This window comes from Urtica dioica, chromosome 3 (genome assembly GCF_054948205.1).
Source record: "Urtica dioica subsp. dioica isolate 48M chromosome 3, U.dioica_male_clone48M_v1_H2, whole genome shotgun sequence".
In the NCBI taxonomy this organism is placed as follows: domain Eukaryota; kingdom Viridiplantae; phylum Streptophyta; class Magnoliopsida; order Rosales; family Urticaceae; genus Urtica; species Urtica dioica.
Window position 1 is genome coordinate 47,626,079 of NC_142758.1, and position 57,994 is coordinate 47,684,072.

Here is a 57,994-nt window from a genome sequence, read left to right on the forward strand (position 1 = left end):
TCATTAAGAGTTATATCAAAATTTATTAGAATGTCCCAGATCTATTAGGTACTTGAGCAATGTGCTCATTATAAGTGTTTGACATTCCTCTACTATTAAGCTAGCTTTTGAGTGTGAGTTAGACCCACACTTCTAACCAAATTGAGGAAGATATCCTTTTGGCCAAAATTCCATTGCACCACGCCTTGACGAGAACACTGGAGCAAATCTAGGAGAGATATGGCATTTTGATATCTTCATGATAAGTTTTGCACCTCTTTTTCAATATGTCCCAAAAAACCATAACAGCAAACATGTATTTTAATATGAATAAATTGATTTTTAACATTACCTCTCAACCAACTGGAGAAGATGTGAAGTTTCGTGATTTCTTTACTCCAATAATGGAGGGAAGCCCGAAAAAAAATTCCACAAAGTATCAGCAATTTCGGTAGAGAATAAAAGATGATCAATGGTCTCTTGACTCGCATAAGTGCAACATTGACGTTTAGAAGCTAAGGAGATGCCAAACTTATTGATTCTTTCTTCCGCATGGATGATCTTTGAAAAAACATATCTTTGAAGGATTTCTAGCTTTCCATAAGATCGTGTTCCAAGTGAATGAATGATCGGGGACGTAATTCGAAGTATTTCCAATGGTAGAATTGAGAGGTTAAGAAAGTCCCAGAGGGCTAGGAGTCCATAGTAAGGTATTTTTTTTCCTGCGAAAGTCTAGTGCAACACATCAGCCGCCAATTCACTTGAGGAATCAGATTGTGCAAATAGCCCACAGAATCAAGATTTTGGAGGCCTTGAACAATAATCAATTGAGAATCAAATTGAGCCTGAGAAAAGGGCCTTGAAATAATGCCACACCAATTGTCATGTCAGAAAAGAAAACATTCTATTTACTAATTTTATGTTCGTTTGAAGAAAGATAACCGCACGATGACTGATCAAGTTAAGAGTCGAAAAGATACGGAAAAAGTTGGGAGTTGAGAGGGTGAAAAAGGATCACTTGAGAGGGTGAATTTCAGATTATGTAAAAAGACATATCGATTTTTTTGTAAATCATTCATTAGTGTAAAAAAGCTTGGTAAAACGTGGGAGTCACCAAATCCCACCAAAAGCTTTGATAATGTGCAATGGATTCCACCAAAAATCCCAAGTCAAAAAACGTATTGTTAAAAGGACCACGAAGTAGTTATCAACATGATACCGATGACACCCTAAGAGATTAGAAACAAGTCAAAAGGCAATCTAAACGTAATAATTCGCGCCAAGCGTCTCGTCGATAGAGCAGGGTCGAAAGCAAACGAGGTAGTCGTCTTTGTCACCGGGAACGTTGATCACGACCTCGGCCCTGTAAAAGCATCCGTTTGTCGCTTCCAACACAAGTCGCACATACAGCCCCATCACATCGGTCGCGTCCGCATCCACGACCCTCTTCAGCTCCAAATTATCCGCACCCTAATCCATTCATTCATTCAATCAAGATCATTAATACCAATCAATCAATCAATCAATCTTGAGTCTAACCTCGGTGATGTTCTTGTTGTTGTGTAATCTCAGTGCGACTCTGGCCGCGTCGATGGTCTCCTGAGCCGTTGGGTCGGCGGGCCAAGTCACAGGAGCGAAAATACAGTCTTCCGGTTCGAGCCGGATCAGTGGCATCGTCTCGTCTTTCTTCTCCTCCGTTTTCTTCTCCTCCTTCTCATTTGATTCATCGCCGTAAAAAGGACGGACCTTTTTGCCCTTCACACGGAAGTCCTTATCGAAATCTTCTCCATCATACAAATTTATCTCTTCTACAGACATTTGTGATGCCTGCAAAATCAAAACCCACCACTTAATACTACAATTAAATTGCGATTCACAGCATACATACATTGAAATTGAAAATTTGAATTTCAGGGACAACGTTTGAATCGTCTTCATAATCCATGTCCCCATTCTCCTCCTCCGAATCACTTGCCTGACACGCCAACAGTTTCAGATTATAAAATTATTCCCCACAAAATTCTTAATCAAATTGGAGGAAGAATAATCGCGCTATAAAAAAAGACGCACCGTTTTGATCTTCAAATTGCTTATCTCATCTTGCAACACTTGATCGGCCTGTACGATCGAAACCCAGCAATTACTGGGGTTAAATTGCGATTTTAACAGCGTATATCGAAATATAAATTTCAGGGACAACACGTACATCGCTCTTTGTTGCATCGTCTTCTAAACCCATGTCCCGATTCTTCGCCTCCAAATCCGTTACCTGAGATTTCAAGATTATACAAATATTCTTAATCAAAATAAACATTCAAAGATTGCTACCGAATTAGACGCAACAATAGAACATACCAGAGACTCGTCGTCGAGCATCTTGAAGCAGAGAGAGGGTAATGAGAGAGACGAGTAAAATTTATCGTTGCGTGATATATTGTTATGATTTTATAGTTGTGTACAGAGCCAGCCCAAAAGACATAACGAGGGCCTGAAGCGAAAATTAATTATTAAGCATTAATTTTATTTTTTTCAATGCAAATACTACCGGCAATACTGCCTATTCTTTTGTTATTGTGGCATTTTGGTCACTATTTTTGGATCATTTTAGTCTATAAATTATTAATTTTATAAAATTTTCTTTAAAAAAAAAAATTAACTCCTAAACAGAGAAAACATATTTTCAAACTAAATAAATATTCGAGAAAATATATTTTAAATAAAGAAGCTAAGGGCCTGTTTGGTAACATTTTTGTTTTTTGTTTTTTTGTTTTTAAAAATAAAAAATTGACTGTTAGGCAAAAAAACGTGTTTGGTAAAATTGTTTTTGTTTTTTGTTTTTTAAAATAGGGGAGAGAATAAAACAAAAACTGGATAATAGAAAAAAATTGTTTTCAAAATTTTTAAAAATAAAAACTCTCGATCGTCTCTTCATTTGTGATTAGTATGGAAATTATGGAAAGTTTATTGATTTTTTTTTTTGTGTGACAAACAATTTTCTTGAAATCTATGTTAGTTTTCTTAGAAAGATGGTTTGTTATGATAAGTGTTGATGCGGTGTTTTTTAAATAGTGTGATTTCTTTGCATGTTTATGTCGGTCATCATGGTACTCGTGCTTGAGAGCTGCTCACTATATCATGTTTATGGCGGTCAATGATGTCATCGTTTAATGAGTGATATAGTGGTGGGATTCAAGGTGTAGATTTGTAAGATTTTTTTGAAGCTCAATTTTGTTCAGGCTGACACGAGCTCTAGATTTGTAACCTCAACTGGTTGATTGGATCTTTGCCTCACGTGTTGACTTGTGCAATTTCAAATGTAAATGTTAAAAACATATAATAATCATGGAATCATAATTTACAACCATTCAGTGGAGGATCCATAACTTGGAAGGAGGGGGGGCTAAAATTCAGTTTAGGCTGAAAAAAAAAAAAAAAAAAAAAAAAAATTTAACCCCGAAAATTTTTGGTTGGGGGGGGGGGGGGGGGGGGGGGGGGGGGGAGGCAGGCCACTTGAGCCTCCCACCTGGGTCCGCCACTGCAACCATTGTTATTTCGCTATTACGAGCGCCCAAAAGAAATTGTCCTTATATTTTTCTTAGCTAAACAATAAATACTTTATTCTTGATTCCATGAAATTCTCTAGCCAAAAACACAAATGCTTGCACTGAATGCAGGGACTAATCTTAAACTCACCACTTTTTGTGGAGACATGGTTATGTTCGTCATCGAATGAGGAGACTCTCCTATACAGCATTGACGATTATCATTAAGGAGTTCGCGTGAGCTAGTCAAATTCATAATTAATTTGAGTCAGAGTGATGCTCCGTTTCACCGAGGTTTGTTGCGCTTTTGAGATTCTCTTGTTATTAATGGGTTGGGAATATGCATGGAACTTTGGAGAGTTTTTGACCAAGTAATTGTTTGTGTCTGATACCACCTCTGTTTCTCCAACAGTATTAATTATTTATTGTTTGACCAAGTAAATAATTAATCAATTATTTATTTGTTTATTGTTGGACCAAGTAAAGAAATGATCAATTGGGTTTTAAACAATTGGGCCTTGCACAAAATGAAGAAGTCGAATTTTTGGTATTTAGGTACAAGGATTTGCATCAAATCCCCTTGGCCATGTGGTCAAAAATTCGTTTCTTCATATATTGGTACTTACCAATATTTTCTCTTTAGTTGTTTAAATTGAGGAGAGAAAATAATATTTAAAAGGAAATAAGATATTGTCATTTATTCTCTCTCATGAATATTTAAAGAGAATATGTTTGAATAGGAAATAATATATTACATTTATTCTCTCATAATTAAATATTATCTATTTAAACAGAAAATAAAATCTCATAGATATTGATCTGATGGATGAGAGAGAAAATATGATTTATAGAATGACATCTAAGAGCTGAGTTTTGATTCACTAGTGTGAACATAATAAAAAGAAATAAAATATTTCTGGAAACTTCCATGAATATATCATTTCGAGTACTATAAATAAGGGTTCATGAGAAGGCAAAAGAGAGAAATAGAGAATTCAATTGAATTAGAAATTTCGACCGAGAGACTCTATCCCCCTCTCTCTTGGCCGACCCTCTCTCATCTATCCCCTCTTGGAACTCCGTGATTCCAATCTCATAAACATGGTGTGATCTAAACACCTCGTTCTAGATCGTAGTGAGATAAAGATTGTGCCCACTCATCTTTCTTGTTTGCCTCGGAGATTACGTCTCGGAAGACTACGTGTCATCATTCTTGAGTTCCTATCATTGAAGAGCTAAAAGCTAGAAGATAGTCTTTATAAGACTGAAGACGGAGGAGTGAAAACTTGAAGATTCTGTAGCGTCTCTCTGAATCTTTAAACTATGCTTGTTTGTTGCTTGATATTGCTTTCATGAATAATTAATAAGTAAATCTAGAACCATAATATTATTTAGCTCTTGTTAGTGTAGTTAATTAATTCCGCAACTAATATGGTTATTAAGGTGCTATAATCACCAACAATAGATACGACTTGTCGCATCCGAAGGTAATGAAAAAAATTGGGAAAAAAATGACACGTCATTAATTGAACGAAAATAAAAGGGTGAATTATATCATGCTTTAATATTGAGTATTGGATGCGACTCTATCGCATCCAATACTCAAGGTTATTTCATGGATGCGACTAGTCGCATCCAATGCTAAAAAAACCAAGTTCAATGACCGAAGTTTTTATGATTCCTGGTAACACCTTTAGATGTGATTAATCGCATCCAATACTCGTCCGAAGCCAAAAGTCCTATTCGTAGTAGTTATTCAAAAAATTAAATCATGCTTTCTAAAATACTTGCTAGATTTTCATCAAAAAAAAAAAAAAAAAATTACTTGCTGGATTTTTAAAGATGATATAATGGCACCGTTTGACACAGCTTTGTTTTTTAAAAAAGTGCTTTTCGTTTCTGTTTTAAAAAAAAAACTGTTTTTTTTAAAAACTGACAGGTGTTTGGTAAACTGTTTATAAAACAGTTGTTGCTGGTAACAAAAGCTGATTTAGCGTTTGGTAAAATAAATATATTATGGGCAAAAGACTAAAATAGACATGGTCTTATAAATTAAATAATAATTATTTATATACTTATTTATATGCATATATATGAATTATAATTACAAACTAGAAAAATATGGACGAAACAAATTTATTTTATTTTTAATATAAAGTTTTTTAATTATTGACAAAAATGTAAACTACAAATTTATCGTTTCTACTAAACTTGCAGCAATCTCATCTCTTAACTTGTCCATACTACTCGAAGAAGTCTGACAATCTTCATCTTGATCTTCAGTTGTGTCGTTTTCATCCCCCTCGCCATCGCCCTCTGTCTCGTCGAATATTTCAAAATCCATCTCTTGTCTTGCATGCATTCGAATATAGTTATGCAGTGCCATAGTTGCGATTACTATTTTTACTTGATTTTTGAATGGATAACTCGGCATGACATTCAGGGTTCTCCATCTTTTTTTCCACACTCCAAAGCTCCGCTCGATGACGCTTCTCAGAGAAGAATGTGCACGATTGAAGATTTCTTTGCTTGTAGTAGGTTGAGTTCTTCTTGCACGAAAATGCTCCAGATGGTATGTTTGACCTTTATACGGACCAAGATATCCAGGCAAATTAGGATAACCAGCGTCAACCAGATAATACTTTCCTGTGACATATCAAGTTGAATATAATGATTTAGTTTAAACTATATACAAGACAAAGCTATAAAAAATAAAAAAAAATAAAAAAAATAAAAAAAAGTCATACCTTCTGAAGGTTTTCGAAAGTTAATCTCAGTATCACGAAGAGCGGCAGAGAATACCCTTGAATCATGAGCGCTACCTTCCCAACCAGCATACACAAAAGTGAATTTCATATTGAAATCACATACAGCCATAACATTTTGAGTAGGAATCTTCTTTCTACCGATAAACGGTATTTGATCTGCTTGAGGTAAAGAAGCTGGAACATGAACACCATCTATAGCACCAATGCAATCCTAAAAAAAAAACAAATATCTCAATTAATTTATACAGAGTATCGATGAAAATAAATAACAAAAATATGAGTATAATACCTTAAAATGTGACATATATCTTGGATCGTTTGCTATTTCTTTGGGAGTACTCTTAAATTCTGGATCAGCAGGTTTTATGACATTGGCTCCCATGAGACATAATATATCCAATGTCTCCGAAAAATATCGACTTATCGTCTCACCAGAATGTTGAAACATCTCTTGCACTAACCGGTTTCCTAGACCATGTCCTAGAATCATTAGAGTCATTCCTAAAATCTCCAATGCAGTCATATGTCTTGAACCTTTGAAACCGTAACTTGTTTCCAAGTTATTGCACAAACTTGTGAAAACCTCTTTTTCCATTCTGAACAGTCGTTGGCACCGAATTCTGTTTCCCCTCAATATCTCTTGAAGAAAAATATGCCCCGTTTTTTTTTAATCCATACAAGGAACTTTATGTATGTATGTATCATAATAAATTTGCATCAGATGAGTAATTTTCCGTATAAGAACACTGTGTTCGTTATGTTCCTTTTTGGCAACAATGTCGAACTCATCATCTGATGTGGTATCCATTTGTTCCTGAAAACGAATATGTGATATCATAAGATTAAATAACATTCAATGTAAACATTATTTATGCTAAAAAAAATAAGTAACCAAGGAATATTGTGAAACCCCAAAATTTTTTAGCTTGTTATTAGTTTATAAAATTTTATGATTTATTTAAGTTTTTATTCTACTTTCAGATTCAAGAAATATCTTTTGTGTGTGTGTATATATATGATTTATTTATGATTCAAGAAATTTTATGATTTATTTAAGTTTTTATTCTACTTTCAGAGTTAGAAGGATGATGGGAATGTTCCGACCAGAATTGGCTCTAGCTATTGATAGTGGAAGTCACCCACCATCCACTGTTGCAGACTGTCTAAAACGTGCAATGCGTGCTGAATACCATTTGATTCAAGTGAAGGAGGAGCGAGACCAGTACATCAAGGCAAGGAAGGAAGAGATAACTCAAAATAGAGGACTAGATAAGAATAAGAAGGCCGGTCAGTTTCTCCTCAACGACCAAGTTGGCAAAGCGCAATACCTCGAGAATGAAAACGGGAGGAAGCGGAGCTATCCTGAAAATGGTAATAATGCAAATTACAAAGTCAAGACGGAGAACGTATCATTTCCAAAGTGCAACACATGTGGGAGGATGCACCCAGGAGAATGTAAGATGGGCAATATGTCGTGTTTTAAGTGTGGTCAGCTAGGACACTTCCTCAAAGATTGTCCTAAGCAAAACATTGTCCAAAACAAGCAAAATGATCGTGATGGGCGACTCAACTTCATGCAAGCTACAATCGAAGGGCCACCGATTTTCCAAGGTCGACTAGAAGCACCACCAAACACTCAGACACCACCACCACCTCAAGATCGTATTTATGCCTACACCAATGCTGATGCCCTTGCCAACACCTCTAATGTAGTAGCAGGTCAGCTTCTCTCAGTCCGTTATGACGTCTTTGTTTTGTTTGACTCCGATGCTACACACTCCTTTATTTTCTTAGAGTTAGCTAGGAAATCATGTGATAGAATAGAGAAAACTATAAAGTTTTCAAGACGGTCTTCCCGTCTGGTAATATTTTATTTATTATCTTTGTACTATTTAAAATAGTACCTATAATAATTAGTGATAAAGAGTTAAAGATTGATTTCATCGTCTTAGACATGTAATTTTTCGATGTTATCTTGAAAATGATTAGTAGACTTTGAAACTCGATATCTCGAGTTTTTCTTAGAAGGACTTAGTATGTTCAAGTAAGAGTTTTAATGGTCTACCCGACTTCTAGTAATTTTCGGGACGAAAATTCTAATAAGTAGGGGAGATTGTGAAACCCCAAAATTTTTTAGCTTGTTATTAGTTTATAAAATTTTATGATTTATTTAAGTTTTTATTCTACTTTCAGATTCAAGAAATATCTTTTGTGTGTGTATATATATATGAATATCTTGTTTATATATAAAGAATTTTAACGTAAAACACATATATTAATATTATGATATATGTATTTTTTTTTTATACGCATGAAACCAAAGAGAGAATGCATTGTAGTCAGTGGGTTTTTAAATTTTTTTGTATATGATCTTGTCTATAATAATGTAACAGATAAGTATATATATACATATACGATATTTATATATATTATAGTTAATTATAAAGTAGAGTTTGAGGAATCACTTTTTTATTGGAAACAATAATAACAAACGTGATATTTTCTTTTTGTGCAACTAAGTGCGAGATTTTTTTGGCAAAATATGTACACGTTAGAAACATCCTTCGCACTTAACTTTTTATCTTGGTTTTTATTTTATCTTTTCATGCGGTTAAAAAGAATGAAAAAAAAATAGACGGTCTCATTATAAGCCTCCTTATAAATAGCTCTATCCTAGGGTTTGAAATTTTTGTTTGATGGTCCTCTCTCAGCCTCCCTCACGATCTCTCTCTCTCTCTCTCTCTCTCTCTCTCCCTATATACACTTCTCTTCTCTCACAAATATAAACCCTAGCCACCAAATACTCTTAGATCTATCTTTATTTTACAGTCTAAAGCTTTTAATAAGCGTTTCTCTTCATCATAATCAAGGTAATATCGTGTACTTTCTTTAGATTGTATAGATAGTTATTGTTTTCTCTTTTTCTTATGAACAACAATTTTTTTTTAGTAGTTTCTGGTTCGGATTTTATCAAAACCTAATTTTCATACGCTTACTGTGGATTTAACAAATTTTGTTTTGCGTTGATTCTTTTTGGAAAAGTTAGGTTTAAATGTCTTCTATCTAAATCTTTAATCGAAAAATAATTTTATCAAATACAGAATATTTTCTGATTAAAGTCCGATCAGTGCGCGTACCAGTTTTACAGTTTTGACAAATTTTCAAAATCAATTTTTAGACGCTTACCAATTCAGTTACGTTGATTGTTTTAATGCAATTCTTCTTGTAACGTTTATTTATGTATGTCATCTATTCAAAAAAATTAATTTCATAATTTTCGGATCACTTTGATCTTTTTTACAAGCGTTACAAATTCATTGCGCAGATCAGGATGTTTCCAAAGTAAATCCTAATATTTTAGTATTTCGTTATTTTTGTCTTTTCTCAAATTTAAAAACTAATTCTGACTTTTTCGATTCAGAGTTTTATTTTTAAAATATTATTTCAGATTTTCTAGAATTTTTCCAGAATTTTCCAGAATGTTAATTTTTTTCCCGAAACCCTAATAGCCAAGGGTATTTTAGTAATTTCGCGTCTAATCTCGTTTCTGAAAATTTCCAGAACCTAAAATATGTCTTGAATACTTTTCTCAGCTGATCCCAATAGTCTTTTATTCCGATTAGGTTCCAATTCTCTTAGAGCGTACAATTCCTTCGACGATCTACGATCGTAACTCCCGATATCCAGGTGAGAATAATCTCACTACAACACAGATTAGTTCAAAATTAAATATGATATTTTGTGATTCATGTTATGGTTTGTTTAAAGCTTTATATGCTGGAGTAGGTTTTTCTTTATTTGATTGTGTGATTTATTGTAGTAGTTGGATTTATGTTTGGTCAACTATGAAGCGTTAAATTAAAGTAGATTTTTGAGAATGTACATGGTTAATATTTTTTTTAGTCATGTATTGTATGAGCATATGTTTGAAAGTTTTTATGTACATGTCATATCAGTATGTAATGTCATCTTAAAAGTGAAAAGATAGAGATAAGCAAGGGAGTCGTATCGCCTCGAGGGGTATTAAGGAGAAGTTTCCCGGGCCGAGGCTCTAATGGGGAAATTTCTCGGGCCGAGGCCCTAATAAGTTTAAAAGATAGAGCGAAGTGTGGGACTTTATAACCCCCATCACTTCGTATCTAAAGTGTGCACTGAAATTGATACGACTACCCTAGGGGCACCCCGAACTAATAGAATCAAGAAAAGAAAGATCAAGTTACCGAGTAGTTTCAAAATACTAATAAACGGTTCATGCATTGCATTACTTTATTTTGTGAGCTTTATATTATTCTCGCTGAGCGTAAGCTCATCTTTTCGAAAAAAAATTATGCGTCTGTGTTGTAGGTAAACAACTCGCAAAGAACTGAGTAGGGGTGGACTAGCCGCGTCGATAGCGAGAGGGCGGGTCATGGTTTCCATTCACGAAATAAGTCTTCCGCTATAAGTTATTAAGAAATAAATTTGATGGTTTTGTTTTCTTTATTAAGAAATATGTTTTCCGTTACAAGTTACGGTTTTCTAGTTCGTTGAAAGTTATTTTATGGATTACGTTTTACTTTGCTACTATCTTTGGTTTAAAATCGGTATCTCATATTTTATGTTTTCGTCAAGTACTTCTCAAGATATTTTGAAATGCAATCTATATGTTACTTTAATGCTTTTGTTTCTTTTTAAAATCTTTAAAATTTTGGTTCACCTTTGTATGATGTGTTTTGAAAAAAAAAATTCCTCCAATCTTTCTATAAGAAATTATTAAAGTTTAGAAAACAAGTAGAAGTAAGACGGTCCGAAAAGTCGGGTCGTCACAAATATAAACGAGACTAACATTCTCGTATTGTTTGATTATTATAGTAAAACAAAATAAACAACAAATGCAAAACAATGAATGTTGTTCTCGTATAAGAACACTTATTCAATACAATTGATTAAAAATTCAAACGCGCGAAATATTTGGAGCTGCTCCTGGATTAGAGCCATAAAGTAGACCATACTCGTAAGTGAGCCAACAACTTTGAATATGTGGATCTTTCATCGTTGCAAACATCTCTCTCTTCTCGCGACTCTGAAATAGTTTGGTCGCAAAAAGCCACGTTGGATCTCCGATTACAATACCAGGCAGTGACACAACAACTTCCATTACTTCAGCGATACTAGTACCAGGCATCTCTTTGCGTACTACATATACGGTGTCGCTACGCTCTTCTGTTGCCTTCACAAGACGCTCGATTTGAGAAGTTAATTTAGCCGCTCCACTAACTTTGCTCCGTCCACCAGCCTTTTTAAACTTTGGAAAATTATTGATGTCTAGGGAATTTTTGTTGTTATTATTCAAACTCTTTTGAGGATTCGGCTGACATACAGGATCCTCCGATTCATCACTTCTTTCTTCTAAGTTGTCAGCACTAGGAAATGCCTCACTACCACCGTAATGACGAGGGTTAGTTGTAGAAGAAAATGCATACGCTCCAGTTGCAACTATATCTTTGAACATCGTATCCAGTTTATCTTCGAAATCGGGAGAAATGCCTTCTTTGCGAAATTTTCCGAATCTTTTATTCTCCTACAAAAAAGTGGTATCTTAGTTATAATATAAATTTTAAGTTTGTAAGTTGATTTGATTTTCGATACAAACCTTTATTTTACTACGCCACCACTCTTCGCTTGCGTCAACAGTATTATTGTTATCATTCCATCCAAGGCCAGTTTCTTTTCCGATCAATTGCTTCCAGAGCTTCCATTCACCTTTCAGTAACTCCAGCTTATTTTTCAATTGAGCTTTATCGTATCCCCTCTGTGTTTTCTCGGAAATATTTTTCACCATATTCTCCCATCCAACTTTGGTGAAGCTTGTTCCCGGTCGATTCTCTCCAAGAATCTTTAGTAAATCTTCCTGTATGTATAGAAGCGTCCATAAAAGGTGAGATTACTAATCTGTTAAAGACGACCAACATGTGAAAGCTAAATATGTGAGAATATAACTGGAGCTTGACATCCGAACTCCACTTTGAATTTGAAAAATGTTCAGCTCGAGTTTAAATTCAAAGTATAAATCAGATTTCTGAACATAGCAAATAAATAAATAAAATTCACTAAACTAGTGGTAGTAATTTCCGAGCTCAATGATTTAGTTTAGATTGTAAACAGAACTTAGCATCCTACAATTCTGGAAATACTGTTAATATGGTATAAGATACATTTTGACAGCTTATAACGCTAGTAAAAGATTAGTCTTACCCTGAAAGTACAAGCTTGATGAAAACTAGTATTCGGATCAACTAGACTCGTAAGAATCTTCCAGACATTAACATCCTTCAATTGATCAAGAAACTGAAAGTTTTCTTCAGCCTTTGCTGGGTCTGCATATGAGCGTGACATAAGACGGAAGCAGAAGAGAACTTTCTTTTGGACCTCAGGGGCATCTCCATCCTGCAACTGATCAAGAACGGAACCTTTCACTTCTCATATTATTTCAACGATCTCAACTTTTTTGTTCTTATTCAAGATTCCGCAAACCTGATATGTCTGCCTGAGTTACTACCAAATGAATTATATTATTGTTTTGACTAATATATAATAAATTAATAATACAATAATTTGGGATATAACATATAAGTATACGGATGAGTTAATTTGGGATATACAAACGGTGCACTTACTTAACCAGGGTTAAAGTTTTTCCCAATTTCTTTTCGTTCAGTCGGTGAGGTTCACAACTTTTCTCTTTCTCGACACCTACTAGTTGCGACATTTTTAGAGAGAGAGAGAGAGAGAGAGAGAGAGAGAGCGAGCGAGCGACTTCTGGGTTCTCTGGTTCGATTCCGTCGAGCGAGAGATTCTTTGATTTTTTTTTTCTTCGTTTCGGTTTAGCTCTAGGTTTTTCATCATCTACGTTCATCTGATTTTTTTGTTTAGGGGTTTCGATTTCTAGGTTATATTGTTCGAGCGAGCGAGCGATTATTTGATTCCGTTCTTTGATTTTTTTCTTCATTTCGGTTGAGCTCTAGGTTTTTCATCATCTACGTTGATCTGATTTTTTTGTTAGGTGGTTTTGATTTTTAGATTTTTCAGCTGGGGGGTTTAGGGGTTTCTGAGCAGAGCTCGGCGGCGGAGCAGGAGACACCGAGTGGGCGAAGAAACGCCTCGAGCTCGCCGCGCACGACTGGCCGGGCTGACAGACTTATATTCATAACGAATAACAACTAGGTTTGTTTTATTTCTTCGTTTTTTACACTTTAATGTCTACTACTAAGATTATTTAGAAACACAAACAAAAAAGACTAACCTTGAATCTTCTTTTCAGTTTCTTCCCCAAACGTTGTGTAGAGCGTTATTGAGAGATCTGCTTCAAACTCGTCCCTGGTTAGAGCGTTGTGTACATCGTTTTTTTAATATGAAACTCTGTATTTTCTGAATGATTTTGATAAAATTTGTTGATTTATTTATACACTTACGCTATATAGGAGAAATTTTTTATAATCTGTTTAGAAATTTTAGGAGATATTTGTTTACTTTTTCTTTTTTGCATACTTGGTTTGTACGTGAGCCTTAAGAACAAGTCTATTTGTTAGAGTGTTTTTAGGATATAATTTTCCGGATTTAAAAAAAAAACGAGGATATAACAGTAATTGTGTTGAGGAACTAAAATCGCTTTTCCAGAAAGCTGAGTTTCCTAGCTTTGCGAATATTAGTACAATTTGCAAAATCGTTTTTCAAGTTTTTACCAACAACTGTTTTACCAAACAGCAATCTTGCGGTTTGGTTTTTACTAAAAACAAAAACCGGTCAAAAAAAGCGTTGCCAAACACTACCGTTGTTATTTTTTGTGTTTTGAACAGAGATTATTTTTTTTAAAGCATAATAAGGAATATTGGAATATTGACATTTTTGTTGGAAATTAAGTAAATAAATAGTATTTATTTACATGTGTATGACTGATTTGTGGCAACAATTTAAGTGGGGTCCGCTCATCGGATTTGAATAATTCCAAGTGATACGGATTCCTCGTAACGAGGGGTATAAAATTGAATATTTGTTTGCCAAAATCGGACCTAGGATGAATGGGAAATTGATGCTCAAAGTAGACTAAAGAAACACATTTATGTTGGATTATGGAAGTGGAATACCAAGAGTCTCACATTAGTTGAGGATGTGTGTTGTGGTAGTGTTTAAATACTATCATCTTTAACTAGTGGATATCCAAGTGCAAGAGAGGAGAGTGTGTGTGGGTTAACCCTTAACCCCTCACGCGCGCGCGCGTACACACACACGCGCCGCCGCCGCCGAGCCGAGCCGGGCCGGGCCGGGCTCGGGTTTCGGGTTTCGGGCTCAGGTTTCGGGTTTCGGGAATTGTCTCTGTCTCGGGCTTTCTTTTGTTACATTGGGAATTAAACCTTGGGTTAATGCCACCTTTACTCGTGAACGTTGAACGGTTGAGCAGTACGTTAATGGCCGATGGTAACAGCCTCATCATGAGCGTTAAATGCCTTTAAGGCTGGACGGTTTGTTTCAAAACCGGACCCTTTGCTGAGCCTTGGCCTATATAAGGAGGCTTCAGCTCTCATTCAGAACACACAGAAGAAATCCATCTCTCCTACTGTTCCGAACTCTCCCCTCTCCAGAAAAAAATTTCTTCTCTTTTGTCGTGGTGATAGTTTCGCACAGGTCCTAGTTCGCTGAGAGTCAAGCCTATTGGTGCTAAGCTTGCCTCTGTAGTCGTTGTATCCTGGGAGGCTTTCACTCACGTATTCCAGAATCCGTGGGAGGGCGATAAAAAGCTTCAAAGAAACCGTCCAACGGGCCTCGACTGTTTCTTTCCATCTTCTCCGATTTGTTTTTTCCGGTTCTATGGTTTAGCCGGTTTTTATTTGTAATTTGTTTTTTTCGTTTAATTTTCTTCCATGCAAATTGTCTTGTATTTCTGTCAATATTAATATAATATTGCTAACAATTTTGTAGCTTCGTTTGGACGAACGTTTTGGAAAATGATCTATTCGCTATTGTTTGTATGTTTTGAATAGTAGATTAATAATTCTGAAAGATACATTAATAATATTTTCACTAAGTTAATTACCCTGTAAAGTGTGTCTTGATAATAATTTTGGAGTTTTCAGGCAGTATGATAACACTCGGTAGAAAGAACAATCGGATGAATATTTTTGGCAGCGTAAAATATCTTTGAATAATTATATTTTGTGCAGGAACATGAAAAAGGGACAATACCTATGGAACCAAATCAGCCGGTTCGACGATCACCAATAAAAAAAGAGAGGTGTCACCGAGGGTTTGATGGCACATCCAGGAAAAAAAAATGCACCCAGTGATTTTTAGCGAGATTTTTTTTTTTTAATTTTAGATGGAAAAGAAATATTTGAAACATAACTTATGTACTTGGTTGAAGAATAATAAAAGATGTCAGCTCTAAAGTGCGCAATAAAAGATTTTCCAGCCAGTTTTTGCTTTCTCGTCATAAAAAAGGGAAAGTGCACTTTTAGCTAGAGAGAAAAAAAAAAAACAGTTTCCTCTTCTATTTCTGGACGTTTTTTATCCGAAAATGTTTCTCAACCCTCTATAAATCAAGTATAAATTAGGGTAATCACACAGTCAAAAATAAATCTAAAAGCCTATTTAAATTTGTTCTAATTTTTCGTTTGAGTTTTGAAGATCAAAGGTGAAGAAAAAGAGGAAAATTGACAACTCTCCTCCAATCTCAAACTTTGCTCAAAACTTTTTCTTCTTCTACTTCTTTTAATATTGCCTCCATTGAATTAAGCTAGTAGTATTCGTTGTTTTTCCGACCAAGACAACCCCCAGTTTTACGATCCCAGCATTCCATCATTTTCCCTTGTTGTAATTGTTTTATGAAGGATAAAATCCAGATAGATTTTTACAAACAAAAATATTATAAAAAAATATCTAAGGAAAAATACAAGATTTCGAGTACAAAAATATAAAATTTGATTAATATCGTAAATGAAATTTTCTGTAGTTACAGACAAATCTACCAAAACGAGAGAAGTATGTGAATGCTTGAGCATATTATGAGATAGGAAAGAATAGCGTCCGCTTTTTTTATCTTCTACTTTGCATTTTTTTAGTGATGAGTTTCCATGATTTGTGTACTGGCAATACCTAAGATCCTTTGATTATTTAGTAACTACTGTTGTGCAAAAGACTTTGAGCGGTTCCTTGATTAATGTATGATTAATCTTTTTGAAAGATGCATTAAAGTGACACTTTCTTCATGATTTGAAGATTTAAGCAAAATGGCTCTTTATGTGTGTTTCATTTATGCTTTTTGTGATTATCCTACTTTCAAAAATATTAATCTTTGTTCAAAAAGCTAAACCATGCTTTCTAAAATACTTGCTGGATTTTTAAGATGATATTTTGTTATTTTTTGTGTTTTGAACAGACATTAATTTTTTTTAAAAGCATGATAAGGAATATTGGAATATTGACACTTTGTTGCTTCGTTTGGACGAACGTTTTGGAAAATGATCTATTCGCTATTGTTTGTGTGTTTTGGATAGTAGATTAATAATTCTGAAAGATACATTAATAATATTTTCACTAAGTTAATTACCTTGTAAAGTGTGTCTTGATAATAATTTTGAAGTTTTCAGGCAGTATAATAACACTAGGTAGAAAAACTAATTTGAGAGTAAGGTAAATTTGTTATTGTCTATATATGAGAAGTTGAATCTATATTAATATTTTTGAAGCCCGGATGAATGTTTTTGGTAGCATAAAATATCTTTGAACAATTATATTTTGTGCAGGAACATGAAAAAGGGACAATACCTATGGAACAAAATCAGCCAGTTCGACGGTCACCAAGAAAAAAAAAGAGGTGTCATCAAAGGTTTGATGGCGCGCCTACGAAAAAAATGCACCAAGTGATTTTTAGCGAGAATTTTTTTTTAATTTTAGATGGAAACAGAATTATTTGAAACATAACTTATGTACTTGGTAATAATAAAATATGTCAACTCCAAAGTGCGTGATAAAGGATTTTCAACTAGTTTTTGCTTTCTCGTCTAAAGAGGGAAAAAAAAATAGTTTTCCCTTCTATACCTGGACATTTTGTGACTCCAAAAATGTTTCTCAACGCTCTATAAAGCAAGTAAAAATTAGGGTAATCACACGAGTAAAAATAAATCTAAAAGTCTATTTAAATTTTGTTCTAGTTTTTCGTTTGAGTTTTGAAGATTAACGTGAAGAAAAAGAGGAAAATTGACAACTCTCCTCCAATCTTCTATCATTGCTCAAGAGTTTTTCTTTTACTACTTTTAGTATTGCCTCCATTGAATTAAGCTACTAGTATCCGTTGTTTTTCCGACCAAGACATTTTACGATTCCATCATTTTCCTTTTTTCTTGATTTTATTACATAATCCTCTTGAGTTCTACGTTTTTATTTATTCCACTATATTACTTTAGCGGAACGTGAACATATAATCAATATTTATTGCTTAATCATACACTTAGTTGATTGACAATATATTGTTATTTTATGTCGTTTGAAGAAAGATAACCACACGATGACTGATCAAGAGTTGAAAAGATTTGGAAAAAAAAAGCTGGAGTTGAGAGGGTGAAGAAGGATCACTTGAGAGGATGAATTTCAGATTATGTAACAAGACACATCGTTTTTTTTTTTTTTTTTTTTTTTTAGAAGAAACAAATCATTCATTAGTAATGGATTCTAACAAATCCCAAGTCAAAAAACGTATTGTTAAAGGACCAAGTAGTTATCAACATGATACCGATGACACCGTAAGAGATTAGAAACAAGTCAAAAGGCAATCTAAATGTAATAATTTGCGCCAAGCGTCTCGTCGATAGAGCAGGGTCGAAAGCAAACGAGGAAGTCGTCTTCGTCATCGGGATTGTTGATATCGAGCTCGGCCCTGTAAAAGCTTCCGTTCGTCGCTTCCAACACAAGTCGCACATTCAGCCCCACCACATCGGTCGCGTCCGCATCCACGACCCTCTTCAGCTCCAAATTATCCGCACCCTAGTCCATTCATTCATTCAATCAAGATCATTAATACCAATCAATCAATCAATCAATCAATCAATCTCGAGTCTAACCTCAGTGACGTTCTTGTTGTTGTGTAATCTCAGTGCGACTCTGGCCGCTTCGATGGCCTCCTTAGCCGTTGGGTCGGCGGGCCAAGTCACAGGAGCGAAAATACAGTCTTCCGGTTCGAGCCGGATCAGTGGCATCGTCTCCTCTTTTTTCTCCTCCGTTTTCTTCTTCTCCTTCTCATTTGATTCATCGCTGTAAAAAGGACGGACCTTTTTGCCCTTCACACGGAAGTTGTTATCATCGAAATCTTCTCCATCATACAAATTTATCTCTTCTACAGACATTTGTGATGCCTGCAAAATCAAAACCCACCACTTAATACTACAATTAAATTGCGATTCACAGCATACATACATTGAAATTGAAAATTTGAATTGGAATTTCAGGGACAACATTTGAATCGTCTTCATAATCCATGTCCCCATTCTCCTCCTCCGAATCACTTGCCTGACACGCCAACAGTTTCAGATTATAAAATTATTCCCCACAAAATTCTTAATCAAATTGGAGGAAGAATAATCGCGCTATAAAAAAAGACGCACCGTTTTGATCTTCAATTTGCTTATCTCATCTTGCAACACTTGATCGGCCTGTACGATCGAAACCCAGCAATTACTGGGGTTAAATTGCGATTTTAACAGCGTATATTGAAATATAAATTTCAGGGACAACACGTACATCGGTCTTTGTTGCATCGTCTTCTAAACCCATGTCCCGATTCTTCGCCTCCAAATCCGTTACCTGAGATTTCAAGATTATACAAATATTCTTAATCAAAATAAACATTCAAAGATTGCTACCGAATTAGACGAAACATACCAGAGACTCGTCGTCGAGCATCTTGAAGCAGAGAGAGGGTAACGAGAGAGACGAGTAAAATTTATCGTTGTGTGATATATTGTTATGATTTTATTGTTGTGTACAGAGCCAGCCCAAAAGACATTACTTAACGAGGGCCTGAAGCGAAAATTAATTATTAAGCGTTAATTTTTTTTTTTTTTCAATGCAAATACTACCGGCAATACTGCCTATTCTTTTGTTATTGTGACATTTTGGTCACTATTTTTGGATCATATTAGTCTACAAATTATTAATTTTATAAAATTTTCTTTAAAAAAAAAAATTAACTCCTAAACAGAGAAAACATATATTCAAACTAAATAAATATTCGAGAAAATATATTTTAAATAAAGAAGCTAAATAAATTATAGATAGAGCTATAAAACACTGAATAAAGATTAAAAAAATAATTTTTTTAGTGCTTTGTTCTATTTTAATGATAGATAGTTTTAAGAATTAAAAACAAACTAAAATAAATATGTTTTACGTTGATTAGATATTAAATTTCATTAAAAAAAAAACGATCACAATGTTATAAAGTGTTACCGGTCCGTCTCGGTCCGGTAGATCGACGACAGCCACGCTGGCGGCCGTCCTGAGCCCGGGGCTCGTCCGGGGCCGGCGCTCGCCAAGGCCGGCTCTCCATGGCCGGCTCTCCAAGGCCGGCTCTCCAAGGCCGGCGCTCCAAGGCCGGCGCTCCAAGGCCGGCTCTCCAAGGCCGGCTCTCCAAGGCCGGCGCTCGCCATGGCCGGCGCTCCAAGGCCGGCTCTCCAAGACCGGCGCTCGGCCAAGGGGTTCCCCAAACACCCCTTGGCCGCCTATAAATATGAGGGTCTCTCCCTTGACCCAGGTAATCCGAATTTGAGTACTGAAAAGCTGCCGAACTCGTACCTCGCTCGTTTCTCTCAAGTCTCGACCTCTAAACACTAAACCCTCTACAAACCACCTCAATCCTACTAATGTTGAGTGTCGGAGAGGTAAACAGAGGCAACCCCTCTGTTTCCCCTTTGTAGTTCACACCTTTTTTGCTTGCTTTTCAGGTGCCTGGACGAGACAGATACCACAGACAGCTAAGGGACGACTTGGGATACCAAGTCCGACACACTCGAGTCGAGACGAGACCACTTGGTCCGGCCTTGGGTCTGACCGTCTGCGACTCCTAAATCGTTGTCCGAAAAACTGCGACAACATTTTGGCGCTAGAAGCAGGGGATCTCTCGACCTTGACGACGCATTCCCTCTACCAGTTTTCTCCCTTTGTTCTCACGACTCTCGAGAGATGAGTCACATTCCCACCACCTCCGCAGGTACCCGAGCGACGAGCTCGAGGTACGGCCTTCGACGCCTCGCACATCGTCTTGAAGGGCAACCTCGCGATAGCGAGAGCCAGCCCCAAGACCCGATGAACGACCCCGAGGCCGAGCTCCGAGAGGACACGGCCCGGCGGCTTGCGGAGCTCCTTGACCGCCCCGACGTCGACGGTACGCTCATAGCTGACCTCCTCGGCTATGACATTGAAGATAGGTCCGCCCAAGACGACTCCGACCCCAAATATGTGGGGGAGTCGAGGACCAATGAGGCAACGCCCAGCCTTGCCCCTTCACGGCCCGAGAGGTCTAACAATGCTTTGGCCGGGCCGTCGCACCTGGCACGGCAGCAGGCACGGTCACATTCCCGGGGACTCGCCCCCTCGGTTTCAAGAGGCGGCCGGACACGGCCCCTCGCCGAGGAGAGAGCGACTCTGGTAGATGATGGGGCCGATAGCCGAAGCGCCCGTCGGACGGTCCGACCAAGGGTGACCTCGCCTCGCCCCGCACCAAGCATGGACCTTAGAGAGCGCTTGACGGCGCAGAGAAACTCCCGAGGGGAGGATCTCCGCCAAAGGCTAAACTCTCGAAGGGACGCGCTCCCCGCTGCAACTCTCGGCCGGCCTCAGGCCAATGTCGTGGACCAAGCGTCCAACGAACGCCAACCGGTGACTCCCGTGGCCCCGACGGTCGGCCCCGCTAATGGGCTCGACATGGTCACGATGATTCAGAGCCTCCAAAATCAAATCATCGAGATGAGGGAGTCAGGGAGGCAAAGGCCGTACGGAGGGATCGAGGAATCATACTCTCCCTTCGCCGCACAAGTCCTCGCGCAACCATGCGTGGGAAACTTCAAGTTACCGTCCATTCCCCCCTACGATGGACGTACGGACCCCCACTTCCACGTCCAACACTACGAGACGTGGATGACGATGCAAGGGCAGACAGACGCTACCCTCTGCCAAGCCTTCAGCCTGACCCTCACAGGGTCGGGGTTTGAGTGGTTCCGAAGTTTGAGGCCGGGAAGCATCCCGTCTTTCCGGGCCTTGCGAGAGGCGTTTCTTGCCCGGTTCGCCACCCTCGTGGCGCAAAAGAAACCAAAGACCCACCTCCTCTCTATCCGACAAGGAAGAGACGAGACGTTGAGACAATACCTCGCTCGCTTCACCGAGGAGTCTCACAAGGTCGAAGGGTTCGACGACAGGGACGCCATCACGGCGATCACCGAGGGAGTCCGCACGAGCGACTTCCTCAAGTCTATTGTTGGCCAAGTCCCACGAGACATGGCGGAGCTAATGGCGAGAACCCGCACGTATATGGGAGTCGAGGACTATCTCGATGGCCGAGATGGCCGAAAGTCAGGAGGACAAGGGAGTCGCCGCCGCGACGATCGAGATGAAGATCGTCCCGACCCTCGGAAGAGGAGGAATAAGGGAAGCCAGGCCCCTAACGGTCGCTCCCTCCCCGGGCCGAGGCCGCCACATGTCGATAGCTTCCGAAAGTTCTCGACATTCACTCCTCTGAACACTTCGCCGGAGCGAATCCTAGCTCTGCACCGTGACAAGCTGGGGAGTCCGACCCCCCTCACGAAGGATCCCGCCAAGAGGGATCAAAGCAAGTACTGTGACTACCATCAGGATCACGGGCACCTGACATCCGAATGCTATCAACTCAAGCGTCAGATTGAAGCCCTGATTCAAGATGGGAAACTAAAAGAGTACGTCCTTAGAACTATCGGGACGGCCGCGGCGCACGGAGGCCGCCCGCGGCAAGGAAAGAAAGGTCCGGCGACGGTGACTGTCACGGACCGCGCGGCAAACGAAGAACTAGAGAGCTCGCAACTTCACGTCGTGGGCGCGATCTTGGGCGGCCCGGAGTTCGGAGACTCGGCTACGCAAAGGAAGAAGTACGTGCGCGAAGTTTCCCAAGGAAAAATAGCGCACTACATCAACCATATATACGAGGCCCCTCCTCCGGCCCCCTTCGAATCCATGTTCTTCACCGGACAAGAAGCGGCGCGAGTACTCCATCCACACAACGACGCGATAGTCGTCTCTGCCTCGGTTGCCAACAACCTCGTCCGGAGAATCCTGATCGACAATGGGAGCTCCGCCGACATAATCTTCAAGTCGGCGTTGGACAGGATGAAGCTATCCGGGATGAGACCGACCCCAATCTCAACCCCGCTCTTCGGCTTCTCCGGGGAGAGGGTCATGACGGAGGGAACTATCGACCTCCCGGTTACCTTCGGTACGCCGGGGGGGCTCGAGGTTATCCACATCGTGTCGTTCCTAGTAGTGGATCAGCCCTCGGCTTACAACATCATCGTCGGCCGCCCGACTCTCAATCGGTTGAGAGCCATAACGTCCACGTACCACCTGATGATGAAGTTCCCGACTGAGAAAGGAATCGCCGTGATGTTGGGAGACCAATCCATGGCGAGGATGTGCTACATCCAGGGCGTGGACGGAAAAGGGAAAGGAAAGATGGTGAGCACCGTCTTCCAACTCGGGGACAAATTCCCGTGCAAGTTAGAGGAGGGAGGCACCTTCGGAGAGCTAGACCAAAGGGACGATGTCGAGCGTCGAAAGGTGGAGACGTCGGACGACCTCGTTCCCGTCGTGTTGGACGACGCCAAGCCTGACCAAGTAGTCAAGGTAGGCGCCCAACTCCCATATGAGGTCCGAACCGAGCTCGCCGCTTTCCTCCGAGAGCACAAAGATGTCTTCGCGTGGACACACGCCGACATGCCGGGGATCGACCCCGAAATAATGGTTCATCGTCTCAACGACGACAAGAGAGTGGCCGAGCGCGTCCAACCGCGGCGGACGTTCAGTGGGGAGAGGTACCAAGCCATTGGTAAAGAAGTTGACAAACTTCTCGCCGCCGACTTCATCAGGGAGGCGGAGCACCCCAAGTGGGTGTCCAATGTGGTGATGGTCAAGAAGCCAAACGGGAAGTGGCGGATCTGTATCGATTACAAAGATCTCAACAAAGCCTGCCCGAAAGACAGCTTCCTTCTCCCGAGGATCGAGCAGCTCGTGGACGCCACGGCGGGCCACGAGTTGCTGAGCTTCATGGACGCCTATTCAGGCTACAACCAGATCCGCATGCACGAGCCGGATCAGATCAAAACCACCTTTGTTACGAACCGCGGACTTTACTGTTACAAGGTCATGCCCTTTGGCCTCAAAAGCGCGGGAGCGACGTATCAAAGGTTGGTGAACCGCATGTTCGCCAATCAAATTGGCAAAACTATGGAGGTCTACGTGGACGACATGCTTGTCAAAAGCCTCAAAACCCACGACCACGTTCGAGACCTTAAGGAAATGTTCACGATCCTGCGACGCTACAAAATGAAGCTCAACCCCAACAAGTGCGCTTTCGGGGTCGAGTCTGGAAAGTTTCTGGGCTACATGGTGAGCCGCCGCGGGATCGAAGCCAATCCTGAGAAGATTAAGGCGATCTTAGAGATGAGGTCGCCACAAAAAGTCAAAGAAGTTCAAAGCTTGACGGGAAGGATCGCCGCCCTGACGCGATTCGTTTCCAAAGCCACTGATAGGTGCCAACCGTTCTTCAAGGCACTGAAGAAGACCAACGGGTTCGTATGGACGGAGGAGTGCGAGGAAGCATTCCGCGATATGAAAGCCTATTTCACCTCCCCCCCGTTCCTCGCAAAGCCGAAGAATGACGAAACCTTGTACCTCTACCTCGCGGTTTCCGATAGGGCTGTGAGCGCGGTTCTCATACGCGAAGAAGACAAGGTACAATGGCCGGTCTATTACGTCAGCAAGGCGCTCCTCGACGCTGAAACGCGATACCCGAAAATCGAGAGACTGTCCCTCGCCCTCGTCATGAGCGCGAGAAAGCTACGGCCATACTTCCAAGCGCACCCCATTGTGGTCCGCACGGGACATCCTATCGAGAAGGCCCTTCAAAAAGGGACCTCCTCTCGAATGGCGATATGGTCCCAAGAGCTGGGCGAGTACGGGGTCGAGTTCCAACCGAGGACCGCCATCAAGGTTCAAGCCCTCGCCGACTTCATCGCCGAATTCACAAGCACGCCCCCAACCGACGAGGGCGAAGAGAGTAGCAAGAGCACGGAAGAGAAGAATGACGACCACAACGAGTCGTCGAAGAAGAGAACCAACGACCCGATAGGGCCGGTCTGGGACTTGCACGTGGATGGCGCGTCAAACGCCCGGGGGGCTGGCGCCGGCGTTGTGCTCACAAATCCCGATAGGGAAAAGCTGAGATACGCCCTGCGGTTCGAGTTCAAGGCTTCCAACAACGAGGCAGGGTACGAGGCTCTGATCGTTGGCTTGGAACTGGCGAACAAGCTAGGCGCCCGAAACCTGCGCATCCATTGCGACTCACAACTGATTGTGAACCAGGTTAAGGGCGACTACGCCGCAAAAGAGCCATACATGATCGCATACTTGTCCAAGGCCCAAAAGAACCTAGAGCCCCTGTCGTGGTTCGAGATCGTCCAAGTTCCCCGAGAGGCGAACATTGACGCTGACGCCCTGGCCCGCCTCGCGTCAGGGATAGACGAGGAGGGCGAAGGCAGCATCCCGATCGAGGTGTTGACCCGACCCTACGTCTCGAGAGGCGACGTGGGGGTAGTTGACGAGACTCCGCCTCCCTCATGGATGACTCCGCTCGTGGAATTCCTTAGGCGAGGAATCGTCCCCGAAGACAAAGAAGAGGCCAGAAAGCTGAGAAGCTTGGCGCCGAAGTACACAATGAGGGAGGATAACTTGTTCAAGAGAGGCTACTCCATGCCCCTTCTCCGCTGCCTGACCGAAGTCGAGGCGAGGAAGGCGCTCCGCGAGGTGCACGAAGGGGTGTGCGGAAACCACGCCGCTGGGCAATCGTTGGCATTGAAGCTACTGAGACTTGGATATTTTTGGCCGACCTTGAAAAAGGACTCCCACGAGTGGGCCAAAAAGTGTGATAAGTGCCAAAGGTTCGCCCACATCCCGCGTCAAACACCGGCCCCCTTGTGTCCAATCATTGTGCCGCGACCTTTCGCGAAGTGGGGAATCGACCTCATCGGCGAGCTACCTACGGCCCCGAGGCAATACAAGCACGCAATCGTGGCCATCGATTACTTCACAAAGTGGGTAGAGGCTGAGCCGCTAGCGAAGATCACTGAGGCGAACACGACGAGCTTCATTTGGAAAAGCATCATCTGCCGCTTCGGGATCCCCGCGTCAATTGTAACCGACAACGGGAAACAATTCGACAACGCGCGCCTCCGAGAAATGTGCGAACAACTGGGCATTAGCAAGACTTTCTCCTCTCCCCGCCATCCTCAAGCCAACGGTCAAGTCGAGGCGGTTAACAAGACAATCAAAGAGAACTTGAAGAAGAAGCTGGAGGAAAGAAATGGGGCTTGGGCCGACGAGCTCCCCATGGTCTTATGGGCGTACCGCACCACCGCTCGAAATGCGACCGGCGAAACTCCTTTCGCTCTCGCATTCGGCGTCGAGGCCGTGGTACCTGTCGAGACCAAGCTACCAACCTTGCGCATCGAGGAGTACGAAGAAGCCACCAACGACGACGCAATCAGGCTCGAGTTAGACCTCATAGACGAGAGGAGGTTGGACGCACTCACCCGACTTGCTGCGCAAAAGAGGAAAGTCGAGAAATACTACAACTCAAAGATCAAGCTGCGGAAGTTCGCCGACGGAAGCCTCGTTCTTCGAAGGGTGTTCCAAAACACCAAGGTGCAAGGTGCGGGGAGTTCTAGGCCCCACCTGGGAAGGCCCGTACCGTGTGCGCCGAGCCATCCACAACGGCACGTACGAGCTCGAGAACATGGAGGGACTCGTGTTCATACACCCGTGGAACGCGGAGCACCTTCGGCAATATTACCAATAGATGTTCATTCGTCCATTTTACGCTTTGTTGTTTTCATGTAATTTTCGATTCTAGCAAAGACAATTTTAAATTTCAAGTTTGGCCAACGGCCTGCGATGTAATTTTTGAACCATTTCAATAATTTAATGAATCACATTTCGCTTCAAAACATTGTATTATAGTTTCTAGCCTCCTCTACGAGCACCCAAGAAACTCGGGGGGCTAAGGAGGATAAGGTGAGAGTAACAAGCTCGCCTACTCCACTTTTCACGCACCAAGCGGTAACAAAACACCCATAAATCGGATCCGCGCACCGGACCTCCGACTTCGTACCCTCCTCGTGCGACGCTCTCGCACGAGTTGAGGCCGTACGCCGAGAGATAGCGAAACGTCGACAAGTTGGATCCGCGCACCGGACCTCCGACCTCGCACGTCTTTTGCTGCGACCATCTCGCGCAATGATGCACCTTGCACACCGATAGGCAGCAAGGCATCGATGGATCACGTCCGCGCACCGGATTGTCGATCCCGGCAGTCAAAACTCAAAACGTAACACGCGTATCGATAAGTACCATGTTCACTGGGAGCTGCAAGCTCATCCCGATACGCACACCGATAGGTTGCGTACTCGCCGGAAAACGAGCGCGATGACCACCTAGCTCGCACGCACCGATGGGTAGCAAGTCACGAAGGGACGGTCGAAAATCGCACCCGCCGGATGAAACTGGTCTAGCCAGCGTCCGCGGGAAACTTCGCCGCCAAATGCGGCAGTAAGCCGTGCCAACCGGTTACGCTAAACATAGTAAGCCGAGTTCGTAAGACACGCACCAGTCAAATTGCGCAAATCGATTACACTAAGCATAGCAAGTCGAGAAAATAAGACGCACAATAAAAAGAAAGCTTCCATCAAAGCAAAACGATGTTGCACAAACAACCCGACGAGAAAAGTACGGAAGTACGACACATGTCAAGCATAACAGAAATCCGAAAGAAAGTGTAAAGCGAGCGCTAAACAAATGCGCAGAAAACCAAAGAAAACTTGGCTACTCTGAGCCATAGTCGACCTGCTCTTCGTCGTCTTCAGGGCGAGGGGCGCCCGACCCGCCAACGGTTTCTCCTCCGGACCGACAATTTGACGACTGGGCGGCCTCCGTAGGGACTTCGGGAGGCAGGTCATCCTCTGGCAACTCGTCCTCCAGGAGAGGAAACATGGCGTCGAAGAAGGAAAATGTGATCCCTCGAGACGTGTTCTCCTCCGCGGTCGCGTCTTTGACCCGCATGGCCACCTCGTAACGAGCCACCTCCAGCGAGAGATCTCAGTCCTCCTCCAACTCCGTCTTGGATCGCACGGCGTCATCCTTCTCCTCGACGAGGATCTGCACCTCCGCTCGCAAGGTTTCCCTCTCCCTCTCGGCCTTGACCCGGGAGATCTCGCTCGCCGACAGTCGGGCGTGGACGATGTTCAGCTCCTCGTCTCGGAGTGCCGCCTGGAGTTTCTTTGTCTCCCCTAAGAAAGTATCGGCCGCCTGCTCAGCCTTCTCCCGAGACGCCTTCTCGGCCACCGCATTCTCACGAGCTCGCTTCAGTTCCTCCTCAAGCGCCTGAAACTCTTGGACGGTGCGGACCCCCGCCAAAGCGGCGGCATGGGCGGCCGCCGTGTTCTCCTTGTCTTTTTCCATGATCTGCATGCGACGCAGCAAGTCCCAGAGAATACGGTCGCTCCGTTCTTGACGCGCGAGCATCTGTGGAAACAAACAACGTACATGCGATCGAAATAAGCACAATAATCACAAATAAGGCAAACAAGCAAATCGTACCTTTCGGGCGTCGCCGATCCCGCTCTGGAAATGCTCAAGGTCGCTCGCCGTCAGGAGACTCTTGAAATCCCGTAGAGAGGTTTCAAGGATCCCTCGAGAACATTGGTCCCTCAGCTCCGCCGCCTCCCCCAAGAGCATCGACTCCATGCCGTCTGACGTCGCCGACGTATGAGCGCGCTTGTGACCGGAGGACGAGCCGGGGAGGGTCGTCGACGATGGTCGCTTATTCGAGTAGTTCGCCTCGGTCCTCGCCCGCGTTGGAAGCCCTCCATGGCGGGCCTCAGCTTGTGGTTGAGCCGCGGTAACGGCCTCAACGTCGGGCGCCACCCTCGGTACCTGCGTGCGTGGTCGGTGTCGCCGGGTCATGGTATCTGAAAAAGATAAAGAGATGACAGGTTAGAGTACAATACAACGGAACGTGCACTAACTGGAAGCATGTGTGTGGTTGGTACCCCCCACGTCAGGGGGAGGGGCAGACGAGCCCCCCGCCTCTGATTCAGGGTCCTCCGTAGCCTTCGCGCCGAGGCCCGAGTACGGAGGAGTGTCGTCTCCAGGCGTGAACCACCCAGTCCTTGCCATTAGGTCTGGGGATTCGAAGTGCGGCCCTTGCCGCCTCAATTCCGGGATCGCCCTGATCACCGCATGGAACTCAGAACCCTCGATATCGCCCACGGGTGGGAAATCAGCCGCGAGACCGAAGAAGAGAGGCGCGACCCCGAAGGCTGACTCGGACACCCATATCCAAGGATATCTATGCTTTGAGTTAACATTGCTGACGATGACGAAACGCTTGCGATGTAGCGCTAGGTAGAAGTCCGGCTTCCCCGGCACCCCTCGTATCGTCATGAGGTCCTGGATGTCGTCGGCGGTGACGGCCCTCTTCTTCGCCCGATAAAGCATCATATGGCACGCCGCGACCTGCCGGTAGAAGGCCGGGGACATCTGTAAAGCGTGAACCCCCAGTCGAGCTAACAACTCCTGGATAACCGGCTGAAAAGGCAACCTTAGTCCCCCGCGAAGACTCGCCTCGTGGACCGTGGCATACCCCTTTCGAGGACGGGACGGAAGATCGTCGGGCAACGGTCTGAGGATTGACACAGAATCCGGGATGCTGTAGCGTTTCCTAAGGCTCTTGAAGCTCACGATGGAGATCAAGCTCGGGACATCGACACCCGAGCAGTCGAGGTTACCCCGCACGACTGACTCTCCTATCGGGAAGGTTGAGGTCCGCGTTTCCTCCCGCGCAGTGGAAGAAAGTCCCCTCGCCGTAGGTGCTGCACGATGGCTCGATGAGTCGCCGGAGCGTTCGGAGCCCGGGATGTTACCCGAGCGCTCGACTGGTTGCCGGCCGGCCGGGTCACTGCCCTCGGGCCGGCCCATCCTGTGGCCGGCAACGCTCCCTCCTGTGTGCACGTCAAGCCCGAGGACACAGCCCGTCTCCTGGCTGGGTGGCTCCTCCATGCGCGGTCCAGGCGACCTCCGGCCTTCGGCGCGCGCGTCAGGCCCGTCGGCCCGGCCCGGCTCTCGGCCAATCGGGTCTCCGGCACTTGAGGCCTGCCCGGGCGTCCCAGCTCTCGTCCCAGGCGCGTCCGGCCCATCGGCCCGGCCCAGCTCACGGCTTGTTGGGCCCTCCTCGCGCGCGCACAGCCCAGCGGCCCCATCCGGCCTCCAGCCAGTTGGGCCTTCCTCGCGCGCATCGACCCGGCCCAGCTCACGGCTTGCTGGGCCCTCCTCGCACGCGCACAGCCCAGCGGCCCCATCCGGCCTCCAACCGATTGGGCCTTCCTCGTGCGCACCGGCCCGGCCCGGCTCCTGGCCGACTGCACTCTCCTCGCCCAGGCCCGGCCCAATGGGGCCTAGGGCTGGGCAAGTGGCCGCCCCCTGGACGGCGCAACCCGGCGGCGCCACCTCCTGCCCGGCGCCAGCCCCTCCCTGGGCGGTGTCTCCCGGCACCGGCGGTCCTCCAGCGGCGCGCACCATCGTCGGCGCGGCCGGGCCCGGCGGGCTTTGCTCCCGCGCGTCATCTGCAGGCCACCCGGCGGCCGCCACCAGCCGAGCAACGGCCTCCCCCGCGTCAAGACCGGCCCAGACAGCGTCGAGACCGGCCGGCGCACCCCTGTCGGCGCCGGTTTCGCCGCGCGCGGCCGCCCCGGGGTTGCTCGCGTCGCCCGGGCGTTCCCCCTCGTCGGCGCGCCTGGTCGGCCCGGCCCAGGCGGGGTAGGGCTTCCCCGGGGCTGGGGTCGACCCAGGTCGCGTCCTTCCTGGTCAGCGCGTCCCCCCCGACGTCGCCCTCCTCCGGCACGTCTCCTCCAGCGCCGGCCGCTCCAGGCGCGGCTGTCTCCGGCACGCGCACGCCGCCCAGGCCACCAGCGGGCGAAGGGGCTTCGCCTCCCGGCCTGGGCAGGTCCTCCCCGACGTCTCCAGCGCCGCCGGCGCCGTCCCGGTCCCGAGCGCCTCCTCCAGCGCGCGCGCTGCCCCCGGCGTCCCCCTGCCGGCGCTGGCCGTCTCCGGCACGCGCGCCCTTGCCCTCGTCGGCCAGCCACGCTTCCACCAATGAAAGATCCTCTCCGGTCATCTCGATGGCGTTGAACGAATGCGACGAGTGTCGTGTGTCGGGAGGTGTTGATGGGGGCGAAAATTGAGCCCAAAAAGCATCCAAATCCACGTGGTTCTCCTCAAACAAATCGTGTAAGCCGTCATCAATGGTCCCACACCCCGATAGGTGGTCAATGGGGTCCATGGGCGCGAATAGCGAGGCAAGCACGATCGACAAAAATAATAATAATAATAATAAAAATAATATGAAAGGACGTCGGAGCATACCTCTTGGCGGCGGGCTTCTCCGATGGGCCAACGTTGGACTTTGAGTTTACCACGCGATTTACAATCGATGATAAACTCGGGGGGCTAATGTTACCGGTACGTCTCGGTCCGGTAGATCGACGACGGCCACGCTGGCGGCCGTCCTGAGCCAGGCGCTCGTCCGGGGCCGGCGCTCGCCATGGCCGGCTCTCCAAGGCCGGCTCTCCATGGCCGGCTCTCCATGGCCGGCTCTCCAAAGCCGGCTCTCCATGGCCGGCTCTCCATGGCCGGCTCTCCAAGGCCGGCTCTCCATGGCCGTCTCTCCAAGGCCGGCTCTCCATGGCCGGCTCTCCAAGGCTCTCCAAGGCCGGCGCTCCAAGGCCGGCTCTCCAAGGCCGGCTCTCCAAGGCCGGCGCTCGCCATGGCCAGCTCTCCAAGGCCGGCGCTCCAAGGCCGGCGCTCCAAGACCGGCGCTCGGCCAAGGGGTTCCCCAAACACCCCTTGACCGCCTATAAATATGAGGGTCTCTCCCTTGACCCAGGTAATCCGAATTTGAGTACTGAAACGATGCCGAACTCGTACCTCGCTCGTTTATCTCAAGTCTCGACCTCTAAACACTAAACCCTCTACAAACCACCTCAATCCTACTAATGTTGAGCGTCGGAGAGGTAAACAGAGGCAACCCCTCTGTTTCCCCTTTGTAGTTCACACCTTTTCTGCTTGCTTTTCAGGTGCCTGGACGAGACAGATACCACAGACAGCTAAGGGACGACTTGGGATACCAAGTCCGACACGCTCGAGTCGAGACGAGACCACTTGGTCCGGCCTTGGGTCTGACCGTCTGCGACTCCTAAATCGTTGTCCGAAAAACTGCGACAACATAAAGTAATAGGTAGAGGGAGCAAATTTTCTAAATAAAAAGATGAGAAATCTAGATACCAAAATCATAAAAGATGAGGATTATTTGTGTCAAAAAATTTGAAAAATTATGATAAAAAAAATACTATAATCTTTAATTTTGACTAATATGATCCAACAAAACAATTAAATGGCTTTTTCTTTTTATGAAAAATATAATGAGTCTTTATCATAATTCACTAATTTTGGGCTTTTATCACTATTCATTGATTCCTTTATTAATGAAAACAATTTTTGTAAGCATCATCACATATACGCATATCCATCCACGTTGCCAATACATGTACACTGCAAATAATTGCTATTATTTTGATTCATTTATCAAAATCACTACTAGTTGATGTCATTTCCCAATAATTAAGGTTTTTTGGGCTCAAATGAAAAAAAACATAGATCTTTTTGGACCTATTATTTTCCAAAAAAATTTAGGCATTAAGCAACTACTTAAGTTGCTTATTTGTTGGGCGGGGCTTGGTTATGTACAATGACATAACGCTTTACAAGAGAATAAATAAGAGGCCCTAAATAAATTGAAAAAAATGAGATGAACAAGGCAAGTCATAGAGAAATTTTCTTTTCTAGACCTAGTAGTTATGAAAATATCTCAATTAGACCCACTAATTTAAAAATATCCAAAATTGGACTTTTGTACCAATTTCGGACGGAAATACTCTTGCAAGACCATATAACCTCTTTTGACAAAAGTCCATTCACTATGGAAATCCGACCAAATCTGATAAAATCCGACCACTCCGACCAAATCCGACCACTCTGACCAAATCCAATAAAATCTAACCAAATCCGACCAAATCCGATAAAATCCGACTGAATCCGATGATATTCATCAAGAATTTCCAAATTTTTTAAGAATCCTAAAACCTATTTTTTCGTCCAAATCTCATTTAAATCAACCTAAAATCACTAATATAAGCACTAAAATCATGTATCCTATCAATCCTACACTAATCAAACCATAAAAAAAACATAAAAAAATCTAACATTTTTTTGTCATTATGAGTTATGGCACTTTGAGAGCTTGACAACCACCAACGCTGGAAGGAGACAGTCGGATTTGGAAGGAGCCGGTCGGATTTGGAAGGTGGGCCGGTCGGATTTTGATGGATAAGGTCGGATTTTTCTTGTCTCGTTCGGATTTGGGTTTGTTCGTTCGGATTTGGGGAGAGAAAGAGAGAGAAAGTTAGAGTGAAAGAGATGAAGTGTGAGAGAGAGGGTATATTTGAACTGGGGGTATTTCTGTCCGAAATTAGTACAAAAGTCCAATTTTGGATAGTTTTTAACTAGTGGATCTAATTGAGATATTTTCATTACTTTAGAGTCTAGAAAATGAAATTTCTCAAGTCATATGTATATTGTGAAAATAGTTTTTAATAGCTTTTTTCTTGTACTGTATAAAAAAATTGCATATTTAAAATTTTTACTATAAAAATAACATTTTTAAGGTGTAAACAATTTGTTAATGAATTTTTTTCTAAGTTTACAATATTTTTAAAATTTTGTTTGTTTTTTGGTCTCTATTTAACTTCATTTACAGTTTACAATTTATTTTTAAAGAAAATAAATGTTTACAGTTTGACGAAAGGCTATTTTTGAAATGATTTCAGATAACAGTTATTTTGGAAATAGTATACTTACAACGCTATTTTTGTAAATTCCCCTATATATTGTTGGTTTCCATCACATGTCACATATGTTTGTGATGAATGACAGAATTCAAATAAATTTTGACAAACAAAAATATTATAATAATTATCTCATGAAAATACAAGATTTCGAGTACAAAGATATAAAATATGATGAGTATCCTATACGAGATTTTATGTAGTTACTTTTTTCTTTTTTTTTCCTACTTTGCATTTTTTTTTTCAGGTGATGACTTTTCATTATTCCACCCAAACCTACGACCCTTCGGTTATTTAGCAACTACTGTTGTGCACCTGACTCGGTGGTGCTCTGGTAATAATTATTGTTCAAGTGTTTTGGTTTGGTTATTTGCATGTGATAAATAATTAAATATCGAATACGTGTGCTCGATCAGTTTTAAGACTTCGATTGTGGAGTTATACGACTTCGAATAGTTTGTTCCTGACTTTGTGACAACGATCTTCTTCTTATTTGACTAGTTCGTTTTTGGAACCAGTCATCGAATAGCCACAAGGGGTTCTATTGTCTATTTTATGTACCTTTCGCTTATATTATATGCATTACTCGAAAAAAAAATAGTTAAAAATAATAATTATAAATAACTGTAGTTCTAAAAAAAATTGTTTCTTAAACTCCTGCTTCGAGTCTCTAAAAGTATTAGGCTAGCGCTAGTCCTGAATTTACCACTACCAGAAGAATAATGAAAAATTCCATGGCATAACATATTTTCAAAACGTATTCAACAAATCTGATCAAAGGGCTGACTGTCTATTTTTTTTTTTCAAACTGGAGGCAATAAGTTATTTTCCTTAATGTTTACATTATTTTTTTTATTATTTTTTTATGTTTCATTTTTTTTTAATATAGTTAGTTTTAGTATATGGGTTGTTTGTGGCTTCAAAATTGTAAATTGGTATTGGTAGAAGTTTTGAAAATGGTATTCTTTGAATGGACATCAAAATCAGTGTTTGTGGAATTTCCAACAAATAAAGGGATAAATTATCAGTAGCAAGCAAGTCTCTTTAAAAATAAAAGGAAGTTAGCTGTAGACTTTTCAAATATTACTCCACAGAAAATTTGGTAATATAATAAAATATTCTACAAATTTTTAATATATAAATAATTATTTTCTTTAATGTTTTCTTTATTTTACTTTTTTCTTTAAAACCAACAACACTGTTTTTTTTACTATTAACTGTTTTAACTTTTAATTATTTTTACTAACAGTTACCAATATTTGTGGGCATGAGTGTTTATAGAAAGACTGTAATTAAACGATAATATGTAGGGCATGTCCCCTTTTTTCCGTATAATTAATTAAGAAAAGACCACTTATCATTTTCAAGACACTACTTCACCACTAAAACTTTAACTTAAAGAACAAATTAAAAAGAGGAGTACAAACAAACTACAAATACGGAAGCAAAGGGTGACGAGTGAAATAGTTTTTGCAAAAGAGACGTAAAAAGAATTAATTGAGAACGAGACTTAGAAGACCATATCAAAGTCTCATAATGAGAAGAACACTTCCACGCATTTTCCAAAGCAAAATAAAAGAAGATATGAACGAAACAAATCAGTGTCTTTAGAGCATCTACAGTCAAGACACCAAATCTGACACTACATTTAGTGCAATTTTTATACCATATTTTTGTTTCAATATATTACACTATATCTTACACTATAATAAAATATTCTAATAATATACTTTTTTATTAGCTTTTTTAATCTAAATGGTTTTAGATGAAATATCTTAATTTTATTAGTTATATTTATTAGTTATTCTAATAAATGGTTTTAGATGAAATGGTTAGCAAAATCTCCGGCATCGTTTGAGCCGTTGTTGCCTGAGATCGACGGGCTGTGTTGTTGCGGCGGGAAGCTCATCGATTCTCCGAACTCGCTTGACATTTTTCTGATTTTTTTTTCTCGATCATTCTTCTCTTGAAACTCGAGCCAGAGGCAGATTTCTCTTCGTTGGCCATGGATGGCTCGCAGAGAGAGATCGGAGGAGCTGTTGACGGCTTTGACACGGCGGGGACTCACCGGAGAAGGGTCTTGACTCGACAAAACTTGCCGGAGTATAATCTTGATCATATTGGCATGGTGGGACTCGCCGGAGGAAGATCTTGAAAGTTAACACGGCTTGAATCGCCGGAAATAGATTCTTGTTGATGAAACGGCTTGAAATTCCTTGGCAAGAATCTTGATAGATGACACGGTAGGACTCACCGGCAAGAGATTCTTGTTGATGACACGGTTTGAATTCGCCGGACTAGAATCTTGATAAAAAATACTCCGAACTTCCAATGCGCTCTGTCGATGAAGCTTCTTCCGTCGATGAAGCGATGGTGAGAAGAACTTGAAATCGAGAAAAAGAGGCGCTAAATAACCGGAATACTTGGAGATAAAAGGAAATTGACCTTCGTGAAATTCCACCGGGCTCGCGTCGGAGATCTTTTCCGATCGTCGAGGAAATCGGGGAGGACGAAGTGGATTTCTCCATAACCTAGAAATCGAATGCGGAAGATCGCTCTGATAACATCTTTTCCAAATAAAATGTTAAAAGGACATTTATTGGAGAGTAAAGGGGTTGGTGTCCTGTTGATGAGGTATACTGCCGTCATAACACACTCTGACCAATATTCAATTGGAATTTGAGCTTGGAAATACAGGGCTCTTGACACATTGAGGATATGTTGATGCTTGCGCTCCACCACCGAATTTTGCTGAGGGGTTTCTACACAAGAGTATTGGTGTAGAATCCCATGCTTGGAGAAAAAATCTGCAAAAACTAATTCCTTGGCATTATCTGATCTAAACTGTTTTATAGTACAGGAGAATTGGTTTTTGACCATAGCACAAAACTTAGGAATCAGGTAATGAACATTTATTTTATTTCTCATGAGGTAAACCCAACAAAACCTACTACAATCATCAACAAGAGTGAGAAAGAATCTATATCCTGAGTGTGAGGTAACAGAATATGGTCCCCACACATCACAGTGGATAAGGTCAAAGTTCTTGTCAGACAGATGATTGTTAGAGGTAAAAGGTAGTCTACGTTGCTTAGCTAAAGGGCATATATGACAAGGATTATTTTTATCAGAAAGAGTATAAGAAAGCTTAGGTTTCAGGGATTCCAATCTCTTGTATGAGAGATGGCCGAGCCTATTGTGCCAAGTATGAGCTGTAACATTGCTGACATGAGTAGCTTGATCATTCCTCAGCACATAGAGCCCCTCATGTTCTTCACCCTTGCCAATCATCCTCTTCGTCACCATATCCTGTACAATGAATTCACTTTTTGTAAAGGTCACCATCACAGTAGAATCTGATGTCAAAGAATGTACTGAAATCAAATTAAACTTGAAATCAGGAATAAACAAAACATCTTTGAGCATCAGATTCATGTTGACTACAACATCACCATAATAATGTACAGGAATCACTGTGTGATTAGGCAAAGTAACAGTAGAGGTCTTCAAGATTTTCATACTAGAGAAAAAATTCCTATTCACACATACATGGCGTGTGGCTCCTGAATCAACTATCCAATTGAGATTAGAGAGAGCAATACAACCTGATCCCTTATTTAAACAGCAAGAACCTGTATGGAAAGACGTCATGTTGATGTCTATGTGACCTTCTGGTGGCGCTGGAGTGGTGATCTGATTTGAGAGCATGTTGATGATTTGGTGGATCTGATCATTTGTCAGATTTGCCATTGTGCCTCCACTTGATTCTTGCTTTCCATCAGTTCCACTTGCAGCCACGTTCGCCTGGTTCCTTCCCTTGGGTTTGTATCCCGGAGGATATCCATGGAGCTTGAAACACTTATCTGCAGTGTGGTTGGTCATCTTGCAGTGTGTACAAAAGAGCCGCTCCTTCTTGTTGTTAGGTTTCTTCTGATCATTGAGAGCCATCGCCACAGAATTGGATTGGTCTTGGTGAGTCAGATTGTTGTGGCTCACCGACCTCTGCTTCTCATATTGGCACACCATGGAAAAGACCTTATTGATTGGCGGTAAAGGATCAAGAAGAAGGATCTGGCCTCGGACAGTGTTGAAAGAGTCGTTCAATCCCATCAGAAATTTCATCACATACTCATTTTGCATGAAATTGAGTAGATCCTTCGATCCTCCACACGAACAGGCACACGGCGGCTTGTAGACACTCAGTTCCTCCCAAAGAGTCTTGAGTTTTGTATAGTATACGCCAACAGAACTCTGATCTTGGACGAGGTTCATGATTTCTTGCCTAAGCTCAAAGATCCTAGGGTCATTGCTCTGCTCATACCTCTCTTGAAGATCCTTCCACACATCAGTTGCTGAATCGCTGATGACGATGCTCGATGCGATTTCTTTGGTGCAGCAATTGAGAATCCAAGATATGACGATGTTATTGTTCCTTTGCCAGGCATTGAGAAGACCAAAATTCGATCCATCTGGCTTGTCTAGCGATCCATCGATGAATCCGAGTTTGTTCTTGATAGAGAGCGCCATTTTCATCGATCGACTCCAAGAATGGTAATTCTCACCATTCATTGGTTGAGTAACCAAGATCATCCCCGAGGAATCTGAATGATGCAGAAAATAGGGATCAATGATCTCATCGCTCGAAGTTTTCTTCACAGCATTCCTAATCGCCGACATCTCTTCGGTCATTGATTCTTCAGTTGACATTGTCGCAGAACAAGAAAGAAATCAAGGAGAGAGGAAGATGATGCACAGGATTTCCGATCAGTCTCAGAGAAGCGAAAGTCGCTCTGATACCATTTCAAGATCTGAATCGGAGATTTAGGGTTTGGGGATCGAACTTCAGAGAGAAGAGTCGAAGAAAAGAAAACCTCGAAAAACTTTTTATTAATTTGAAAGAAAGGATTACAAGGCTTATATAAAGCCTAACGGTAACTATTATACCGAAAAGACAAAAAAACCATCACTTGCAAATAACAAGCAAGGTTAAAAAAGTAAAACAACACAGGAAAGTTAAAACGCTGAATATCAACGCTGACCAACGACCAACGCTGACTAAGCTGACTAACAAATACAAAGCAATTCTCGCTGAGTCTCAATAGTTATTTGTAATGGCTAATTAGATATATAAAAATATAATTGTATTTTATTTATCAATAATAAATTATTTAAAAATAAAAAATGTAATTAATAAAAGTGAAAATTAATAAATTTCATTACATAAATAATACAATATTTTTTAGGAAATAAAAAAAATACACCATTATAAAAGACATAAATATGAAAATTACACATTACTAATTGAATTAGTTTTTATTCGTATACTCATTTTACAAATGATCTATCAATGCATCACGTAGTGCAAAATGAGCACTTCTATCTTTAATCTTTGTATTAGTATTTATTGTAATGTTAAGACTTTTGTAGTAATAATATCTATAATTTTTTTAAAATTATTGACTTAATTAAAGTGGTATTGAAGAAATTAATTTGGATTATAAACAAAACTTCAAACTAAAAAAAATAAATTGATTAAACTTAGATTAATTAAAATATGCACTTTTAATTAAAAATTATGAATAAATTAAATTATAATAATATTTAAATATTCGCTATAATCTTCACGACAAATAAATAATAGAGATTTGTTAGTATCTAGCCTTTTAATAAGAGTAACATTAAAATAATAGCCAAACTATTAATTAATTTAGGGAAGTAGCCAATATTGATTAGAATTCCGAAAATGTCATTCCCTTTCTTTTATCTGATACGAAACAAGGACCAAACCAAAATGAAAAAGCGAGATCCAACGAAACCAGATCTGAACCCTATCTTCGAACCCTCCGGCCACATTCCATGAGCTGCAATGATGTCTTCGTTCTCCATCGTTCCGGCCGGACACGGATCGCACCATCGTTGGAGCTGCAATGGCGATTCTCCTCCCATCGCAAGCTTTTGTCCTCGTCCGCCGCGTCCATCTTCCTCCGCCACTCCGCCGCCAAAGCCGCCGCCGTTTCCCTCGTCGCTCTGACGGCGCTCGCTCCGACCGCCGTCGAAACCTCCAGCAACAGAACGCAGCTCTGACGAACACTGCTCAACAACAGAGACAGCTTCATCGATCCGATCCGCTGGCACGGCCGATCTTGGAAACGCTGCCGTGATCGACGTGGCACATCTCAGAATTTCCGTGAACAGTGATCCATCCAATCCAACCGCCGCTCTCTGCCGAAGTTCCGCCGGCGTCTTCACGTTCAGATCTCTCCGCGTCGCCGAACCGACGATTCGAAGGCTCGATTCACTGACGACATTGAATGCTTTGATGATGATTGTGTCGTTGTCATTCAAATGGGGATTATTCGGTAGTGGAATTGCTACTGAAGCATTGCGTTGATTGGATTGATTTCGGGATTTGGAGTTCTCGAGTTTTGAATTTGTAGATGAATGGTGTTGTTGTTGATGTTTAAAACTCTTCTTATGATGGTGTTTTTATTTTTGTTTGGTTTCTTGAGATCTCCGTCGCTGTGTTTGTTTTAGCTCTTTCTTGAAGAGTTGGTTGGTTTCGTTCGTTCAACTCTTTTTCCCCACCTTGAGTAAAAATCTTTTTTTTTTTTTTTTTTTTAACAACAAATTTTGTATTATCACTATTAAAAAATATATTAAGTAACAGAAATAAGTATCTACTATAATGGACCAGCTTGTTGAACTCCGAGTCTAAATAAATCGGATTTACTGTTATATTTACCATAGAAACGAATGATTTACGCAATGGTTAATATGATTTACTGTCGGATTTGTAGTCCTCGATTGTTCAAGGAAATATAGTAAATCGTATTTACTGTTAGATTAACTAGTCATATTTACCATAGAAACGAATGATTTACTCAATGGTTAATATGATTTACTGTCGGATTGTTAGTCCTCGATTGTTCACGGAAATAATTAGTAAATCGTATTTACTTTTAGATTAACCAAGTCCTCATCTCTGATACTTTTCCTGTTAGATTAACTACAAAATGTTACGGTAAATAAAATTTACTTTTGTTCTTGTTACGGTAAATAATATTTACTGTTGTTCTTATTACGGTAAATAAAATTTATTGTTTTCTTGTTATGGTAAATAATATTTACTATTGTTCTTGTTACGGTAAATAAGATTTACTATTATTCTTGTTACGACAAATAAGATTTAATATAGTTTTTGTTATTGTTAATTAGATTTACTAATTTTTTTGTTATAGATAATATTATTTACTATGATAGTTAATAATATTGACCTAAGGGTATAATTGGAATATTGGAATGTTGTCATGAAAAATTGGCTATTTTCCTAAATATGTTAATAGTTTGACTATAATTTTAAAGTAGGAGTGTCATTTTGACTAGTTCTTTAGCCGACCCTAAATAATATTATATTAAATTTGGTATAACACTATTCATTTGGTGTCAAAATTACCTGAAATATAAAGTTTTAAAGTCTTAGTGTTTTTATTATCGAAAAACTTTAACTTCATTTATAAAATTTGAGTTTCTCAATGATTGGAGGAGATGCTCTTGTAAAAGTTCTTTCTAGAGTCGCTAACACTCTAAAGCCTCACCCACGCGTCAACGAAGGCTCATCGAACTTTCCTATATCTCTAAATAATACGAATAAACATCTTAACCCTTTCGGTTTTTATTTATTTTATCATATAAGTTATATAGTCGTGTTTCTTCTATATAAACTTAAAATTTGTATATATCATCTAATAAAGTAAGTAATAAAAGGATATATTCCCTTTTTTTAATAAAATTAAATATATTGATATATATATATATATATATATATTATAGTATTTTCTAAGAGCTAATTTGATAAATATTACTTAAAAAATACATGTTCAACGTCATCTAAAAAAATACAGAAAAAATAAAATAATTAAATAAGATAAGAAAATAGTATAAAATAAAGATATTTTAAATTTAAAAGTGATCAAATAAATTATTATTTTAAAAACATTATATTTGGTATTTTTATAATTCTTTAGATATTTTCTCTGTCCCTAAACTGGCATAATGTATAGTCCAAGATAAATAATAATAATAATAATAATAAACAGCGGAGGTATTTTTGTTGTGTTTCAATAATAAATTAATACGGACACAAAAACATGCGAGAGAGAGAGAGAGAAAGAGAATGAAATAACTGAAACGCGAGACATCGAATCCCGTAAACAAAAACAAGAATTCGCTTACGACTTCGAATGTTTGACTGATAGCGAAGAAGACTCGTCACACAAACTGAGCTTCAAATTTCTCCGATGTCACCTTCCTCGCCGGAGGACCTTCCCGAGAGGAAGCGAATCGAGGACGAGCTCTCGTATCCGATCATGGTGGCGGAGAGAGTCCGAGCGGCGGTGAACGAAGCGGAGTCCTTCAAGCTCGAGTTCTCCGAGATCGGAAAACACGTCGACCGGATTCTCCAGATGCTCCGACACATGGTCCGAATCGCCGCCGTACCGTCGTCGCCGCCGCTCTACGACCGCCCGATCCGCCGCGTGGCGGCGGAGGTCTCGAGGAACCTCGAGCGGGCTCTGAACCTCTCCCGGAGGTGCGGCAAGAACAGAAGCTTCTTCCTCCGCCGCGTGGTGAGGATCACCGGCGGCGCCGATTTCCGCAAGGTCTTCAGTCTTCTCGAATCCTCCGTCGGCGATCTGAAGTGGCTGGTCGGAATATTCGACGGAGACGGCGGCGGAGGGATCGTGTCTCTCCCTCCGATCGCGAGCAATGATCCGATCATCTCCTGGGTCTGGTCCTCCATCGCCGCCGTGCAGATGAGCAATTCCGTCTCCGAGCGAGTCGACGCCACGAACCAGCTCGCCTCGCTCGCCCAAGACAACGACCGGAACAAGAAAATCATCGTGGAAGAGAACGGAGTCTCTCCGCTCCTCAAGCCCCTGAAAGACCCCTCGTCGCCGCCGGAGGCCAAGATCGCCGCCGCGGTGGCGCTCCGCCACCTGGCGAACGACCGCGCGAGGGTCCACGCGATCGTGGAGGATTCCGGCGTCACCGCGATCGTCAACGTCCTCGCGAACTCTCCGGCGAGAGTCCAAACCGAGGCCGCGAGGCTCGTCGCGAGGATGGCCGAGAACGACTCCGACGCCAGAGAGGATTTCGCGACGGAGAACGCGATCCGACCGCTCGTCACGCTCCTCTCGTTCGAGAGCAACAACGATCCGACGGTGATCCCGAGCATCCACTCGATCGTGAAAGAGTACCAGAATTCCGGGAGCGGAATCAACCGGCGGGAGAGAGAGAACGAGCCGCCGGAGGTCAAGGAAGCTCTGAAGCTCGCGTGCGCGGAGGCGCTGTGGAAGCTCTCCCGAGGCAGCCCCGGAAACAGCCAAAAAATCGCCGAGACCAAAGGTCTCCTCTGCCTCGCCAACATGGTCGGAAGCGAGTCCGGGGATTTACGGTTCAACTGTCTGATGGCGATCGCGGAGATCGCCGCCGCCGCCGAATCGGACGCGGATCTCCGACGCTCGGCGTTCAAGACGAACTCCCACGCGGCCAAGGCCGCCGTGGAACAGCTCGTCCGGCTCGCCAGCGAGGACGACGACGGGACGGAGCTGCGGGTCCCGGCGATAAGGTCGCTCGGGTCGCTGGCGAGGACGTTTCCGGCGAGGGAGAGCCCGAAAGTGATCGCGCCGCTCGTGCGGAGCCTCGGGGGACCCGCAGGAGTCGAGGCCGCGGAGGCGCTCGGGAAGTTCGTGGGGCCCGAGAATTTCCTCCGGAGCGAGCACTCGAGGGCGGTGGTGGAGCTCGGGGGCGTTGCTCCGACGCTGAGGCTGCTGCGGAGCGGAGAGCCCGGGGCGGTGCTCCACGGGACGGTTCTGCTCTGCTGCCTCGCGCTGCACTCCGGCGGAGATGCGGACGGGCTAGACCAGCCCCGGGTGTTGACCGCGCTCGAGGGCGTTGACCGGGCCGTGGTCTCGCAGCACCCGAGGCTCAAGGAGCTCGTGCCCAAGGCCATTTACCATCTCAACCTCTATCACCAACCCCCGGGCCATTCTCAGAGGTTTTCCTTCGTGCCCTGATTCACCTTCTTTCTTTATCCCATCTTAGGAGGAGAACATAGTAGTTTAGGAGGTAAAAAAAAATATGCACAGTTTGGTTGAGCTTTTTATTTGTTTTACCATATACTATTTACTATATACCTCACATCACATGTTGTAGCTTCTGGTTTGTAGAGTGGGTTTTTATTTATTTATTATTATTATTAGTATAAAGGAAATTACAGAATGTAATCTTTTTTTTCCCCTCCAACTCTAAGATCAGCTATCCCCTTAAACAAAGTTGCCTTGTGTATGTTTTTTTTTTTTTTGGTGATAACTTATGGCTTTCAATTTCAATGTATATATATTATATAGACACGCATATAAAAAGTAAATATCAGGAACAAGGTGATTTCGTCGTAATTTCCGGACATATTCAGATCTGCTCTGTTGTTTTGGAATAAGATGAGACTGGTGTATAAAGCCATTACTGTTCGAAGGTATGACATTCCTCAATCAACTGGGGTTGTTAGATTCTACATCTTCCTATGAACCCAGAAGATAATACACTAAAAGAAGTTGGACAATGCCAGTAAATTGATTTGGTTGAAGTACAAAGAAGCCTTACTGAAACCATATCTGCTCTGCGTGAACTGATTCTTCAAACCAGAACCGTGGCCGAAAAGCGCACAATTTCATCATACCTCTGCACATGAAGACAAAAGTGGGACTTTATTAAGATTAAGAAGAGAAAACGGAGAAGATATATTTTTTTCACTGTGTGTAGAACTAGAAACAAATAGCCCAGCAGATTTTGCTTGGGTACAATAAACAAGAAAACAAGAGTCTGAATTATGTTTATATTTAGTTAGTATATGATGTTACCATGAAAGGAAAACAAGAAGCTCAAGAAGCCCGCCAGGTATCGGCGAGTAGGCGAGCCCGGTCACGCGACGGTCCCGACAGTTTCTGGAGAATCACGTTCTTCACATGGGTTCCGGTTGTTTCACCGCCACGGCTCGCTAGTTCCAGGTACACGAATGCTTTTAGCATTTCTCCTTCCTGTCCAAAAAAAAAAAAAAAAAACTCGGGCTAAGCCGTTTTACTAATTAACCGAAGATCGGGGTTTAGCGAATCTTAGAGGGAAATAGCACATTTATCCTTTGAAATGCTTCTCACTAAGATAATATTCGACTCAGAATCAAAACAGCCGGGGAAGTTATGGGATGAATCTCTCAGTCACCAATATAACAAGCATTCACACCATACAAGGTTCTTATCGCAATGCTAACTAAAAAACAAATAAATAAATAAATAATTATATTAAAAAAAAAAAAACAAAGCTTACAGAAAAGAGAGTAATCCCATGCTCAGCTTGAGCTCTGGTATGACCTCGATCCGCGGCGCGCTTCATCCATTTCTTGGCTAACCGGTGATTCCGCGAAAAGCCTTCACCGACTGAATAGCAGAGAGAAACATTATACATAGCACGAAGATACCCACCCTCCGCGGCTTTCAAATACCATCGGGCCTGTTTTCAGAGCAAGCAACAATAATTCGTCAGAAACCAGCTTTGTTCTTAAAGATTCACAACATCACTGATTTCTGGATAAAACGACCGAAAAAAAGAGATTCGTTTTTCGTACGGCTTCTTCCATATTGATTTCGACCCCGTGGCCTCGGTGCAGAGAAAGCGCGAGTTGGTATTGAGCGCGGACGTGACCGGACATGGCTGATTTGTACAGCCATCTGATTGCTTCTCTAGGATTTGGCGGTTCAGCTACACACAGATACGACGACGCTAATCAGAACTGTCTGTACTGTATATAAACTACAAACAGAAGAAAAAAAAATTGAGTTGACCTTAGATTCTTCAATTTGTCAAACTAACCAGACGATGCTGATCGAGCTGTCTGTGCTGTATAAACTATGGAATTAACACAATATAATTGACCGAAGATTCTTCAAATTGTTCAACTAATTAGACGATGCTAATCAGAACTGTCTGTACCGTATAAGGTATTCTATGGACACATAGTTGACCTTAGATTCTTCAAATGGTTAAACTAACTCGACGATGCTAATCAGGTTCTTGACCATAGAATCTCCAAACTGTTAAACAAACTAGACGATGCTAATCAGAGCTGTCTGTGCTGTATAAACTATGAGATGAACACAATAGATACTTGACCACCACAGATTCTTCAACTTGTTAAACGAACTAGACGTTGCTAATCAGATTCTTGATCATAGATTGTTCAAATTGTTAATCTAACTAGACGAAGCTAATCAGATTCTTCACCATAGATTCTTCAAATTGTTATACTAACTAGACGATGATAATCAGAATTAGAGCTGTCTGTACTGTATAAATTATGAAATGAACACAGTAGATACTTGACCACAGATTCTCCAAATTGATTGTTATACTAACTAGACGATGTTAATCAGACCTGTCTGTAATGTACAAACTATGAACACAAAAGATACCTGACCATAGATTCTTCAAAATTGATATACTAACTAGACGATACGATGCTAATCAGAACTGTCAGTACCGTTCAAAGCATCAACACAAAATGATAGTTGACCTTAGATTCTTCAAATTGTTAAAAGTTGAAACAACTGAACAGTTAATTACAAAACCTAAATTAGAATCTTCACAACTCAGTAAAAAAACTCAGTGGGTTTCGCTATACCTTGCAAGCAAGAAACGCCCAAATTGAACTGGCCGGCGGGATCGCCGATCGCGGCGGCTCTCCGGTACATCGCGACGGCTTCTTCCTTCCGTCCGGTCTGCCAATAGAGCAGACCAGCGTCGACCATCGCCATGGACGAGCCTCGCCGAGCGCCTCCGAGGAACGAAATCAGCGCCTTTTGGAGGTCGGTCTTAACGCCGCCGCGACCGTGCTTGAGCCTCTTCCCTTGCAGAAGAAGAGCCATCGCCTCCGCGAGCGACCGGAGGGCTTCGCGCCACGACCGGCAGACCAGCGACGCCGCCCGGAGGTCCGCCGCGCCGAACGACGAGGCGATCCTCGCGACGACGTCGTACGGGAGGGACGAGAAGTCTCGGACCTCCGGCGGCGGAGGACGAGGCGGGTGATTTCGGCCGTTGATCTTCCGCGAGGGAAGGAAGGGGAAGGGACAGCCGTCGGATCTGCGGGGCCAGGGTGATGATTGTTTCATGGTTGGTTAGTGAGCGTGATTTTGGCTGACGATTTGGTTTTATTTTAATCAAACAACGATAATAACGAACTTAGCCGGCTAAACTGTCGGTTTGATAATTGTAATAAAATAAAATAAAAAACATTTCTATTTTTATTGGGCTTTCTAAAGGCTAATGTTCTAATTTTGTATTTTCCGTGCATATCTGGCCCAACAAAATTGTGTCAAAACAAAAATTTATAATTTTCAAACGGTAAGATGTCGATGCTTCACTCTGACCGTGGTCACAGGTTATTCCAATCGCATCGACATTGATGCTATCATCTAAATTTTCGCATAATTTATCACTGAATTTTTTTATGACTTTGAAGACAACTTCTATTTCAAAGAAGCAAAGACTGCCTACATCTCAGCATTTGCGGCTGAAGTCACAACTTCAGCCATTTCTTGCATTTGTGTCACTTATTTGCTAAAATTGCATCCGTATCACTTATTTGCATTTTTGTCACCTATAGAAAGTCTAAATTACCCTCACCTACAAAAGAGGCTGGTTCCGGCGGAGATTCGATGAGATTCAGCGCGATTCGAACGTAAAATTCGCTCAACTCACGAGGATGGTGGAGCGGGTTCTGCAGACCGCGCAAACCAGCCCGCCGGAGAAAGAGGCTGGCGGCCGAGTCGCGCCGGAGCGTCCAGGGGTGCGAGCGAAGGCGGCGGTGGTCGGAGATGGAGTGGATCTGCAGAACCGTGCGACTTCGTCGAGCGTGAACCCGGAATCCGACGCGATTCTTAGATCTAGATCTAAGAATCGCGAGGAGGAGGCGGCGACGAAGCCGTGCTCGGCCGTGAAGGCGTCCCTGAGGGACGTCGGAGTGGCGGCGGCGGCGGCGAGCGTGATGCTGGCCGGGAACGCAATGGCGATGGACGTCCTGCTCGGAAGCAGCGACGGCGGTCTCGTGTTCGAAAGGAGTCTACTTTTTTTTTTGAAATATTTGACTGCGAGTCTACTTTTTGTAATTTGTTCTGTGAGTCTATTTTTTTTTCCGAAATATTTGATTGCGAGTCTACTTTTTGTAATTTCTTCTGTGAGTCTACTTTTTTTTCGAAATATTTGACTGCGAGTCTACTTTGAAATCTGCGTAAGGGTATTTTGGTCCTATTTTTTTTTATAAAAGTGACATCTATGCAACACCTTTTTTCGTCGTGACTCATTTGCAATTTGGAGCCGAATTTGTGACTTTGATGGAAATCTCTCCAGTTTATGAGTCGGATGCAAAAGATGAAGTTTCATGTTTTAGAGAGTCAATTTTCTTTTTTATCGAGTTTAGGTTTAATTTATCTCATGTATTTAGCTTTTATCTATCTTTCAAGAATAAAGTGGTAGTATAATTATGGGCAAATCACTTTGAATCGCTCATAATACATATATATATATATATATATATATATATATATATATATATATATATATATATATATATATATATATATATCTTCGACCGTTAATGTGGTCTGCAGTCTATAGTGCACTTTTCTTTGATGGGTCTTCTTTCTTTGTTGCTGGTGTCGCTTTTTTTTATGGACAATTAATTTATTTAATTGCTAGATATTCTATTATTGATAGAGTTTTTATTCTTCAACGTACAGTATTTTTATACATAAATTATATTTCTCATAAAAAAAAAAAGAGTCTGAGCAATTGACCATTTAAAATGTCTCGATAAAACTAATATTCATTTTAAAATTTTAGTGAAATCCAAAAACTCAATTATCATCTCTTGAAATACTTATATAAAAAAAGAATGTAAGAAATTATACTTCTCAAGCTATAATCACCATATCTTTCACAAAATTTTATTAAATTTCACTAGATTAAGAAGTTAAATTCACCAATTATTGGAGATCTAGATTTTAAGAAATGTGATGGGATGATTTTTATATTCATAATCATATAATACCATCCTAATATAGTGTCATTCCCGTGGCATGTAAATACGTAGTGAATGTGATTGAAAGGAAGGTGTCTTTGTTTTTTTTTTTTTTTTTTTTTTTTTTTGAATCGAGAGTGCCTTTTCATTAATCTTTAGCAACCAAATCGGAAGCTAGAACATGTTTAATACAGGGCGGACAATCGAAAAGCCAACAAACAGCGTTGGAAAAAGAAAAAGACAAACGCGCTAGAGTGTGAGCCACTTCATTCCCCGTGCGAGGGATGAAAAAACTCGAGCAGTCTCCAGCGTCGGCGAGGAGAAGGCGAAGGTCGGTGATGAGGGGTTTGATGAGGAGCGGGGGATTCCGAGAATGGATAGCGTTAACCAGGGATTGGTTGTCGCTTTCCACCACATCCACAGAAATACCTTGGGTTTTGGCAAACAAAAGGCCTTCACGGAGAGCAAGACATTCGGCGACGAGAGGATCATGGGTCACAGGAACACGGCTGCAAAAAGCACCAATAAAGGACCCCGTAGCATCTCTGATTACACCCCCAAACCCGGATCCCCGGCCATCTTTAGAAATCGAAGCGTCCACATTCATCTTCAGTTTTCCAGCATTAGGCGGCGTCCAGCCCGGTTTTGCACGGGGCTTTCTGGGTGAAGCGGGCCTTGTTGCAGCTTGGAACTCATGGACCCAGGAGCTAGCCAATTCCGGAATGTCAGCGATGGTGGTGGAGGTGGAGCTGTACACGAGGTCATTTCTGGACTTCCAAATGAGAAAGCATATGGTGGCGACTTGGGGACGTTCATCTCCGGCTAGCTCTGACCAAAGGGATTTCAAAAGATTCTCGAAGCCAACTAGGTGGTACCTCTGAAGACGATCACCGATAGTGGAAAGCCGCCACATTTTCCTGACAGGAGGGCAGAGGAAGAAGATGTGCTCAGAGGATTCGAAGGCACCACAACGAGGGCAGGAGCGCGGAACAGGGACGTGCTTGCGGGCAAGGCCTTCAAAGGTCGGGAGAGCGTCGTTAACAAGCCGCCACATAAAGATTTTAATCTTCGGGAGAATGGGGAGATGCCAAAGGGACTTCCAGAAATTCGTGGCCGGAGAGGAAGAAGAGGTCTCGGACGAGGACGACGTGAGCAGCCGGTAACCTGATTTAACAGTGTATTCTCCCGAGCGGTCGTAGTGCCAGAGGAGGGAGTCCGGGGCAGAATGGAGGCCTAAGGGGATGGAGAGGATCGACTCAACATCTGGTGGCCAAAAGATCTCCTTCACCAGGCCTTCATTCCAAGTGCGCAAGTTGGGGTGGATAAGCTCAGAGACTCGGAGGTTGGCATGGATCGGCGGAGGAGAGGTCAGAACTGAGAGGCTGGGTTCTCGCGGGAGCCATTTGTCGGAGAAGGCCCGAGTATTCGCGCCATCTTTAATCTGCCAACGGAGGCCTTTATCGAGAGCCTCTCGTCCCCACAAGATGGACCTCCAGAGATAAGAAGCCCCTGATTTAACTCGAGTAGACATAAACGAGTCAGCATGAAAGTATTTAGCCTTTAGTACCTTAGCGGCGAGCGAGGAGGGTCGAGATATGATGCGCCAGCCCTGCTTAGCCAAGAGAGCCTGATTAAAACGACCAAGGTCACGAAACCCGAGCCCACCATCAAGTTTCGGGAGGCAGAGTTTATCCCAGGATGCCCAGTGGATTTTCCGGTTATCAGGGTCCCCACCCCACCAAAACCGGGCCATAAGTGCCTCCATCTCCGAGCAAAGGGAAACAGGGACACGAAAAACACTCATGGCATAAGTGGGGAGCGCAAGAGCCACTGCTTTAATCAGAGTTTCGCGACCGGCTTGAGAGAACATCCGACTCTTCCAAGAAGAAAGGCGGGAACGCACTTTGTCACAGACCCCTTGAAAGACAATCTTTTTTCGACGGCCAACGAATTGAGGGAGACCAAGGTAGGAGTCAAGCAGGGCTGATTCAGGGATGCCCATGAAGTCACTGAGGGATTTCCTGTCCTCCCAGGAGACATTGGGGCTGAACCGGATGCTGGATTTCTGGAAATTAATAATCTGCCCCGAAGCCTCTGCGTAGCTCCTCAACACCCTTTTCAAGGTCTGGAGGTCAGAAACTCTGGCTCGGCAGAAAATAAGGGAGTCGTCCGCGAAAAAAAGGTGATCAATCCGAGGGCCCCTTGGTCCACTAGCGAAACCCGTTAACTGCTTGGCCATAGTCGAGCCCCGGATAAGAGAAGAGAAACCCTCAGCACAGATGAGAAAGAGGTAGGGAGAGAGAGGACAACCTTGTCTAATCCCTCGGGAAGGAGTAACATTGCCAACAACTTCGCCATTAATATTGAATGAGTACGTCGGGGTCGAGATACAATCCATAACCAAATGCCTCCACTTGTCACTGAAACCGAGCCTCCGAAGCATCGTATCGATGAAACACCATTCTACGCGGTCGAAAGCTTTGCTCATGTCCAACTTCATACAAGACCAGCCTCTATTACCTTTCTTCCGACGAGACATCGAGTGTAGAGTTTCGAAGGCCACGATAATGTTGTCCGTGATAAGGCGACCCGGGACGAAGGCACTCTGAGTCGGAGAGATGATGGGTTCGAGGAAATGCTTCAATCTGTTAGCGAGGGTCTTCGTGATGATCTTGTACGTCACATTGCAGAGACTGATTGGACGGTAGTCTTTTAAGTTCCTTGGCATCTTCACTTTAGGGACCAAGGTGATCGTAGTATGGTTAAAGGGGCTGACCGAAGCACCATTATTGAGGACTGCCAGGCACACCTCGGAGACCCTGGGACCAACAATACTCCACGCATTCTGAAAGAAAGCTGGGTGGAAGCCATCCGGGCCTGGGGATTTATCGGCACCCATATCAAAGAGAGCTTGCTTTACCTCTTCAGGAGAAAAAGGGATATCCAGGGCTGTTCTGCTATCTAGATCAAGGCTGGCCATAGGCGTATCCTCGAAGACAAGCAGGTTGTCGGTGGAAGGGGAGGAAGAGCTGAAGATGTCGGAAAAGTAATTTTCAGCGAGGCGGGCTATGTTATCACGATCCTCGAACCAAGACCCGCCATCATCCTCCAGCCCCTTGATGAAGTTTTTTTTCCGACGACCCCGAGCCTTGGCGTGGAAGAATTTTGTGTTAGCGTCACCAAAGCGCAGCCAATCTATCCTCGAGCGTTGTTTCCAGTGGCGCTCTTCGAGAACAAGCAAGCGGGAGAGGGACTTCTCAGTATCCCTGATGAGAGAGACATTGGCAGCAGACCGACTCCCATTTTGGAGAGAGAAGAGCAACTTCTCCGTGGCACGAACTTGCTTGGGGATAATCCCAAAATTCTCGCGACTCCAGCCCCGGAGAGAGTCGCCACAGTTTTTGAGACAAGCCGCCAAAGAGTCTCCAGAGATCGACTGGTCGCCGGAGTTCCAAGCTTGCTTAATTGTCTCCAGACAACCATCCTCTTTAATCCACCAAGGCTCGAATCTGAAGGCAGTGGAAACGGGGGCCCTGGAGACTGTCTTGGGGTCCAGGAGGACCTGAATGACCCGGTGGTCAGAGCCGTGGAAGCCCAGGTGAGCCACCTGGGAGAACGAGAAGAGATCCGACCAAGCATCGCTTGCCACCACGTGGTCTAACCTCTCGCGGATATTAGAAGAACCACTCTGACCATTATCCCAAGTCAGCCGAGCCCCACTGAAGGGGAGGTCTCTGAGCCCACAATCGTCGAGGCAGATACCGAAGTCAAACATGCTCGGTCTTGGTCTTGAAGAACCCCCTACTTTATCCCTATAGTCAAGGATTTCGTTGAAGTCCCCAAAGCAGCACCAAGGAAGAGAGGAGAGAGAGAAGAGGCGTCGGAGGAGGTCCCAGGAGTGCGAACGCTGATCCCGACAAGGGTGGCCGTAGAAACCCGTAAGACGCCAAACGCGGTCAAGCGGGTCTGTAATGACACAATCGATGTGCCCAGGAGAGTAGCTTTTAACATCCACAATCCAATCAGCTTGCCATAAGAGAAGAAGACCCCCACTCAGACCACGACTGTCCACTGCGAGGGAGTGAGGGAAACCAAGCCTGGGCCCGAGATCACGAGCACGCTTGCCATGAAGTCTAGTCTCACTAAGGAAGACCAGACCCGGGGAAAGACCTTGGAGGAGGCCTTTGAGTCTCAGGAATGACTCGGGGTTCCCCAAACCCCGAGCATTCCACGCCAGGCAATTCATTGGACCCGGCGGGACTGCGAGGCAGTCGCCGCCGATCCTGGGGTGGAGATGGAAGCATCATCCACTGTTTTCCTGAGCTTTTCACCAGTAGAAAGAGAGACGCCCGATGGCTTGCGTTTCTGAGCTTTGGCCGTCAAGGAACGAGAAGCCTTTACCTTACCCACTTCCCTCGCCACTTTCTTCCATTTTTTCGCTGGGAGAGGGAAGTCTGTGGACGAGAGACCCACAGAGAAGGCTTGGGAGTCCTTATGGAGGGGAAGAGGGGTTGAGGAGGGATGGGGAAGGATGGGTATTTGAGGATGGAGAGAGGTTAGGTGGGGAGGGTCTGGCGAGTTGGAGGGGATGACACTGGGAGTTGGTGAGGGAGGGCTTTGGGACGGGGAGTGGGGAAAGTGTGATATGGGTATATCATTAAGGGTAGGAATGGAAGACTCAAGACCTGGGGGTATAAAGGGAAATTGGACAGAAGGGAACTCAGCGGAAGTTTGGGAAAGAGTTTTAGCCGCATTAGAAGGGGGTTGACCCGTAGGGTTAGGGATAGGAGTAGATTTTTCGGAGAGAGAATGAAGGGCATTTAGAGAGCAGATTTGATTGGAATCGTTGAGGCGATAAGAGGGGAGGTCAGGAGGGAAATTATCGCGAGGTAAAGGGGATGGAGGAGTGAGACCGAGATTTTTGGGGGCGGGTTTAATGGGGGAATTCAAACTGGTGTGTGTTGGGAGGGAAAGTTTGGGTGACGTGGCAGCGAGATTTACGGGATCAGGAGATGAGGATGCCGGAATTTCTGGGGGCGAAGGATTCTGGACCAGCGGGATGTGGTGGCCAATGGGGGATGGGGGCGTCAGAGTGACGGCGGGGTTGGGAGAGGGCGGAGTCATCCGACCCCGGCGAGGCTGGGTTGGGGAGCGGCCAGAGGCAAGCCGGAGGGAGGAGCCATTGAGGAAGAGCCCATATGGCAGAGCTTGCAGTGGGTCTGACTCCGGGGACAAGCAATCGCGGAGAGTGTGCGATAAGAGTCCACATCTGAAGCAGAAGAGTGGTAACTTCTCGTATTTAAAATCGACCCAGCGAGTTTCACCGTCTCCCCCGAGTTTGATTTTAGATCCTCGTCGAAGGGGGGTTCGAACATCAAAACGGATGCGGACTCGGATGTAACGACCAAAGCAGAGATTATTGCCGTCACTGTCAACGTGGAGAACCTGGCCCACCTGGTTACCAAGGAACGAACCAATAGCCTTGGTCATGGCAAACACCGGGAGACCGTGGATCTGAAGCCAGAGGCTGGTGAACCAGAAATCGTCGTCACCTCCCGGGTCAGGGGAGGGCTCCTTGAGGATGAGCAACGCTTTATCAAAGTGCCAAGGTTCATTTGAGAGCACCCTCTGTTTGTCCGACGCATTGGAGAAATTAAAGAGGAACTTGTCTGGTGAGATTTGGGAGATGGATAGGGAACCAGAGGGATTCCAGAGAGTATGGAAGAGGTCTTTAAAGAAATTCAGCCGTACCGGCTTAACCGTGAGAATTTTCCCTAAGAGGCTGAATTTGACCTCAGCCATACCCGCCTGAACCAGATCATCCTCAATGCTCACCACCTCATCTTCACCGGCGAGGGAGAACCCCTGAAGCTTCCCAATCATCTCATCCATAGAGAGGGGAAAGAAAAAACCACAGTGAAGGGAAAGGAAACACTCTTAGACCGAGAGAGCCTAGAGAGAAAAAAAACCTTCATTCATGTATCGATAGGTGTCTTTGTTTTTGTGAAGTCATCCACTATGTCATCACTGAGTAGTCAATTGTCATTTCTAATTTTCTATTATTATTACTCGTTGATTTCAGCGTTACCTTTTCTAGTAAGTTTCGTTCTTAAAGTTTGAAAGTCTATTGACACGGACACACGTGTCAAGATATAATATAATAATAACCTATTATTATATTGGAATTTTTTTTATAAGACAAAATGTCCTTAAATTTTGGACACCATATTATATACTTGTGTCCTCTGAATTTCAATTTGTATGCGATGTGTCACCACAGTTCTCTTACTGTGTATGTTTATTATTATTATTATTATTATTATTATTATTATTATTATTATTATTATAATACTGCATATATGATATATGATCCAAATTTATAAGATGTTGTATTTTTGTAACTATATAATGTTTCATGCACCAATGGCTCTTTAGACATATATTTTATTTCATGCTTTTCTTTAATTTGCTCTTATATTTTATATTAAATAAGGCATTTTCTGTATTTGGAAGAGTTATTATTAAATGCATATTTAGATTAAAGTATTTTTATCAAAATATTAATCTATGTTTTGTGTTTTTTTTTTTGTCAGAGGCAAAAAAAATAATGGTATAACATAAATTAAGTTCACAACTTTTAACAATGAGGATATTTTTTTGGGTGATGTAATTAAATAGCTAATTTAAAATTATGAATTTGTAAAATAGTCAAAGTTTGTTTTTATTTATTGAAATAGCCAAAATATTGAATAATTTAATTTCAAAAAAAAAAAATTGACCCTAAAATTAATTTTTTTAAGTGATAAATTGTTTATAATAATCGTCAAAAAATCTAATATTGATTGTCAAAAAAATTTTGAAAACGTAAATTTGATTACTTTCATGAAAAGTTGAAACTTTAACTATTTTGCTAATTAATAACTTTCAAATAGTACAATTTTTCCTATTTTTTTTTTACCATGCATGGACACAAGCAATGTTTTTAGACACGAGATAATTTAAACAAAGGCAACTTTCAATTAGAGATTTATTTATTTATTTATTTTAGAGTTTTATAAGCAACTAGGCCACCTAAAACGTTAGGTTTGGGATCTAGCCTATGTTTGGAGTTTTTTAGGGAAATAGCCAAACGTAATAGGTGGCAAATTATGTTTTACTTTTTTGTCCTCAGTTTTTTAATTAGCATATTTTTTTTTTCTTTTTTTGTGCGTTAATTGTTCCTGATACGTAGGAGGCAGTTATTTTGCTTTTGAATCATTATCCACGTTTTCTCTCTCTCTCTCTCTCTCTCTCTCTCTCTCTCTCTCTCTCTCTCTCTCTCTCTCTCTCCAGCCACTCCACAAATCGGTTCTGTGCGTTTTCTCTCACTCTCTCTCTCCAGCCACTCCACAAATCGGTTCTGGGCATTTTCTCTTTCTCTCTCTCTCTCTCTCTCTCTCTCTCTCTCTCTCTCTCTCTCTCTCTCCAACCCGAGCGTGGCTGCGCCCGGCGAGATCGGCACCGGGTGGCGTCGGCCTAGGAGCGCCGGGGAGAGCCGAGTCGACCGGCGTGGAGGCGTGCTCGGCGAGGCGGGCCCGGGCGAAGGTGCGCCGGCCCTCGTCGGCGCTGTCTGCGCGCGGCCTGGGTGGAGTCGCGCAGGTCGAGCCGGGCGCTGGGATGGTCGTGTCGGCCCTGGGCGGCGACGCCGGGACTGTTTGGCAGGCGAGCGGCGGCGATGGAGGCCCGGGCAGCCTGGGCCCGGCCTTCCCCGATGGGAGGCGCACCTTACAATTAAGCTTCTGTAGTATATTATTTACAATTATTTCCATTTATTTCGAAACTAGATCTGGGTTTTTTTTTAACCCAGATCTCAGATCTGGTTTTTAAAAAAATAGTACAGACTGTGTTGTTACAAATGATTTATTTACAGTTATTTCCATTTATTTCCATTCAAGAATGAGATAATTTCCAGTAATTTACGTTTATTATCTGTGTTGACAGGTTCTCAACAGTAACGCCAATCTTGGTGAGTCGTTCTAGATTAGCGTGCCACGTATAACAATTTTGAAATTTTCTGTTATTTTCTATTATTATTGCCTATTATTTAATATAAATATATTCATTATTTCCATTTGATTAAGTAAAAGGGCAAATTAGTCTATTAATTATTGACACCTAAGCACGTTGACTATTTCCCTAAAAGTTATGAAACATAGGCTAAAAACAAAATCTATAGTTTCAAAGTGGCTATTTTGCTACAATGCCCTTTATTTTATATTTCAATTATATCATAATAACAAATAATAGTTTGAAAATAGTAAGTCTTAATATATATCTAAAAGTAAATTAAAAAAACAATAATAACACTCGTATATCAAAGTTAAAAAAGTAGCTGCTGATAAATTTAGACACAATAAAATTAATGAAAAAACTTATCATGTACTTGCCAATGGGAATTCCGAAAAAATTCTATTTACACATAATTGTATTATAGTTTTATATTGCCGTATCTCTTTTCTTGTTTGGTGGGTCAATAATAATTTAAAAAAGAAATGGTCCAACTCCAATCCAATCTTGGTGAATTATTGACCAAAGACTAGTTGTAGTGATAGCAAAGAAGCATATGGGGAAGAGTCTAGTAGTCAAACTTGCCGGCGGTGACTTTGACACGCCATGAAGTGAAACCCATTTTGGCAGCTCTTGTTGAGTTGTTCCCCAAATCCCACCAATCACCCCAAAAAAAAAAAAAAAAAAAAAAAAAAAAACCCCACATCCAATTACAACAATAACACAGCATTACTTTGTTTGTCTGATGTTTAATTTTGTGGGTAATTTTTATTTTTATTCATTTATTTATTGATCCAGAGAAAAGTACAAAATTCCATTGCTGTGCCTGTCTCTCATTCTTTTTTAACTTCATTGAATATTTAGAAAAACCAAGGTTAATGATATCGAGTTTTCATTGGCCCTACAATCCACCACATGCAATGCAAAGCCAATGACTCACTCACTATTTTTCTAACTAGTAATTATTAATTATCTCTGACGACGGCCTTGTCATGGTCTGGTCACTCAATTCTTCTTCTTCCTCTTCTTGATCATAATGTTGGTAGTGTTTATCTTATCTCTTGTACCTTGCATTAAAGTGTCATTTTCCAGGGGAAAAGATGAGACTGCTAATTAATTAGTATCGTTTCTAAGTAGTCCCACAAAAAAAAAAAATTTGAGCCCACTATTTTGGAATATTTCTACCAAACAATAAAGATGCTTGTCACTCAAGTTTTGAGACGGGTTTTACTACTCTTATAACAAGTATCCACACCA

General features: G+C 42.8%; 5 protein-coding genes and 1 long non-coding RNA gene across 8 annotated transcripts; 1 reads left to right on the top strand and 5 right to left on the bottom strand.

The window, feature by feature from the left end:
- Nucleotides 1–1,072: 1,072 nt before the first annotated feature.
- Nucleotides 1,073–19,305, bottom strand: LOC149403274 (uncharacterized). Of its 3 annotated transcripts, none has more exons than XM_089610119.1 (6): nt 19,199–19,305; nt 19,058–19,120; nt 18,922–18,969; nt 18,773–18,826; nt 1,519–1,806; nt 1,073–1,449 (listed from the first exon to the last, which is right to left on the bottom strand). In XM_089610119.1, the coding sequence occupies exons 1-6, from the start codon at nt 19,217–19,219 to the stop codon at nt 1,240–1,242; spliced, it is 684 nt and encodes a 227-aa protein (XP_089466245.1). In that variant the 5' UTR covers nt 19,220–19,305; the 3' UTR covers nt 1,073–1,239. The 3 variants fall into 3 exon arrangements, with proteins under 3 accessions (XP_089466245.1, XP_089466244.1, XP_089466246.1); XM_089610118.1 differs by lacking the exons at nt 18,773–18,826; nt 18,922–18,969; nt 19,058–19,120; nt 19,199–19,305 and adding exons at nt 1,901–1,954; nt 2,050–2,097; nt 2,186–2,248; nt 2,335–2,486; XM_089610120.1 differs by lacking the exons at nt 18,773–18,826; nt 18,922–18,969; nt 19,058–19,120; nt 19,199–19,305 and adding exons at nt 2,050–2,097; nt 2,186–2,248; nt 2,335–2,486.
- Nucleotides 11,223–12,110, bottom strand: LOC149403275 (L10-interacting MYB domain-containing protein-like). The gene is made up of 2 exons (XM_089609297.1): nt 11,922–12,110; nt 11,223–11,849 (listed from the first exon to the last, which is right to left on the bottom strand). Exons 1-2 carry the CDS (start codon nt 12,108–12,110, stop codon nt 11,223–11,225), a joined length of 816 nt encoding a protein of 271 aa, XP_089465423.1.
- LOC149403276 (uncharacterized) lies at nt 12,152–12,820 on the bottom strand. Its single transcript, XR_016296222.1, has 3 exons — nt 12,803–12,820; nt 12,524–12,721; nt 12,152–12,179 (listed from the first exon to the last, which is right to left on the bottom strand). It is a non-coding gene; the product is annotated as an uncharacterized LOC149403276 (long non-coding RNA).
- A 16,420-nt stretch (nt 19,306–35,725) lies between the features above and the next one.
- LOC149403277 (uncharacterized) lies at nt 35,726–38,274 on the bottom strand. Its single transcript, XM_089608667.1, has 5 exons — nt 37,200–38,274; nt 36,982–37,040; nt 36,796–36,876; nt 36,013–36,411; nt 35,726–35,950 (listed from the first exon to the last, which is right to left on the bottom strand). Exons 1-5 carry the CDS (start codon nt 38,272–38,274, stop codon nt 35,726–35,728), a joined length of 1,839 nt encoding a protein of 612 aa, XP_089464793.1.
- A 3,373-nt stretch (nt 38,275–41,647) lies between these two features.
- On the top strand, nt 41,648–43,898 carry LOC149403278 (uncharacterized). Its single transcript, XM_089609238.1, has one exon. It carries the CDS (start codon nt 41,865–41,867, stop codon nt 43,638–43,640), a length of 1,776 nt encoding a protein of 591 aa, XP_089465364.1. The 5' UTR covers nt 41,648–41,864; the 3' UTR covers nt 43,641–43,898.
- Nucleotides 43,899–43,948: 50 nt separating this feature from the next.
- LOC149403279 (F-box family protein) lies at nt 43,949–46,851 on the bottom strand. The gene is made up of 5 exons (XM_089609239.1): nt 46,298–46,851; nt 45,245–45,378; nt 44,947–45,129; nt 44,484–44,660; nt 43,949–44,304 (listed from the first exon to the last, which is right to left on the bottom strand). Exons 1-4 carry the CDS (start codon nt 46,782–46,784, stop codon nt 44,505–44,507), a joined length of 960 nt encoding a protein of 319 aa, XP_089465365.1. The 5' UTR covers nt 46,785–46,851; the 3' UTR covers nt 43,949–44,304; nt 44,484–44,504.
- Nucleotides 46,852–57,994: the final 11,143 nt, after the last annotated feature.

Bases quoted from the DNA above. Each gene is read 5' to 3' on its own strand.
- LOC149403275 (XM_089609297.1), bottom strand. From the start codon at position 12,110: ATGGTGAAAAATATTTCCGAGAAAACACAGAGGGGATACGATAAAGCT. The intron at 11,850-11,921 runs GTTTGTATCGAA...ACTTTTTTGTAG, and splicing joins GGTGGCGTAGTAAAATAAAG to GAGAATAAAAGATTCGGAAA.
- LOC149403279 (XM_089609239.1), bottom strand. From the start codon at position 46,784: ATGAAACAATCATCACCCTGGCCCCGCAGATCCGACGGCTGTCCCTTC. The intron at 45,379-46,297 runs GTATAGCGAAAC...ATCTGTGTGTAG, and splicing joins GGGCGTTTCTTGCTTGCAAG to CTGAACCGCCAAATCCTAGA. The intron at 44,661-44,946 runs GTAAGCTTTGTT...TTTTTTGGACAG, and splicing joins ATGGGATTACTCTCTTTTCT to GAAGGAGAAATGCTAAAAGC.
- LOC149403277 (XM_089608667.1), bottom strand. From the start codon at position 38,274: ATGTCAACTGAAGAATCAATGACCGAAGAGATGTCGGCGATTAGGAAT. The intron at 36,877-36,981 runs GTTTTGTTTATT...TTCATTGTACAG, and splicing joins TGAATCTGATGCTCAAAGAT to GATATGGTGACGAAGAGGAT. The intron at 36,412-36,795 runs GTCAGCAATGTT...ACTATAAAACAG, and splicing joins GGAATGATCAAGCTACTCAT to TTTAGATCAGATAATGCCAA.
- LOC149403278 (XM_089609238.1), top strand. From the start codon at position 41,865: ATGTCACCTTCCTCGCCGGAGGACCTTCCCGAGAGGAAGCGAATCGAG.
- LOC149403274 (XM_089610119.1), bottom strand. From the start codon at position 19,219: ATGCTCGACGACGAGTCTCTG. The intron at 18,827-18,921 runs GTGCGTCTTTTT...TTGGCGTGTCAG, and splicing joins GCAAATTGAAGATCAAAACG to GCAAGTGATTCGGAGGAGGA. The intron at 1,450-1,518 runs GTTAGACTCAAG...TGAATGGATTAG, and splicing joins ACAACAAGAACATCACCGAG to GGTGCGGATAATTTGGAGCT.